The sequence below is a fragment of the Chelonia mydas genome, chromosome 3, assembly GCF_015237465.2.
Source record: "Chelonia mydas isolate rCheMyd1 chromosome 3, rCheMyd1.pri.v2, whole genome shotgun sequence".
Lineage (NCBI taxonomy): Eukaryota > Metazoa > Chordata > Testudines > Cheloniidae > Chelonia > Chelonia mydas.
The window spans coordinates 98,055,591-98,116,538 of record NC_057851.1 but is presented as its reverse complement, the minus strand read 5'-3'; the positions used below and the strand labels follow the sequence as shown (position 1 = coordinate 98,116,538).

Genomic DNA, 60,948 nt, shown 5'->3' with positions numbered 1-60,948 from the left:
CACTACATCATGGGAGAAGCTCATAAATATGTAGTGAATTTATCATGTAAACTCCCTACCTATGAGGTGGATGGTATTCTCCTCATTTCAGATGTGTGAATTCAGGAAGAAAGACTGAAGGACTGCTCCAAGGACATACAGGAAGTTTGTGGGAGAACTGGATGAAATTTTTCAGCCAAAATGTTTTTTCATTGAGAAATGCAGATTTGGTGACACTGAAATGCTTCACAAATCTCTATTAGTTTCACGGGATTATTTGCTTTTAAAAAATTCAAAAAAAATTGAAATATTTTGTATTGACACTTTTGAAATGAAATGTTTCAAATGTTAGGTTTGAAATGAGTTTTTGATTAAAAATTTCCTTTATTCTCACGTTTTAAAAGTCCTAACATTAAAAAAAGGTCAACATTAAAATGAAATGTTCTCATTTTGTCCAAATGAAACATTTAATTTGACCTGAACCTTTTTTTTGAAACATTTTGAAATTTTCAACGAACAAACTGGAAAATCCATTATTCTCACAGCTCTGCCAAAATCATCTGAGCTCCAGTCCAGTGATTTAACCACAGTTAAACTGACTAGTCAGTTTTTGACTTGACAGAGAGATTTAAGTCATGTGTGTCATGTTCCTAAAACTGCCTTTAGTTAGAATGCTGCATCAAAGTATTTTACATTTAAGTTATACACTCACGCCCTTATATATATCTGACAATATTACTGCTCTATTAATGTTTTATTTTTCATTCTTTCTTTAAGTAGGTATAAAGTGATGGACTTTTGAAAAGCAAGAATAGTACATTTAAACTGCTATCAGTGACACTTCTCCGGAGGCAGTGGGAAAAGGACCTACCGCACCTCCACTGTATCTCCCCATGATGTTACTGTTGATAGTTTACACATTTGCCATCACTTCAGGATAAGAATTTCCTGTAATGCGTCATCTCCTTAGAAATATGGGAGTAACTGTTTGTCTTTCATGTTATGCAACCTTATAATCGTGCTTTGCTTTAGTAAATATAGATCAATTTATTTTCATTGCTTTCAGTTGCTAAGAAATAAGTCGACTGTCCTGGTATTTTGTGTCTATCTGCCTACTTCCTCCTTAATCGTTTTTAAATAGCAGTTACACTTGGCTAATTAATTCTTCAAATTTTCCTGCAACACATAAATTTCAGCCTCACTTTCCTGTTGTCTCAAACTTTTTATGCAAAAAGAAAAGGAGTACTTGTGGCACCTTAGAGACTAACCAATTTATTTGAACATAAGCTGTAGCTCACGAAAGCTCATGCTCAAATAAATTGGTTAGTCTCTAAGGTGCCACAAGTACTCCTTTTCTTTTTGCAAATACAGACTAACATGGCTGTTACTCTGAAATCTTTCTGTGGTTAGTGTGAGGTCCCTCAGGGATCTGTTCTTAGCCCTAGTCAATATCTTCATCAATGATCCTGAAGAAAATACAATCTAAAAAACTCATTGCTAGTAAAATTTGCAAATGATACAGAAAATGGTAGAGCGTTCACATGATATGTATGTGTTTTAATGTAGGCAAATGCAAGGTTAGATATCTAAGCACAAAGAGTGTACATCACACTTGAAAGATGGGGGAACTGTACCCTGGAATGCATTGACACTGAAAAGGACTTAGGGTATATCTATACTGCAATTAAACAACTGCAGCTGGCCTCTGTCAGGTGACTCTGGGTCGCAGGGCTCGGGCTCGTGCAGCTGTAAAATTGCAGTGTAGCTTTGTGTAGATGTTTGGTAGTGTAGATGTTTGGGCTTGAACTGGAGCCCAAGCTCTGGGACCCAATGGTGGGGGAGACTCCCAGAGCACAGACTCCAGTTCAAGCCCAAACATCTACACTGCAGTTTTATAGCTTTGTAGACTAAGCCCCGTAAGCCTGAGTCAAGTCACACAGGTCAGTTGTGGATGTTTCATTGCAGTGTAGATATACCCTAAGGGGTCGTGGGAGATAACTAATTGAATGTGAGATCCCAGTGTAATGCTGTAGCTACGATGGTAAACAATCCTTGGATGTATAAGGAGGGGAATATCAAGTAGGAGTAAGAAGGTGGTAGTACCACTGTATATGGCATTAGTGACACCACGACGGGAATACTGTGTCCACACTTCAAAGAGGATATTGAAAATTTGAGATGGGTTCAGAAAAGAGCTTTGAGAATGACTAAAGGTGCGGAAAACACGCCTTAGAGTTAGAGACTAAGAAGCTCAATCTATTTAGTTTATCTAAGAGAAATTGACTTGATCACAGTCTACAAGTACCCTCATGGGGGAGAAATTTCTTATAGTGGATGGCTCTTTACCGGAAATGGATCCAATGGTTGCAAGCTGAGGCTAGACAGATTCAGACTTGAAACAAGGTGTACATTTTGTTCTGATTGAAAATCCACTGTTTAGTTTACCTACCATTGTGGTGGATTCTCCACCATTTGAAGTCTGTAAACCAAGACTCAATGACTTTCTAACAGATATAGCTTCCAAGGCCAGAAGGTACTGTTGTGTTCATCTAGTCTGACCACCTGTATAACACAGTCCATAGAACTTCCCTAAAATAATTCCTAGAACAGACCTTTTAGAAAAACATCCTAATATATAGCTATATGCTATAGCTCAAACAGAAGCAATAGGTGCAACTGATCAGAAAAGTTTAAAGGAAATATTTTTTCATTGGAATTTGCTGATTTGTCAAAATCTATATATTCGTAAGAACATAAAAATGGCCATACTGGGTCAGACCAAAGGTCCATCTAGCCCAATATTCTGTCTGCCGACAGTGGCCAATACCAGGCGCATCAGTAGGAATGAACAGAACAGGTAATCGTTGAGTGATTTATCCTCTCGTGTTTACTCCCATCTTCTGGCAGTCAGAGGCTTAGGGAGACCCAAAGCATGGAGTTGCATCCCTGACCATCTTCGCTTATAGCCATTGATGGACCTATCCTCCATGAATTTATCTAATTCTTTTTTGAACCCTGTTATAGTTTTGGCCTTCACAACATGCCCAGGCAATGAGTTCCACAGATGGACTGTGTGTTGTGCAAAGAAGTACTTTTTGTTTTAAACCTGCTGCCTATTAATTTCATTGGGTGACCCCTGGTTCTTGTGTTAGATGAAGGAGTAAATAACACTTCTTTATTCACTTTCTCCACAACATTCATGATTTTATAGACCTCTGTCATATACCCCTTAGGTCTTCTCTTTTCCGAGCTGAGAAGTCTCAGTCTTTTCAATCTCTCCTCATATGGAAGCTGTTCTATAGCCTTAATCAGTTTTGTTGCCCTTTTCTGTACCTTTTCCAATTTTAATCTATCTTTTTGAGACTGGGTGACTAGAACTGCTTGCTGTATTCCAGGTGTGGACGTACCATGGATTTACATAGTGGCATTGTGACATTTTCTGTCTTATTTTCTATCCCTTTCCTAATGATTCCTACCATTCTGTTAGCTTTTGACTGCTGCTGCACATTGAGTGGATGTTTCCAGAGAACTATCCACAATGATCTCTTTCTCAAATGGCAACAGCTAATTTGGATCCTATCATTTTGTATTTATAGTTGGGATTATGTTGTCCAATGTGCATGGCTTTGCATGTATCAGCATTGAATTTCATCTGCCATTTTGTTGCCCAGTCACCCAGTTTTGTGAGATACCTTTGTAACTCTTTCCCAGGACTGACTAAGGTAGGTTTCTGTCTGCCAGGCAAGTTTTGAAACCTGACTGATTTCCTGCCAGCTTTGCAGGTCTGGCTGCTCCTCAGCACAGTTTTCCAGGCTCCCAGCTCCTCCTCGGCCCACCTGACAGGGAGAGTGGAGAATCTGGAAGCTCTGGGAACCCCAGTTTCCAAGTTTGCGACTCCTTGGCAGCTCAGACTCCCTGGCTACAGGGCAGCTATTCATATAAAGGCTGCCTCAGGGTCAGCAATTCGAGGGTCTCCCGCTCCAAGGCAGCCCACCAGGTGGGCTATCTCAGTCAGGGTTCCCAGGGATGCCAGGGTCCCTGGCTCTGAGGGCAACCTATCTAGCAGACCTTCCTAGAGTCAGGGATTCCATTAGAGCTGGTAATTGTATTTCTCAGTAAACCAGAGAATTTTGAATTGGAAGTGAATTTTAGCAAAAAGCCAATTATCTCCCTCTGCATTGTTAGTCTGTCTGAGGAAAGATTTATTATCGGCTTATCTTTTCAGAATGGTTAATGTTTACAATATCCTGTTGGCTAAGATTTCTTCAACAGACTGTAAAGTAGTCAGACTCATCTTGTGCAACAGCGGAACTAGTGAAATTCATGTGGAATGGGTCACTAATGCACTGGAATTGCAGGCTGCTCTGACTTTTTGAGGGACTAACTACAGAGATGGTATCGTAAGCTTCTGTATCTTACATTTTGAACTAAGATTTGTTTCTAGTCTGATACCTGTGAAAGGAGTTTTGTTTCAAAGTTGTGTATTCTGTGCTAAAGACTTAAGATAGATCAGTTATTCTGCAATGAATATTAGGTTTTACATAAGAAGCACTGACAGAAATAAGACTTTTGTAGTAACTAGATTTGTGTTGGTTTGTGTGCAGTGCACGCTGACAATTTCCAGTCAGTTGGTGTATGGTATCTAGGGCAACATTGCCAATTGGTGCAAGCTAGAGAAGCCTTCAGGATGTTCTAACTTGTGCTGGGACCAGGACGGGGAGAGAGAATCAGGGAATTGTAACTGGATAACACAGATTATTATTTAGAACAGTCACTGTTGAACTTTAAGGAAGTCATTCATCTGTTCATTGACATCCTAGAAAGAAAATAGAGAAGAAATAATATTTAGTTCACTTTGTGGCCAAAAAACCCCAAACCCAAACAAAATAAATAACAAACAAACCAATTCCCATCCAAACCCTTTTCTCTGGGAAGAAAGGAAGACAGATTTTCTGAAAGAACTGGGATTTCCTTATCTTGAACAGATGTATTGGGGTTGAAGAATCACATGAAAATATATACAAATAATAAATTCAACTACATCCATGTTAAGTATCAGAGGGGTAGCCGTGTTAGTCTGTAAGATGCCACCGGACTCCTCGTTACAACCATGTTACTTTGTTTAGTTTCTCAAAGCAGCTCCAGATGGTGTTCTAATGAACTACAAAGGTGAGAAAAATTTACTATAGTCTTTTCTGAGCTGGAATAATTTGCTGTTTACTTGTCAAAATTCTTTCCTGACACCTTGCATGTTTGCCAAGGCAAACAAGATCCACCTGTCCATAGCATATCTGATCACTCAGAAAGAAGGCAATACTTTTGAAAAGGTCCTTGACAGAAGGTATTGATGCACAGCTAAACGTTCAAATGAAATTGTAAAATGATAGTGTTATAAAAGTTGGATGCCACACATTGTTGACTTAGCTAAGATTGGTTGTAAATTTAGTGACATTTTTGTCTCCTATTAAAATATTATGGCTTACAAGTGCCTTTTTATTGCCTGCATCATATAAGATCCAAGCACTGCTTGTAGTCTCCTGAGCAAAAATAGACTAGTAGAGCATCATAATAGCTAAGGTTTCTTTTTTGTTTTTGTTTTAAAGAGAACAAAACCCTTTTGTTATGTCCTCTTATGTATTTTTTATCCAATGTGACTTCATATGGAATATACATAGTAAAATAGAAACTGATAGTCATGTGAAACAGAAGGTGGACTACAAAAGTTTTGTGATAAAATTTATTAGCCTGTGGTGACTGCTATTAAATTGCAGGTCAAATTATGAGCCTGTTGAAGTCTGTGGAAGTTTTGCACATTAGTAGTACAAAGATTTGACCATATACGTTTAATTTATGCAAACCGAATGCTCATCATTATTTTTCAAAAAGGCCTTTTAATTTGTCTTGAAAAATATTGTCACAATGTTACTTATATTGAACTCTGACAATCATCATACAAAACGTTAAGCAAAACTTTGAGTTTTTTCACGTACAAATATATTTTACAAGTAACAAAAACAAAATAAATCAAAGCTCTGCAGATACTTTTCTTTCTTGGATTTTAATTAATATCTTTAGAACAGTTTAAAACGTAGGAAAATAACTCTCAAAGCATGTTTCTGAATAAATAGGTTGGAACTGTTCAAATTTTGAAATTTAAATGAAATTTTTGAAAGTAAAAGAAATATTATTTTCTTTTAGACCAACTCTAATTTCTATGTGTATATAAAGAAAACAAGGAGTTGGAAAGTACTGTAGAGAGGAGACAATTTCAATAGGTATACTGTACTTCATTTATCAGACCTTATCATAAGATTATAGTGTCCTCGCATGGGACGAAGGAAGGAATACATTCTATAGTGTGTTGTAGAAAAGTCAAAAGCAAAAATAGATTTTCTTAATAAATCTAGGAAACCCTGAAATACTGGTCCCTTCCATGGATGAATCTTGCTTTATCTTTTATAGTCACAAATTGTCTTATGAAGTTCTTGGCAGCTTGCACTTGCTCGTCCAAATTTTAGTCAGAATTTGAAACTCCATGGAACTAAATGAGCAGAGGCCTTTCGAACCTAAGTGTTTTCGTTTAGCATTTATTATTACAGTATCTAAATTCTGTTATCTAATAGCTGAAGATTTCCTTCTACTTTCTCCATTTCCTCTCCACTAGGCTATCAGGAATCCCAACAGTGAGAAGGTATCTGGCCCTTCATTAGGCAGTGCTGACCTTGTCAATCAACCCTGCCAAGGCTCTTAAAAAGTTGAAGGGTTCAATTATAGATACAAGGATCTGGGAGATATTGGGAGAAAGGAAGCGACCCGGGAGTAAGAAGTGTTCGGGAGGAAATCCCGTTACTGTTTCTTTAAGGGAACAGGGCCAGGAGGCTCCCTTCTCACCCAACCAATTGGGGATGAGGGGATAGAAGGGGACTAGATTGAATACTCCTCCCCACTCATAGTGGGGCAGACAACAGTACGAGGAGGCTGCCAAACCCTCAGAGCTTGGGGGCTAAGTGGGGCCAGCTGAGAGAGAAGCTGGGTAAGACCCTACAATGGGTTGAATTGCAACTCAGCTCCAGGAGGAAAGCTGGGAACTCCTGGTAAAGAGAAGGATAATAATGACTTGAATTACCCAGCTTCAGGAGGAGGGCTGGGGCTTCTGCCATAAGGAGAGAACACAGAGACAGGCCTGAGTGGACACTAGGAACAGCACTTAGAAGGCAGGTGCAACTGGAACTCTCTAAGCCAGAAACACGTTGTGTTTATTTGGGACTTTTTGTTATGGATCCTTTTGCATGAGGTTCTGTAATGAACCAGTCCCAAGAAGGGTACTATTGAATCAAGCATCAAGATTGCTTGAAGTGGAGTTATTGGTGTTCTGAGAAGGGAAACTGAGGCAAGGAGTACACGCAGTGCCACACTAACTCAGTAGGGGGTGCTACCGGCATGGCCTATGACACTGATGTAATGATCATTGAAATGGGTTTTGATAAAAACAAAGGGGGGCAGATTTGCATTTGATGTAAACTCATGTAGCTCCGCTGAAGTAAATGAAGCTACACTAATTTACACCAGATGACCCCGCAGCTGTATAGACAGAAATGTTCCATATTTAGTCACGTATTCATGGGGTCTCTGGATTTCTTCCCTATATTTTGTCCATCAAAGATCTCAGATCACATTGGCCTGGCATAAGAAAATGGGATTTAGCTGATTCTGGAGGCCAGTGACACCGCTCAGAGCATCAGCTGAAAAGAGTTACTAGGTATGTGCTTCCTGGTCCACAGGCAGAAGTTGAGCATGTTGCCCCTGCAGAACTCCCAGTCCCGGATAGGCTGCGGACTGCATAAATTTAGTTTCTTGAGAGATTTTTCTCCTATCACATGAAAATGTAACTGTGTGTGTGTGCATGTGTACATCGGCTTACACACACACATGTATGTGAACAAAATAGGATTTGGGTTTGTTTGTGACCAAAGAATCAAAGCGTCACAGAAATCTGATTGAAAATATACAAGATTTCATCATCCATTTCGTCCTCCTCTACTTTCCATCTTCCTCCTTCCTTTCGTTACCATAGTTTTTATGCTGAACTGCCTTGTAATACTGTCAAGGTTCCTTCCCCACTCTGAACTCTAGGGTACAGATGTGGGGACCTGCATGAAAAACCCCCTAAGCTTATTTTTACCAGCTAAGGTTAAAACTTCCCCAAGGTACAAACTATTTTACCTTTTGTCCCTGGACTTTATTGCTGCCACCACCAAGCGTCTAACAAATATAACAGGGAAAGAGCCCACTTGGAAACGTCTTTCCCCCCCAGATCCCCCCAAGCCCTACACCCCCTTTCTTGGGGAAGGCTTGATAAAAATCCTCACCAATTTGCATAGGTGAACACAGACCCAAACCCTTGGATCTTAAGAACAATGAAAAAGCAATCAGGTTCTTAAAAGAAGAATTTTAATTAAAGCAAAAGTAAAAGAATCACCTCTGTAAAATCAGGATGGTAAATACCTTACAGGGTAATCAGGTTCAAAACATAGAGAATCCCTCTAGGCTAAACCTTAAGTTACAAAAAGACACAAAAACAGGAATATACATTCCATTCAGCACAACTTATTTTATCAGCCATTTAAACAAAACAGAATCGAACGCATATCTAACTAGATTGCTTACTGACTTTTTACAGGAGTTCTGACCTGCATTCCTGCTCTGGTCTCGGCAAAAGCAATACACAGACAGACAGACCCTTTGTTTCCCCCCCGCCTCCAGCTTTGAAAGTATCTTGTCTCCTCATTGGTCATTTTGGTCAGGTGCCAGCGAGGTTATCCTAGCTTCTTAACCCTTTACAGGTGAAAGTGTTTTTCCTCTGGCCAGGAGGGATTTAAAGGTGTTTACCCTTCCCTTTATATTTATGACAAATACATAATGTAAACAACTAGGAAAACACATAGTAACGACCCAGTAATTCATCCATAGAAACCTATTGTTTGCGGGGCAGGGAGAGGGAATTGTTTGCCCAAGCAGAAATACAATTAATACAAGAAGGGAAGAGCGAGTTTTTTAACATTGTCAGTAGAGGAAATTGGCCAGCTTTCTGGTAGCTAGACTGGAAAATATCAAGTACTGGCGGATGTGAGTAAAAACACTTGTGGTAGAGCATTACCTAAGAAGAAGTCATTCAGAGATGTTTCAAAAGCCAGGGCATCATGTGCCTTTGTGTATAATGGTCAGAATTATAAAGAAAAAGCCTAAAATCAGTCTCTCTTTTTGTAATATAGCAGAACACTCAAACAGTCATTTTCTTAAGACTTTATGAAACTATGTTTAAATGAACAGAGTAGACACTGTATTATTCCATGCTGATACATTAGATTTTTACCAGACTGTTTGAAAAGAAAAACTTAATTTGCAAGGAATAATTTGAGCGCTGCATTCGCTTTATGGAAGAAGTAGGCATGGAACTTCTGGAACAAGAGTTCTCAGTCAGACACCTTGATGTGGGTCATTTTATACAAAAGGGCTTATATTTTTCAATCAGAACTTTTCTTATGGTCCACCTCCTCTTCTACTTCCAGTGATGTGGTCCACATCAATCACACAAAACATCCCTGTGACTACTAGAAACATTTCCTTCTATAGAAAAATATTAAGAAAGGCTCCTGTTGGTGTATTTTTAATTGTTTTCTGATTTAATTAAGCAGCTGGAAATAAAGTGGAGGAGACAGCACCATGTGACCAACTAGCTTTCGGCAGACCACCAGCCAGTGTTCCATAGATCACAATTTGAGGACCTGCATTCTAAAGTTTTGAAATTAATTTCTGGGTTACAACTGATCTTCCAGGTACCTTCCTTGCTTTTTAAAAACACCGTGGACTCAGTCCAGCCTTCCATATCTTGTTAGACTTGTCTCACTCCATTTTCCTCTCCACTCCCTATTTAGCACCAGGTGGCTGCTAAAAATATTCTCTGAGGGGGCTAAGCCCGCCCCCAACTCAGCCTGCAGCAGCACCTGTCCCATGGGGCTAGGCCCAGCTCCTCACTCCAGCCTGTTGGCTCTTGCTGCTTGCAGATTCAGAGGCTCTCGCTACAGTGTCACTTGACGCATGCATCAATGCACAAGTGGGGCCCTTCCTCTGCGACACCCTGCCCCTTCCTGTCAGGGGGAGCAGAGGGCTGATGGGCCAAAGGAACTGATAAGGGTGTTCAGGGGCTGATGGGAGCATGGCTTAGGGGAGCAGAAGGAAGTGGAGGGGATAGTGGGGCACCATTATTATCAGAATATTTATGAACATGATATTTTTTCTGAAGAGAAACCCCCCTCCCCCGCTTCATGGAGCACTCAAGAAGAGGAACCCCTTCTGAGTCCCCACCCCATGGAGTCCCCCCCCCACCATAGAGCAGTGAGGAAGGGGACCTCCCATCTCATGGAACTGCCCCCCCCCCAACCCCATGGAACAGTCAGGAAGAAGAGGACTGCCCTCATATTGGGGACAGATACAACCTATTTTAGAGTATGTCTACACTGCAATTAAACACCCAAGTCAGCTGACTTGGGCGCGGGGGCTCAGGCTAAAGGGCTGTATAATTGCAATCAAGATGTGGGGTCCCAGAGCCCAGGTTCCAGCTCAAGCCCAAACATCTGCACGACAATTATACAGCCCCTTAGTGCAAGCCCAAGTCAGCTGACATGGGCCAGCTGCGGGTTTTTAATTGTACTGTAGACGTACCCTGGGAGCTCAACAGGCTCTTATTGGCCCTTCCTTCAGGCTCTCCAGGAGGATGGACAGTGCTCACTTCATGAGCAGCTATTCAACATTTTATTTTGTTTTCATTACTTAATGTGCACATTACTTAATGTGTAGCCCAACCTTATTTACTGCACACTATTCAAACTCTGCTCCGAAGACAGAATTATTAATTTCTTCATGGACTTTCCTATGGTGCTCATCATTGTAAAATCTGAGTACCTTTCCCAGAAGAGCTCTGTGAAAGCTCAAAAGCTTGTCTCTCTCACCAACAGAAGTTGGTCCAATAAAAGATATTGCCTTGCCCAGCTTGTCTCAAACATTAACTAATTTTTCATCATAATACCCCGGTGAGATAAGGGGTGGTGATATTCCCACTGTGCCAATGGGGAGTTGAGGCCTAGAAAGGTTAAGGTCAAAAGAATTCAAGCTAACTTTGAATTTCCAACTAGGACCTGATTTTTCAGAGTACTTACTGTTATATAGCACTTCTTATACTTCACAGGCAGTTGTAAATGCTCAGCACTTCTGCACTTCCCCAGGGTCTCAAGTCAGGTATTCAGAAAATGAGGAAAATTAGTGACACCTCTGACAAGTTTGGTTTAAGTGACTTGCCAGCATCACACAGGGAACTCTGTGGCAGAAGCAGGGATTGAATCCAGTTTTCCAGGGCAGTGTTCAACTGTCTTAACCATGAGGCGCTCCATTCCCTTCTTGCAACCCCCTGTCTCGTTCACTACACACCGTCCAACTTCTGCAACAAATGAAGCAGGAGTTCTACAAACAATAGCCTCCTTCACTACATAACCCTGATTTGTCCCCAGAGCAGGTCCAGCCACTTCCAGCCCCAAGTGTCTCTTCCCTGGCTCCTCATCCAATCTCAGTTCCCCCCACCCTCTCCCTAGCTCCTTGTCCCCATCTTTTTGCCCAGCCAATCCGAGTTCTCTCTCCACAACCCAGCTCCTGGTCAGCTCTCTCTCTCTTTCCCTTGTTTTCTCAACATAGGTTCCTAGTCCCAGTCTCCTTGTCCAGCCAGTTCCAGTCTCCCCTAGGCCCAGTCTACCTCCCTCCTCCCAGTCAGTTTCTTTCTCTTGCAATCCCAGTGTCACTGGACTTCTTGTTCTAATCTACTCATTTCCCATCCTCTGGTCCAGCTTTTATCTCCTCTACATTTGAATCAGACGGTTTCCTCTTCCATGCTGCCTGAGTGCCACAGGATGATCATTTAGATGATTGGAGAGGCAGAGTTCCAGGGCCTGTCCCCAACCTAGCCTGGAGAAGCTATTACAGGGATAGGCCTTCTGAACCTCTGTAGCTCTGGGCTGGAGCATGTTCAGCCACTCTGTGGAGATGGTGCCTGTGCAGTCTGGTCACTGTAGGAGCTGTGAAGGGGTGGGGAATGCTCTGTGAGTATGAAAACTTCAGAGATTTTAGCTGTTAAGCTCTAGCAAGTCTCTACTCTGCATGTGAAACTGCAGTTTTTCAAAGACTTATAGCTTGGCCAAATTTGGGCACACTGTCATAGACCTGGAAAAAGGCACATCCCAGCCACAAAGACCACCCATCCCTGCCCAATTTCAACTCCCCGGTACAAAGCCTGGGGGCACTAGAGCATATCAAAGAAAAAGATTGACAGAATTTTTTAACCTGGACAAAATAACATACTTTCCCTAGCCTTGTTCCCAGAAATGGCTGAACCATTTGAGCTAAACATTTCCAAAAATGTTCAGCCTGAGGCATACCTAGCATGGGCAATTTCAGACCAAATGGCTAAAGTTTGGCAAAGGGCAACTGAAAACAGGGACTTATAATGGGAAATGTCGGGCAACCTTAATAATAAGTAGTGCTACCAGCCATACTGTAATTAGATCACAATAAACACTTGTCTTTATTTAGTATACTTATTTCCATAACCCTGGGGTTGAGTTAACAAAAAAGCATTTATCTTCCTATGTATTGGTAGCTTGTCTGAGGAGACGTATTATTTGCTTATCTTTTCTAATAGTTAAAGTTTACGTCATCCTGCTAGTGATGATTTTTTCAACAGCCTGTAAAGTAGAGTCAGACTCAAATGTGCAACAGCTGAACTAGTGGGATTCATGTGGAATGGGTCACTAATGCACCGGAACTGCAGGTTGCTCTGACTTTTGATGAGGAACTAACTACTGGGTAGGTACTTAAAGCTTCTGTATCTTACATTTTGAACAGAATTAGTTTCTAGTCTGGTAGCTGAGAGAAGAATTTTGTTTCAAAGCTGTGTATTCTGTGCTAAAGACTTAATCAGATCAGTTATTCTACAATGAATATTGGGTTTGACACAATGATGCATTGACAGAAATATGACCTCTGTAGTAGTGGAAAAGATCAGTAAGAAAAGCCAGTCACAACAGCTGAAAGGATAACACAGCTAATAGTTGCAATTCTACTCTGAGGTACAGAGTTCTGAATTCAGAATAAATCCATTGCCTTCTGCAGAATTACTCCAGAGGCAGAGTGGTATAACCGAGAGCAGAATTTAGCCGAAGGTTTTACAATACTTTGGTTTGGATGATATATTGCTATTCCTTATGATTTTTCCCTTCAGTTTTTCTTTGGATTTGGGAGACGTTCCACTGTAATGAGACAGGAATGAATATTTGGCAACTTGGGATACAGACCTGCAGTCCCTGAGCACTCAAAGCTCCCACTGACCTCGCTGAGAGGTTTGGGGGCTCAAGAAATGGAGGATGATTGAGCTCTGCTTTAAGATGTGGGTGGGAGTAAAAACAAGTCTTTCACACAACGCAAATGGAACAAATGCTATGATTCTGATCATTCTCTGGAGCATCACGGAGCTTACTCCTGCTCCTGGCATTGATTTTAGTGGGATCAGGAGTGGCTCCTTGCTCATGAGTAAAAAAAAGTGCTATTCTGTGGCAGAGGATGGATATTAATTAGTTAGAAACATCATCATGGCAGTGATATTGAGAATGAAATCTCTGTTTTGACATTACGCTGATGATATCATTATGCTAGTGGATTTGGACAGCTGAGTTTTGCTTTGCTACAAAACCACTTTTTTTTCTTTTTATATTTGAAATTAATTCATTTTATTGTGCATTTAAAGAGGCTTAAATTTTCATTTTTGGGGGAAGATACATCATCACTTCCCTCAGCACAACACAACTAGAGAAAACGATACAAAATACCAGTTTTGCATATAAATAGCTATTCCCAAGCCTTATGCTTGGGAGAAAAAATATCTGTTTACATTAGAGTAACCGAATATACTGTGGGAAAAAATATAGAGGTCAATCACTTACTGCTCTAAATCACCCCGGTGTAAATCTGGAGTAGCTCCAAATTAACTTCAATGAAGTTACTCTAGATTTACATTAATATACTTTAGAGCCGTATTTGGCACAACCTCTTCTCATTTTATTCCTGTGATTAAACCTTTACTTTGGGCTACAGTGTTTAAATGACAAATCTAGCTCCGTCTTCCATATAGCCCCCAACACGTTAAAATTAACATGATTAATTACATTAAATCACATGCATCAAGGTCAAAATCTGAGTACATTTGTTTTTTGTCCACTTCCATTTTCTTCTGAGGGTTGTAGATATGGGTGGGTAAACCTCATGAAATTTAAGGTTTTGTAAACCTATTTGGGGGCCTCTCAAGATTTAAAAAATTAATTTGCAAATATTTTTTTTTCTAATTTCACACCCAGTTTTTCTCCAAGGGGGAGTCAGTTTTAAGAATGTATTCTAGGTAAAGGGAAATCTGTGCTTTGTATGAGGGATAAAATATCCCTGACCCCAAGACAGGTAGCTTAACTTAAGTGATACCCTGTATATGGTAGGACTATTGGCCAATGGAGTTTGAAGCCAATGGAGTTACATCAGGGATCAGTTTGGCCCTGTCTTTTATTTTTCATTATGACTTTTTCTCACTCCCCTCCCTGATCCTTTCTCACAGTCTTTCCTAAGAAGGACAAAAGCCCAAATTTGGTTTCAAGCTGAATTTTTGAACATGATGTTGCAGTGAGTTTGAAATTAGGCAAAACAAGTTTTCCCATTCCTAATTGTGCTGTTTTCCATTAAAATCATCCCTTATGTTTAAAAAGTCTATTTCTCCACACATGCAAAACCTAATTGTTTCATGTGACCTGAGATTCTCTAGGCATTTGTGTCTTTTTCTGCTAATTAATTTCCTTTCCAAAAAACCTGACGACTGAACAGTCATGGCGCTATAAGTATAAGTCTCACAGAGAAGAAAGAAACAGCAATACCCCTTCAGGTACACTTTTATTCTGAGTTTAAAAAAAAAACCAATAATGTTATGTTGTGTGATTGTGATTTAGGATACCTACCTCAAAGAGCTGTTGAACAGTTACTCTATGTGAGTGCTTTGAGATCCTCTGATAAAAGAAGCTAAGTATTCTTCTCACAAGTACTATAAATATTAACAGTGAGCATATCAGTTTGAATCTAAACTTGTAAAAGCAGCATGAAAATTTCCTCTTTTTTTTTAGTTCCACTAGTAGAAATAAAAATCTCACTGTGTGTTTCCAGTGCCACTCTAACATTATTGAACCTATTCTTGGAGCTGATGCTCAGGGAACCCAGAAGGAGCAGTAGAGAACATTCTCTCATGTTGCCCGGTAGCTCCATGGGAAAGTCAGATACTGTATATTTTTTGGATCCTTTCTCAAACCAAAGCTGTTTACGTTCTTAAGCTGGCAAAGAAATGGTACCAGCCCTTTGGGAATGACCGGTAAGGTCAAACAAACTGTAAAGATTAATAAAAGTTGAACCATTTGCAAAAAGTCTTAAGAGGATGAAGTCCTCTTTGTTTCACACAGTAGGAAAAAAATCACTACTAAAGTGCATTCTTTGGCCCAGATGCTGCTCTGCCGCAAGGAAGAGCTTGACACAGCTCCAGGAAGGGAGTGTTCAAACCTGACTTTAAGCAACATTTATGCCCTACTGATCCTGGTGCTGGTCCAGTCCCTGTTTCAAGTTGGAGCAGCCTCAGGGCTGCTCTAATTTGCAACAGCAGCCAACTACCCCAAGGGGCAATTTCATCTGGGGTTTACTGGTGAATAACGATGTCCTGGCCACACTCGCTGTCCTGGTGGACAGGAAGGAGACAATGCAACAGCCACTATACAGGCTCTATGCCCCTCATTGATGCCTTGTGTAAGGGGAATCCTACACTGGCTGGTTACACTAGTTTAAGGACAATTTTGCATCATGGGGGTGACCCAAAGGTGGCCAAGCAACTTGAAAATTTAATGCTAAAGTGTCCATGTGCTGCTCTACATTAATTCACACCTTCCTTGATGCTGAAGTTGAGTTAATTTACAATCATTTCACAAAATACACTGTTAAACACCCTTCTCAGCCCTGCTTTAACTTGCACCTCCCTAGAAAGCCTTTGCATGTGAATTAGACTTATTACACATCAGCAGAGTGAGTCTAAATAAAGTTACTGTAAAGAAAACTAGGTTATACCACTCGGATACATCACTTCTCAATTTGGTCCTCAATCTTTCTATTTCCCACAGGATTTCTTTGCTAATTTATTGGATACTCAATAAGTAGCAATGCAAGATTGTGCCTTTGGCTATGCACTTTGACCATAAGAGTGGAGTGCATTTGGAGTGTAAACTGTTTAGAGTTGGGTATATGTGCTTATCTTGATTTGTCCATTATAAATTGCTGGGGTAGCCTCTGAGACCTTATTTACTTGATTCCCAAGAACTCAGCTCAACTCCAAACTGTTCACTGAGCTTTCTTCATTGGCATACAATCAAACTATCAGGCTCAAATGTAGGGGGTGGGTACAGAGCATACTACATAGTTACAGAGCAAACCTCTTCTTTTATATACATTTACACATTACGTTGTATGTACTATACATTGCATTACACATTTTGGGATTGGCTTGGTTACTCTGCAGGAACCAATTCTTGTATAGCATGCTTTAGCTATGAACCACCTATCACCTAAGCTAGTTCAGACATTCTGTCTCTTAGTTTACTGACCCATTTACCTCCCTAATCGTATCACCCAAGAAATGAGGCCTTACCTATGTCCATTTACTCATGTAAAAGCAGGCCTACATAAATAAGTGCTTGGAAGTTGGAGTGTCTTGGTTGTGGATGGAAGAGTAAATATGCCAATAAAGAAACCTTGGCCCTTCAGCTCATGCCAGGTGACCAGAGGGAGATGGGAGAGGCCACTGCAGCTAGGCAGTTCCTCTGTGTGTGTGTATGTGTGTGTGTTGCTTAATTTGTAATAAAAGAGGTGCCAAGGTTCAAGCAATTATGTTCTGGGGCTCAAGAAATTTTTTTACTTTCATAAGTGATGCGGCACGCCCAGAGATGCCGGGGCTATGAATTGCCAAGCCTAGAGGTGCCAGGGCTCAGCACTTGGCAAGTCCTGGCACAAATTAAGGTAGGTAGGTGTGTGTGTGTGTGTGTGTGTGTGAGAGAGAGAGAGAGAGAGAGAGGGAGAGAGCACAACTCTGACACGGAACTAAGTCAGCATGCTGAACTCACTGCCAGACTACCTTGTAACCAATATGTTTGAAAGGCTATAAGTAAACACAGACTTTGCCCTATTATCTGTAAAATCTAGCTTTATATAATATATATAAATCAAAATGGTAAGTTACCGAGGGTGGTATTCACAAAGTTACTTCAGCACCTAGCTCCTATAGATTTCAGTGGCGTTTGCCACCTAGGTACTTCTGTGAATCCCACCCCACGATTATTAAAAAGAGACTGAGCTATTGGGCATTAGTTTAGACCCCTGTGCATACAAAGTAATGCATCAGTTGACCTATAAACATGGGGGATATTTTGCTACAAACAATACTTTCTCTAATAGTGGAATAATGAAGGAGTAGCTAATTGTGTTTGTCCTGGAAAGGACAAACACTTCACTTTGCATTTGACAAAATCAGCTAGGGCCACCATATGTTACATCAGGGGCATTCAACGTAATGCTATATCATTGATGTTCAGCAACATCACAATTTTAAAGGAATACTGTGACATTTCTATTGGGAAACAGGAAATTGTTGCTTCTCAACAGTAGATGTTATGCCTCCAGTAATAGGTGGTTAGGTATTTACATTAAACACATTTCTAGTAGCTGCTTTTAGCAAGTAGATATTAGCTGATTAGGCTGCTGGATTCAACCTGTTTGTTCAGTAGAGTAAGCAGAGCTAGGCTGATAAATGTACATGATATCAGTCTTTGTACACAATGAGCCTTTTAAAGGAGATATTTTGTGTTACCTTTCTAGAAGTTTGGGTAAAGGTGACTACATACATGGTTTTGTTCCACTCTTAGACAATCTTGTGATGCTCATAATATGTCCATAACATTTAATTAAACAAGTAAACCTCCTTTAAAGGAACTCAATTTACCTATAAACATTACCCTTTAAACAAATAAGTGTCAGAATCATACAACTATTCTTAAGTGGGCTGACAAAATAAATGGTTTGCTTGAAACACTATTAATGTTAGCAATGGTTTCCTAGAAATGGCTGAGGGCTGTATTCATTAACAAATAGGGTCCCCAAGCAGTAGCCCGGTGGCCTCTGTGGGCTTCTTTGGCTGTGTAGCAGGGGTCTACTCCCTGAGAATTATGGTCCCCACAACTCTCATGACAGCAAGGAGTAGGCTAGGCTGTCTCTTGAGGCAGTCTTTAAAAGTAAAGAATGCTGCTAGAACAAGCAGACAACAAATGAGGATCAAGAGTACAAGTCCTGGAAGGTGGGGAGAAAGGTAGGAGGCCAGGCCTTTAACAATATATATTTCATATTTTCAGTCTCATAGAATTTAGACTGCATGAGCCCAAATGTCCTTCTGTGATCACAGAAGAAATGTGCTCCTGCTCTCCATGCTGAAATCTTCCATATGCAGCCCTTGTTTCAGTTGTTATGGTCCCTCCCTCATGTGCTTTGGTTGTTCGTTGTTGCTCTGGCAGAAAGTCACATGCCTGATATTTGTTACATTTTACTATTTTGAATGGATTGTGCTATTCTTAAAAAGAAGGATCCACTAAGATTTTTCAAGATGGCACCATTTTCATGGTAGGTCAGATGTTTAGATGAACCAGTTTCATTTTCAAAGGCAACATCAAGGTTATTAATATTTTATATAAGGAAGAAAACAAATGGAAAATACACCATAATTATATTTACCAAAGAGTCCCTGAATCTAAATACAAATGTACAGGCTACTGTTTCATTTTTTACAGTAATATTTTTCTGAACATTAAAAAATCTATACCTTACAAAAATTAAAACTAGTTTTCAAGGGTTGTTATGTATTAAATGCCCTTATAAAACAGATGCAAATGCAATCAAGTGTTACTTTTAAATATGAAGCAGCAATCCAGGAATGAAATTTGTGTCTTCAGGTAAGCATCAGAGCTGAGTGAGTACTGGGAAAATGTTTGAGAATATTTGTCTGGTTTATTTTTCATGGTTTGCTCCTCTTTTGTGTTTGCCTTGTGAAAATATTTTAGGAAATGAATTTCCTAATGTTCACAAAAACAGTGAGTGGTAAGTGAATGTTTTAGAATAGTAATAGAAAGTGACTTCTGAATTAGTAATCTTGCATAACGACATCAGAAAATGGTTTTATAAGAGTTACTCAGCCAATCAGGAAATAGAAGTAATACGTGTGACCCCTATCTCCAATCAAGATAGTTTGAAATTCAAGCATTGAATGTTTTCAAATAAATGTTTGCAAACAAGGTACAGGCTAAAACTTATTCACAGAAATGGTTCAGGAGATAATGTCAAATGATGAATAAATCCGAGAAAATCACAATACTTTCACTGACACTTTTTGATCAGAAAATGAGGTGATTTTTTGTCTCGCAAATTACTTGTTGTAAATTATTTGCCCAGTTCTAGTAATCAGTAAACGTCAAATCTGAAGATGAGCCTGAATCAATATCCCTGAACTTTGAGGATTTGAGTTTCACAGCTAGATGAAAATTTTACCTCTCTAGCTCGTGTCAAATGTGTCTTATCCTGAGTGGAATCATTTCTGGGTCCAACTCCAATGAAAATTTTAATCAGACTATAGTCTTACCCCCAGTTTATATGCAATGAGGTTCTGACCCTTGGAAAATGAGCCTATACTTAAAAAAAAATTGAAGTTATATTTCAGGGCATAAAATCATCACATGATGGTCATTTATCCACAGGAAATCCCCTTCCTCTCCATAATTACTATTCCAATTATATAGAAGACAAAATCTGTAAATAGTGCTCTCTAATAGCAAACTAAAGGTGGCAAGGATCACAAATGCATTGAACGGTAGAGTTGAAATACAGTAGAATTGTAATACATTGGAAGAATGGGGTGAAATCAATAACATGATATGTTCAGTAAAGAGTATTGTTTGTTCATGTATGAAGGAATAATTAAAAGGCAAAAAAAGTACATTAACACAGAGTAAGGTTGTCCAGTGACGACTTATGTTGTCCGGAATGTCAAGTTCAGCAAAACTCAAACGTCTGAAAAGGGTCTGAGTCCCCTGATGTGTGTTAGAAAAGGAAAGAGGCGCCTGTGTACCTTGCGGTTCCAGTCTGCATCATTTCAATACAGAATTGTGTAGATAGCAGGGCACTGAGAACTTCTTCCTGTGGGTATGGTCAGTAGTGAGGTGGGATATGAGAGCAGTCTGTGGATTGAATGCTGGGTAGGGGAAAGTAGAGGTTTAGGTGGTGTCCTGTGCGCAAGTGTGAAGGGGATGAAGTCATTAAATTTTACAACTTTGGTGTTCTGTCAGGGAGCAGATTCCATGTTTGAGTGTAGAGCAAGAGCAGGAAGTACCTGTTCATTACAGGGAAAAGCAGAGTGGAGGCACGTGTGTTATGGGTGTGTTGGGGCATTGCTCAAAGAGGACAGAGTTAAGGTTGCATGGGCATTTGCTTTAACTCTGTATTTCCTGCTTTCAGAAGTTTGAGCTTTGTGTTCTCGAAGGACGGGCACTATCACCAGGCAACCTGAACTCTGCATTAGCAAAGTATTTTACCATTTAATTTCCTAATTTTTTAAACAGAAGAGAAATGTTTGTTGGCAGGAGTTAATGGTCATTTAGTTGTAGTTCGGACTTATGTTTACAGTTGACAACATGCTACTACAGCTAGGTAATAATCTAAAGACCTACCTTTTATTTAGTGTTTTTCACCAGAGGCTCTCAAAGAACTTTACATCATTATCTCCACTCCTCCTTGAAATTGTGCCCATTTCCTCCACACACTCTGGCCAGCCCTCCACCCCACCTAGGGGTGATGTCTATCTTACCTGTTTATTGTCTGGATTTCAGATGTTCAAATGTGTGTTGCCCTCAGTCCCTCCCACCCCAGATCCCAGCTCACTTGGAGGGACAGGTAAGAGGGTCTCAGGCACCTCAAGAGGAGCAGGCTTGCCCAGAACACACAGCTCAGACCCCTTGCAGAGAGGTGGGGCTCCCCTAGTTTCCAGTAGAAACACAGAAGGGGAGAATTTGGGGCTGAAAGCCTGCCCCACACACCGAGCCCACCAACTTCCTCTGCTATCCCTGATATTGTCCATCCTCTCCCGCTTACATTAACCCCCTCCCCTCTTCCCTTTCCTCAAATTACATTTCTCCAAATATGTCTATATGAAGAAAAATGACCCTTGACGGAGGCAGATTTTCCCCAAATGTTTTCAAGTCATGCTCAGATTTCTGCCCAGGGTGAGTTTCAAACGTCAGCTCTGCAGGCTCAGAGAGGTGTCCAGTGACCCATTCATCTCAGGCAGATGTCCTCAGCTGGAAGAGATGAATACAGCCTGGAACAAGAGGGCTGAGACAAGGGATCTACTCCATTCATGTCAGTGGGTGTTCCCATCCTCCTCAGATGTGCTGGAGATTTTCTAATGTGTGTCAAGCATACTGGTTCTCAGGCTATGTCCTCACCTCAGTATTGCCAGTGTGTGTTCTCGGTGTATGTTCCAAACATGCCTGTGCTAAGCTCCTCATCCAGAGGGTGGCTTCCCTGGATTCTGGCTCATATGTGGAGGTAGGGAGAGGGTCACAGAAAAGCAAGATCCCCCAGACCCTGGCTCACATGGCAGGGAAGGGGGTCAGTTGTATTAATTTAGATGGAATATATGGGCCCAAAGAGTCAAAGTTTTTAACATGACCCTGTCACTGTCCAGCATTACACAGTGTTAAACAAGATTCAGGGTTGGATGTCCAGAGACCTCAACCTGCTTAGTTTCGTGGCAAACACACCATTAATTTTTTTAAATCTTTAATTAAAGATACATAAAAAGAAGGAAAAACAGTTAAAGCATTTGATATGTAAAGTACTAAATAAGACTTTCATTTTAATTATAAAAAGAAAAGGAGGACTTGTGGCACCTTAGAGACTAACCAATTTATTTGAGCATGAGCTTTCGTGAGCTACAGCTCACTTCATCGGATGCATACTGTGGAAATCGCAGAAGACATTATATACACAGACACCATGAAACAATACCTCCTCCCACCCCACTCTCCTGCTGGTAAGAGCTTATCTAAAATGATCATCAAGTTGGGCCATTTCCAGCACAAATCCAGGTTTTCTCACCCTCCGCCCTCCCACAAACAAACTCACTCTCTTGCTGGTAATAGCCCATCCAAAGTGACCACTGTCTTCACAATGCGTATAATAATCAAGGTGGGCCATTTCCTGCAGAAATCCAGGTTCTCTCACCCCCTCACCCCCCTCCAAAAACCACACACACAAACTCACTCTCCTGCTGGTAATAGCCTATCCAAAGTGACCACTCTCCTTACAACCTGCATGAAAATCAAAGTGGCCCATTTCCAGCACAAATCCAGGTTTTCTCACTCCCCCACCCCCATACTCACACAAACTCACTCTCCTGCTGGTAATAGCTCATCCGAAGTGACCACTCCCCCTACAATGTGCATGATAATCAAGGTGGGCCATTTCCAGCACAAATCCAGGTTTTCTCACCCTCCCCCCCCCCCCACACAAACTCACTCTCCTGCTGGCAATAGCTCATCCAAACTGACCACTCTCCCCACACTGTGCATGACAATCAAGGTGGGCCACTTCCAGCATAAATCCAAGTTTAACCAGAACGTCTGGGGGGGGGAAAGGAAAAAACAAGGGGAAATAGGCTACCTTGCATAATGACTTAGCCACTCCCAGTCTCTATTTAAGCCTAAATTAATAGTATCCAATTTGCAAATGAATTCCAATTCAGCAGTTTCTCGCTGGACTCTGGATTTGAAGTTTTTTTGTTGTAAGATAGCGACCTTCATGTCTCTGATTGCGTGACCAGAGAGATTGAAGTGTTCTCCGACTGGTTTATGAATGTTATAATTCTTGACATCTGATTTGTGTCCATTTATTCTTTTACGTAGAGACTGTCCAGTTTGACCAATGTACATGGCAGAGGGGCATTGCTGGCACATGATGGCATATATCACATTGGTGGATGTGCAGGTGAATGAGCCTCTGATAGTGTGGCTGATGTTATTAGGCCCTGTGATGGTGTCCCCTGAATAGATATGTGGGCACAGTTGGCAACGGGCTTTGTTGCAAGGATAGGTTCCTGGGTTAGTGGTTCTGTTGTGTGGTATGCAGACTGGACTTCTACATAGAGTGCTTCCGCCGACGTGCACGGGCTGTCTCACCCTCCCCCCCCAGACGTTCTGGTTAAACTTGGATTTATGCTGGAAGTGGCCCACCTTGATTGTCATGCACAGTGTGGGGAGAGTGGTCAGTTTGGATGAGCTATTGCCAGCAGGAGAGTGAGTTTGTGTGGGGGGGGGGGGGAGGGTGAGAAAACCTGGATTTGTGCTGGAAATGGCCCACCTTGATTATCATGCACATTGTAGGGGGAGTGGTCACTTCGGATGAGCTATTACCAGCAGGAGAGTGAGTTTGTGTGAGTATGGGGGTGGGGGAGTGAGAAAACCTGGATTTGTGCTGGAAATGGGCCACTTTGATTTTCATGCAGGTTGTAAGGAGAGTGGTCACTTTGGATAGGCTATTACCAGCAGGAGAGTGAGTTTGTGTGTGTGGTTTTTGGAGGGGGGTGAGGGGGTGAGAGAACCTGGATTTCTGCAGGAAATGGCCCACCTTGATTATCATACGCATTGTGAAGACAGTGGTCACTTTGGATGGGCTATTACCAGCAAGAGAGTGAGTTTGTTTGTGGGAGGGCGGAGGGTGAGAAAACCTGGATTTGTGCTGGAAATGGCCCAACTTGATGATCATTTTAGATAAGCTCTTACCAGCAGGAGAGTGGGGTGGGAGGAGGTATTGTTTCATGGTGTCTGTGTATATAATGTCTTCTGCGATTTCCACAGTATGCATCCGATGAAGTGAGCTGTAGCTCACGAAAGCTCATGCTCAAATAAATTGGTTAGTCTCTAAGGTGCCACAAGTCCTCCTTTTCTTTTTGCGAATACAGACTAACACGGCTGTTACTCTGAAACCTGTCATTTTAATTATAGTCCTAGATCCCTTTCTCATTAGCAGAAGATTGTTTTTAGAGGCAAAAAACCCCTATCTGACAGTCTCCTAAATGGTAATAACTGACTGTCCTTTCAGAAGAAAAGAGAGGAAGTTAGTTGAGATGCGCGGTCATTGCTGAAATATGATCACATTTGATCCCAGAAGATAAAACAGGACACACACAAAAGGGGAGAGAAAAGAACAGCAAAGAAAGGAAAAGCGGCTTCTATCTCTGGTGTTGAGTCACTTGCAACCTCACGTCTGGAAAAGTTCAGGCACAGCACATGATCTTATTAGTCACTCCAAGAGTTGGCAAACTTGCACCAGTGTCAGGCTGTTTAGGGTATTGCATTTAGTTGCCTTTACGGTCACAGGCTTACAGCCGTATTGTAAAATATGCAGTCTTGGCCAGCTAAGCTAGACTGTTATTAGAGAGAAAGAAAAAGGAAAAAGATGAGAAATAGAAGAAATAAGGTAGGGAAGGAAAAGGACACAGTGGTGCAGGAAGGCGGGGCGGGGGTGGAACACAACAAAGTGTGGTGGTTGGGATTTAACCAGTGGAAGTGGAGATGCTATCCGAGTACCTTGTTCTGGCATGGCCCAGTCTGGTCAGGACATCTCTCAGGATGAGGCCAAAGAAAAGCCAGTGGTGTTATGGCTGGGTCATTACACATATTGAATCTATTTCCGTAAGTTAAGTATCCTCACACCTTCTTGTCAACTGTCTAAATGGGCCATCTTGATTATCACTACAAAAGTTTTTTTTTTCTCCTGCTGATAATAGCTCATCTTAACTAATTAGCCTCTCACAGTCTGTATGGCAACTTCCACCTTCTCTGCATGTGTGTGTCTATCGATCTATCTATCTTCTTACTATATGTTCCATTCTCTGCATCCGATGAAGTGAGCTGTAGCTCACGAAAGCTCATGCTCAGATAAATTTGTTAGTCTCTAAGGTGCCACAAGTACTCCTGTTCTTTTTGCGGATACAGACTAACACGGCTGCTACTCTGAAAAGTGGTGTTAAGGTAGATCCCATAGTCTCAGAAGGCAGGTACGTCTCACTCCTTCCCCCTCTTTTAGTCAGCAATTGTTGCATTTCACCTTACCTCCATTCAAAGTCCATATGACACACCTAATTTTGGTTCAATGATTTTCTGTCCCACACTTCTCTCTCTTTTTTTTTTTAACCAGGCGTGATTTTGCACTGTCCTTGAATTATATTACTAGGCCTTTTTGTTTGTACTAATTTAGTCTGTTCATCTCCCTTTTGTGCCTTTTCCCATCAACATGTATTGATTTGGCTTATTGTGACACTTTATAAACTTGAACTCACTTTTTACAGGTGTCCTTACAATTAGAGTAAAGTTGTAGGCCCAATTATTACAACAGATCACACCCTCACAAATGCGCAGCCTCACTGCAGATCCTGGCACACATGGGGGGCAGGGAGCAGGGCTCAGAAACCCCGCCGCGATAGGCAAATCCACTCCAGAGCTTGGCTTACATAAGGGAGGACAGGAAAGGAGGTGTGTGTCACCCCTGTAGATGTGCTGTGGGCACCCGTACATGCAGGATGGGAATGTGGAGCAGACAGGTACACCTGACCCTATTCTCCCCAGTCTCCTTGTCACTTACCCTCATATTCCTCTTCCCAGTGTCCCACTGCTCCCGTCCCCTCCCCATAACCTGAGCCCCCACCCCTTCTCTATTTCTGCCTACTCTTCCATGTTATAACATTCAAAAACCAGTTGGAGAACACTTCAATCTCTTTGGTCACTCGATTACAGACCTAAAAGTTGCAATTCTTCAACAAAAAAAACTTCAAAAACAGACTCCAATGAGAGACTGCTGAATTGGAATTAATTTGCAAACTGGATACAATTAACTTAGGCTTGAATAGAGACTGGGCGTGGATGGGTCATTACACAAAGTAAAACTATTTCCCCTTGTTTATTCTCCCTCCCCGCTCTCCTGCTGGTAATAGCTCACCTTAAGTGATTGCTCTCCTTACAGTGTGTATGGTAACACCCACTGTTTCATGTTTTCTGTGTATATAAATCTCCCCACTGTATTTTCAACTGAATGCATCCGATGAAGTGAGCTGTAGCTCACGAAAGCTTATGCTCAAATAAATTTTTTAGACTCTAAGGTGAAACAAGTACTCCTTTTCTTCTTCCATGTTTAATCACTCTCCCCTCCCAGTGAACATTTGCTCATGTATTTATTTTATTTTCAAAAACTAGTTTTAGTGCTTTCTGAATATTCTCCTGTACTCAGATTACATTTCTAGAAAATAAAGATCCCCCTTTGATAAAGGCAGATTTGAGCAATATGCCTGCTTTTTTAAACTCAGATTTCTGCCCTGCAATGGAGTTGAACTCTCAGTGGCTGCGGTGGGGCTCAGAAACAAATACTATTATACATAGTCAGACCCACCAATGTCCTATAATGTAGAGGTAGTTTTCCAGGTAGTTAACCTCTCTCTCTGCACATGCTCAGTATAATCCATTAGGTGCACAAAATAGGCATGCAGACCTTCTCAAGCACCTAACTGGAGAAGCAAACTCTTTTTGAAATGTTTTAATTTGATTTTCCCGCAAGAGATGGTGGGTGCCAGGCACTCTTTCCGGGTAACCCTCCAGCACTGGAGACCCTGGTGCATAATGATTAAGGATAGGATTTGGTCATGGTGGTCACAGATTCTGTGACTTTCCAGGACCCCCAGGACTTCCTCTGGGGAAAAGCTGGATCAGCTGTCAGCCCCAAGGCCACTAGAGCAGCGGCCCCAGGGCTGAAGCAGTAGCTGGGGTTGGGTCAGTATCCCTGGGGCTGGAGCAGCAGCAGTCAGGTCCTGCCGCTGGAGCAGCTGTAAGTCCCTGGCAGAACTCTTTGTGTGTCTCTTTCCTCCCCCCCCCCCCCCACCCCCGCCTCGAGTATTTTTAGTAAAAGTCAGGGACAGGTTACGGGCTTCCGCGAATTTTTGTTTATTGCCCGCAACCCGTCCCTGAGTTTAACTAAAAATACCTATGACAGAATCTTAACCTTAATGATGATCTCAGCTCTGGTTTAACGTCTATCTCTGAACAGAAATAGGTTCCCAGAATCTTTCAACTTTAAAAAAATGTTTATTTTTTCTGGGTGCTGTTCTGCAGGAACCTTGTGATCAAATGGCCCCAAATTTGGATCACTAACAGAACCCCACATCCTGAGGGGTCATGCCAAAACTCAAGCAACTGTGTGGATTTTAGAGCACTGAGAATAATCAAGCTTTCAACAGAAAGTTGGTCTTAACTAGAACTATAGCAGCTTGTTTTACTTCAGTGAATAGTCCCATTGACTTCAATTGGAGCAGAATCTTGCCCGGAGTGTTTGTCTGACAAACAAACCAACCAACCAAAAATAAACCCATCTGCTTAATCTTAACGACTTGTACAATCCAGTCTTCTTTACCATAGTAACAAGGCACCCTCTAATTTCCCCTATCGGATAAATAACAGATGCAAATGGGCAGCAATGGTGTCAGATGCACAAAAGTGGAACATGAAAAATATAAATCCCAGAAGAACACAACTGTGTAACAAACAATTACAATGACTTTGACAGGGTATTTCCTGGGTATTACTGACTGGAACTACCAGGTGGGTTGAGGTTATATTTCAGGCCATAAAATCATTGCATGTGAGTCATTTACAGACAGGAATTCTCCATCCTCGCTTTGATTATTATTCTAATCATATAGAAGATAAAATGTAAATAGTGTTTGCTAATAACCAGCTACTGTGTTTGTCCTCTGAAAAAACAGAGGACATAAAAGAGATTTCTTCCCTCTTTCCTCATTTGTTTGATGGAAGCCAATTTTTACTGTCATCCAAGCCCAGATTTATGTCCAGGTTGTAAATAAAGTTTTTAATCTTCTCTAGAGCACAAACCCTAGCTTCAAACTGGTGTGCTGCTTCCGTACCATGGATGGACTTAGTAAATATTGCAGGTATGGTTTAACTCCTGACTATTAGTGGTGATGGGGGAAAAAAATAAGCACAAACTCTACATGAATAAGTACTGCTTGTAATTAATGTTTTATATCCTTCAAAATGACTTTTTTTAATCTACAGTTTTTAAAGTTAGAGACTTCTATTAAACCCTGAAGCAAGTGTCTTCTTTTTAAACATCTGAAATAAAATATTTACATGGTTTAACAGCATGATGAGCAAAAGCAAATATCAGATGTACTGTGGAAGGTTCATTGGTAATACAAACATCTTCTAAATGTAATGTTCTGGGGCTTGGGTGCTTTGATGATGTTAGAAGAAAGGAAGCTAAAGTACGCATTAGTTGAATACAGTATTTACACTAATTTTATATAACAAAAAGGAGCCACCGGCATTGAGATTAAGAAAAAATTGTGAGAAAAGGGAGCTGTTTAAACCATAGTTAATACTTAGGAAAAAATGCTGTTCCATTATATTTTGGCAGTGAGAGTTCACAGAGCTTAATTTTTAATGTTAGGTCTTTCCTAGTATCCAATCTGTGGGGGCGAAAGAACTCCTAGGGATTGGGTGCTGTAAATGTGAAAGACCCATGAGATTATCTGACTAGTTTTAGTTGGGGGAAGACTGTCAATGTTTTCCTGTGGGGTCAAGGCACCAGCTATTCTTAAAGAAGCCATTGTGAGGTTTCCTTTCAAGAAACAAACTCTTGGCACCTCCTTTCTTGGGAACCATTTACCGGTATCCATCCTTTTTTAGTTTCTGGGGAGAGACGAGGAAAAGCAATTTAGAAAAGTCCGGGGAGGTCAGCTCTGGCAGTGTTTTTATATCTGCTGATTTATTTTTATTTTTACTTTATCCTGGACAGTTGAATTATTAGGGCTTGCTCGGGAGTGGAATCTGCACTGGTTGCATTAGTCATAAGTCCCATAGCTACAGATGATATTACTACACTAGGGCCTCTCTACACCCACTTTAAAAGTCCTTTATACTTCCAAATATGACTGTTCTGATTCTAGTAGGTCCAGCAGCAACCTTTGTTACCATTGACCATGAGTTTTTTGTTGAGGCATCAGCAGACCCTAGCAGGGGTGGCAGAAATTGCTTTTAATGGCTCTTCTGCTGTCTTTCTGAGTAGTGGTTGGCAATTGTACCTCTGTCCTAGGCTTCTGTCATGCAGGGTACCCAGGGGACTCTTTTGAATGAGTATATCATTGGTAAGGCTAATGAGGGGTTATGGGCTACAATGTATTCAGTATTCTGGTAACATCCACCTTTATGTCTATATCATGTCTGACAAGGTAAGTAGTGATTGAACATCTAACATAGTGAACGCCAGTGAAAATGAGGTAGGATCTGAAGCTAAAATAGGGAAAGAACAAGTTAAAAATTAGGGGAAAGAACAAGTTAGATGTCTCCAAGTTGGCAGGGCCTGATGCAATGCCTCCTCTAGAATACTCAAGGAGCTGATTGAGGAGATATCTGAACAATCAGTGATTATCTTTGAAAACTCATGGAAGACAGGATTGATTCCAGAGGCCTGGAAGAGGGCAAATATAGTGCCAATCTATAAAAAGGGGAACAAGGACAACCCGGGGAATTACAGACCAGTCGTCTTAACTTCAGTACCCGGAAAGATAATGGAGCTATTAATCATCAATCAATTTTCAAACACCTAGAAGATGATAAGTATAAGTGTAATAAGTATAATAAGGTGATAATTAACAGTCAACATAGATTTGTTAAGAACAAATAGTGCCAAACCAACCTAATAGTTTTCTCTGTCAGGGGTAACATGCCTTGGGATAGGAAGGAGTAGTATATCTTGAATTTAGTAAGGCTTTTGATACTGTCTCGCATGACCTTCTCATAAACAAACTAGGGAAATACAGCCAAGATGAAGGCTGGTGCATACTATAAGGCAGGTGCATAACTGGTTGGAAAAGTGGTCCCAGAGAGCTGTTATCAGTGGTTAACAGTCTAGCTGGAAGGGCACATCAAGTGGGGTCCCACATGGGTTGGTCCTGAGTCCTGTTCTGTTCAATATCTTCATAACTGATTTAGATAATACCATAGAGAGCACACTTACAAAGTTCTCAGACAATAACAATCTGGGAGGACAGGATTAAAATTCAAAATCATCTTGACAAACTGGAGAAATGGTCTGAAGTAAACAGGATGAAATTCAATAAGGACAAATGCAAAGTACTCCACTGAGGAAGGAACAATCAGTTGCACACATACAAAATGGGAAATAACTACAAATGACGGAGTATTGCAGAAAGGGATCTGAGGGTCAGAGTGGATCACAAGCTAAATTTGAGTCAACAGTGTAACGCTGTTCTGAAAAAAAGCAAACATCATTCTGGGATGTATTAGTAGGAGTGTTGCAAGCAAGACACAAGAAGTAATTCTTCCACTCTACTCCACTCTGATTAAGCCTCAACTGGAATATTGTGTCCAGTTCTGGGCAGCACATTTCAGGAAAGATGTGGACAAATTGGAGAATGTACAGAGAAGAGCAACAAAAATGATTAAAGATCTAGCAAACATGACCTATGAGGGAAGATTGAAAAAATTGGCTTTGTTTAGTCTGGAGAAGAGAAGACTGAGGGGGGACATAAGTTTTCAAGTACATAAAAGGTTGTTACAAGGAGGAGGAAGGAGAAAAATTGTTTTCTTTAACCTTTGAGGCTAGGACAAGACGCAATGGGCTTAAATTGCCGCAAGGGCAGTTTAGGTTGGACATTAAGAAAAACTTTATAATTGTCAGGGTAAGCACTGGAACAAATTGCCTAGGGAAGTTGTGGAATCTCTGTCATTAGAGGTTTTTAAGAACAGTTTAGACAAACACTTGTCAGAAATGACCTAGTTATTATGTATTCCTGCCTTGAGGACAGGGGACTAGACTAGATGACCTTTTGAGGTCCATTCCAGTCCTACACTTCTATGATATGACTGGTGTAGTGGAATAAATGCCCTGTTGTCTAGATGAGCTTGTGGCTTGGATAAGAATTGGTGGGCTCTGTCTCAAGCCATTCACGATGGAGATAATGTTGGTAAGCTGAGGAAAGCCGCAGAAGAACTGATGGAACTTGGCATGCTTGATTGACAGTGTGGGACTGCCATTTGTAACACAGGGTTTGAGGCTTAGATGTGATACTAGATGCTGGGCTCATCTGGATGTTCAGGTAGTGGTTGTGATCATGAGCACTTTTTTCATCTGTGCCTAATCAGAAGAGTGTGATCTCATCCATCTAATGTGGCTCTTGCTACACATACCATGCTTTTGTCACCTTAAGATTAGACTTTACACTGAGACCTCTTTGGAAACTGAAATCAGTGCAGAATGTGACAGCCCATTTCTTAAGCGGAGTGTCATATCAGAAATACATTTTCCACAGTACTCTGGACCTGCACAGGCTAGCAGTCAGATTCTCCAGCTGGAATTCAAAGTGTTGGTTTAGCTTATAAAGCCATGACTAGTTACTTAAGAAACCTGTTACCTCTCTCCCCATGACATAATGCCAGAGTTAATATTGGAGGGTGTACACAAGCTTCATGCCCCTTGTCATGAACAGGAAGGGCTGCTGGCAGGGCAGTTTTGATTAAAGGTCTGATCAGAGTCTGGATCTGCTAATCTTTAGGGCACACTGCATCTTTCCTCCCAGGCATTTGGAATGGGGATTGTTGAAGACCAAAGAACATTTTTAGTTCATTGTGGGAGTTATTTTATAGTTGGGGAGGTCATTGGGGAGCTATTGTGAAATTAAATTATAGCAGGGTGCCCAGAACTTGGAATGGGTGTCTACATTGTTTTTGTACACACACACACACACACACACACACACACACACACTTTCATCTGATACCCTTATAAGGCCTCCGTCCCAGACTTGACCAAGACATGCCTGCTAAAATGAAAAAAGGCTATTACAATTCTAAGTGTGCTCACGGCTGAAGCCAAGTCTGATTATACTTTACCATTTGGCAAGATTTCATTAGAACTAGGGTGGGATCTTGCTTTGTTGTTAAGAAAAAAGAATGCCCTTTATTTTAATATCTGGTAATGAGCTACTTTCTTCCTAGGGTGTAGCTGTAATTGGGAGCTAAACTCTGATTCTGTGACATTCTCCAAAGCTACAATAAAATCAGACACAAAAGACTAACATTAAAGGAAGCTCTGTGTGTAAAGCAGTCTAAGACTCTTCGGGATATCATTTATTACCAGTACAAGATGGATCTGTAGAAACCAACCTTTCATGGACCACCTATTTTCTTAAGTAATGGAAGAGGCAGTGGGATGCTATATAAATACCACTTCTGAAGGAATTATGGGGGATGATTGTCTACACTTAACATTTTTTTAGATGACACTTTAAGGCCTGGTTGACACTAGGAAATTAGGTTGGTATAACTGTTGCTCAGGGCTATGAAAAATTCACACCCTTGAGTGATGCAGTTAAACTGACTTAACCCCTGGTGTAGACAGCACTAGGCTGATGGGAGAATTTTCCTGTTGACCTAGCTACTGCCTCTCAGGGAGGTGGCCTACCAACTCACATGGGAGAAGCCCTCCTGTCGGCACAGGTAGCATCTTCACTGAAGCGCTATTGTGGCGTTGCTGCACTGCTACAGTGTTTACAGTGTAGACAAGCCCTAAAGGTATGTCTGTGCTGCCACTGGGAAGTGTGACTGTAGTACATGAGGACATGTAGATCACGGGCAGCATGTGTATGTCAAAGTTAGCTCGAGTAACAATAGCAGTGAAATCACAGCAGCACCATAAGTGCCCAGGATCCTGGGTTGGCAAAGCTAACCCATGCATGGCTTCCTGCTATTGTCTGTGAACCTCTGTAGTACTCTGATAAGAAGAAGCAGTGTTAGTACTCTGGCGCTGGTGGAGTCTCCAAGGGCACTGGGGAAACCCTAGCGCAATGCAGCTCTTTCTACTCACTGAAAAAGATGTGACTTGTGTTTGCTGCAGAGCTCCACTATTGGTACTTACCAATGCAAAGGATGGGACTGGAGGGCCATAGCCATGACCGTACTCAATACAGGCATATATTCTTTGGGTTGGTAAGTGATTTCAATGAGAACAGCCTGCACCCACCCTTTACCATGCTTAATAAAGCCAGCCAAAGGGTGTCTGATCCCTGTATTAAGTGCACTAGAGTCAGGAAAAGGTTCTTTGGGTCTTTTCTTTCTTTAAGTTCACTTGTACTGGGCCAGCCGGAGTTTGGCTCTAAGATGTTATCCTAAATCTTTTCGTTATAGGTATATATATATATCTAATGGATCAGATGCTCAGTTGCTATGCCAGAGAGTTTTAGAACTGCTTAGCTGGAGAGCTTCCTTTAATGTTAGTCTTTGGTGTCACAGCTTGGTTTAAGTCAATGGAGCTAAGCTGATTTACACCAACTGAGGCTCTGACATTATATTTTTCTATGAAAACACAGTGTATTGCTGTGAAGACTGTTACTGAAGGCTAATATTTTTCATGCAGCAATTACAAAGTGAATTTTATTGAAAAACAAAAATGCTTATTAATAATACCCTTTATATTGAAGTGGTCTTAAATCAGTTTGATTTATAAAGACAAAGTGGTACAATATAATAAGCCTATTAAAAAAATAGCACAGTCATGATGATACGGCAGCAACCAAATGTGTTTGCATATCAATAAAACAATGAATCCTAGCATGTGGCAATTTTATAATCTAAGGCAGGGAAACTGACCAGAGAGCAGAACTGATTTAACCAGCCTCTGGGATTCTGAGTACTTCTGGATATTACTAATTTTATTGACAATAAACAGAACTGTTGACAGTTCAATTCATTTTCTTACACAAGCAGTATAAAAGAGTGTAGTATGTATCCAAAATTATGGAATATAGCAGAACTGCGGTAGTATGAGTTATGAGGTTACAGTAAGTATACAGATAATAAAAGCACAATAAAAGCAATAAATATTTTCAGTCCATTTCATTTGGTCAATGATTCCACATATAGTTCAGTTATTCATCGAATATGTGCAGTAAATCAATGTCTCTTAATTATTTTATTTTTGTCAACTGAATTTCTATCATCAATATTTTAATATGCAGCCATTGACATGGCATGTATTTATTGGCTGCAATCATATGGATTCTAAATGTCTTGTTTAAGTACAGGAAACCAGCACATTTCCCTGCTGCTCAGTATTCCATTGCAAGGACAGAGGTGGATGGGCAGAGAACTGCTACTAACTGTTAAAAAGTAAATGTGGTGAAAATCTAGTGAGGCTTGTCATTTAGAACAGATTTGACTAAGCATCTGTCAAGATAGTGACCCATTTACCAACATTTATTGGTTTTGGAGAGATAAAGAACATACTTTGAATGTCAGAGACCCATCAGAAAAGAGAACTGGAAAGAGGAAATGCAAGTTACTAAACAAATATTAAAATGATCAATTATAAAAGGGAACTTTACACATATAGACACAATATGTATGGGGATTTCTTTGAGAAAAATTAGAATTTGTGTTTGTTGGGATACAAGGAAAAATATGACTGTCAATTATAGCTATGTCTTAAAATTAAAAAAGTACTAGTGACTGCCCCATAGCAAGTTCTATCACTGTGTTTTTTGAGTATTATACAAAATTGTTTGTTAAATAATTTGATCAGTCTTTTACACAGGTGGCCAAACTTACTCCATATGGACCCTGGGCTACCAATTAAAGTGAAGGATATGGCAAGCTACATCTCATAGCACTTGCTCTGAGCGTTAACAACTTATGTGTGCGGCTCCTGTGTGAGTGCACGAGCAGTATGTTTGCTATAAAAAAACAATCTTTACAAAACAAGGTTAGCTTTCAGTTTTACACAATGTGATCTCTCTACTGAAATATCAGTGAAACATGCTGGGAATCTTTTTCCTAGTAACATGCTGTCTGTGTATGATTTAGTGTTTGGTTTCACTATATATTAACTGAGTGCAACCCAACAGAAACTCGTTCATAACAATTTCCACTACTTTTACAGACACTGTGCCTGCACCCAAATAAGAAGGAAAGAACTAAATTAAAAAGGAAATCGTTTAGTTTAGTTTATAAAATTGCTAAGAACTGACATTGTCAAAGCAAGGGGAGTTTTAATAGTTTTATATTAAAGAGATGTCTATTTTGTTATGAATAGACTCAAAAAGCATAGTTCTAACATCTAGGATTAACACTGACAGTAATGTAGACAGTGACATTCCTTTTCTTCTAAAGTCTTTAAATTAAGTCTTCGCACTTACTGGTCACCGCTGTACTGAAACTGTACCATGGTATTAATCTGTGATGTCAACCAGATTAAAAAACATCCTGTGCTCCTGCAACTCAAAAATAATTTTAAAAATGCACAAATGTGCATACTTTGGTCCTGGTTCTGCTCTCAGTTATCATGTCAAATCCAAGAATCTCAGCTGGTGTATGTCATAAATATAAAGGGAAGGGTAAACCCCTTTAAAATCCCTCCTGGCCAGAGGAAAACTCCTCTCACCTGTAAAGGGTTAAGAAGCTAAAGGTAACCTCGCTGGCACCTGATCAAAATGACCCATGAGGAGACAAGATACTTTCAAAAGCTGGGAGGAGGGAGAGAAACAAAGGGTCTCTGTCTATATGCTGCTTTTGTCGGGGATAGACCAGGAATGGAGTCTTAGAACTTTTAGTAAGTAATCTAGCTAGGTATGTGTTAGATTATGATTTCTTTAAATGGCTGCGAAAAGAATTGTGCTGAATAGAATAACTATTTCTGTCTGTGTATCTTTTTTGTAACTTAAGGTTTTGCCTAGAGGGATTCTCTGTGTTTTGAATCTAATTACCCTGTAAGATATCTACCATACTGATTTTACAGAGGGGATTTCTTTACTTCTATTTACTCCTATTTCTATTAAAAGTCTTCTTGTAAGAAAACAGAATGCTTTTTCATTGTTCTCTGATCCAAGGGTTTGGGTCTGTGGTCACCTATGCAAATTGGTGAAGCTTTTTACCAAACCTTGTCCAGGAAGTGGGGTGCAAGGTTTTGGGAAGTATTTGGGGGGAAAAACGTTTCCAAACAGCTCTTCCCCAGTAACCAGTATTTGTTTGGTGGTGGTAGCGGCCAATCCAAGGACAAAGGGTGGAATATTTTGTACCTTGGGGAAGTTTTGACCTAAGCTGGTAAAGATAAGCTTAGGAGGTTTTCATGCCGGTCCCCACATCTGTACCCTAGCGTTCAGAGTGGGGGAGGAACCTTGACAGTGTAACTGAGAGCAGAATAAGGCCCTACATTCCCCATACTATATTCTTTCCACAGATACCTTCTGTTTCCTCACGTAAGCCCTGAGCTTGCACACTACTTCATATAGGTACATCCCCACTCCTACATGGAGTCTCACTGAATACATTAATAACAGTCCCTAGCTCTCATGTATGGCTTTTCATCCATAGATCTCAAAGCACTTTACAAAGGAGGTCAGGATCATCTCCATTTTACAGTTAGGAAAACTGAGGAGCAGAGAAAAGTGATTTATCCAGGGTTCCTCAGCAGGTCAGTGGGAGTGCTGGGAAGTGTTCTATTCACTAGGCCACATTAGCATTTCCACACTACGTCCTCCCCCACAAACACAGACAGACGCTCTTATTTATTCACTGAGCGGGTGGCATATTCCGACACTTTAAGAAAGATAGCCCTTAAGAGTTAACAATCTATAAAGAAAACATACAGACAAAGGGCTTTTCATAATACTTTTGCAGCCTAATGCAATATTTCAGAAAAATAGAAGATGATACCAGGATCTCTGCCTAAGTTATAATGATGCTGAAGCAGGCAAAGAGCCCTAATGAGAAATGGATATTCTCTGTTGTTTAGCTGTGCATCCACAAACAAGGCAATGTTGTTGAGTGGCTTGTCCCAGAGAGGCCAAAGACTCAGAAGAATGGGAGCTAGCGCAGAGACCCACAGACTCCAAAGCTGTCCACACTGCTTCCAAGATCAAATAAGCCATGATTTATCATCCCTGCTCGTATCGCTGAGGTTGCCTGATTTTAGAAGGTTAATATTATTATTTTAGATAATATGGGTTATAGGCTCACCAATTAACTTGATCAGAAGATAATAAGGCTTTTGTCCTTATTAGGCTACACAGAGTTTGCAAGGACCCTTGGGGTATATGACAAGGACACTCACATTGAGATAAATGGAATAGTAATCAAATAGTAATTAAATGGAAAAAGAATCAGAGTTATAAGGCAATAATAGTGTTCTAGACATACATATGGTATTATATACTATAAAGCTTTTGATTAATATACTCACACCCTTCCTTGATAACCTGGTGGTAAGACACAAAGGAGCAGCCTCGCCTCTGGCATGCCAAGAGAGTTCAGGTCCAGGTTCCTAAATTCTTGAGTGGGAGGTGCAGAGCTTATGAGAAGCTAGAGAGCTAAAAGCTATAGAAAGACTAGAAAAGCTGATGTAAGAGTTTTACTTAACTAACTGACTTAAAACTTAAGAATTAAAACTACCAATTAATAGACTAGTAAACAAAAGAATAATAAACCCTGAACTATGAACAAAGAAACTACCTAGGCATGGTGGGTTACCCTTCTTATAGAGCTTGATGCTTGAGTCCTCCTTTTATGTCCAAACATAATTTTTCACCCACAATATATCAGGGTACACTTACTTTATAGACTGGCATGTTTGTGCATATAGATAGAATCATAGAATATCAGGGTTGGAAGGGACCTCAGGAGGTCATCTAATCCAACCCCCTGCTCAAAGCAGGACCAATCCCCAACTAAATCATCCCAGTTAGGGCTTTCTCGAGCCTGACCTTAAAAGCCTCTAAGGAAGTAGATTTCAATCACCTCCCTAGGTAACGCATTCCAGTGCTTCACCACCCTCCTAGTGAAAAAGATTTTCCTAATATCCAACCTAAACCTCCCCTATGCAACTTGAGACCATTACTCCTTGTTCTGTCATCTGCTACCACTGAGAACAGTTTAAATCCATCCTCTTTGGAACCCCCTTTCAGGTTGTTGAAAGCAGCCATCAAATCCCCCCTCATTCTTCTCTTCTGCAGACTAAACAATCCCAGTTCCCTCAACCTCTCCTCATAAGTCATGTGCTCCAGCCCCCCAAATCATTTTTGTTGCCCTCTGCAGGACACTTTCCAATTTTTCCACATCCTTCTTGTAGTGTGGGGCCCAAAACTGGACACAGTACTTCAGATGGGGCCTCACCAATGCCAAATAGAAGGGAACAATCATGTCCCTCAATCTGCTGGCAATGCTCCTACTTATACAGCCCAAAATGCCTTCTTGGCAACAAGGGCAACACTGTTGACTCATATCCAGCTTCTCATCCACCGTAACCCCTAGATCCTTTTCTGCAAAACTGCTGCCTAGACTCTCGGTCCCTAGTCTGTAGCAGTGCATGGGATTCTTCCGTCCTAAATGCAGGACTCTGCACTTGTCCTTGTTGAACCTCATCAGATTTCTTTTGGCCCAATACTCTAATTTGTCTAGGTCCCTCTGTATCCTATCCCTACCATCCAGCATATCTACCACTCCTTCCAGTTTAGTGTCATCTGCAAACTTGCTGAGAGTGCAATCCTGCCATCTTCCAGATCATTAATGAAGATATTGAAGAAAACCGGCCCCGTGACCGACCCTTGGGGCACTCTGCTTGATACCGGCTGCCAACTAGACATGGAGCCATTTATCACTACTCGTTGAGCCCGACGATCTAGCCAGCTTTCTAACCACCTTATAGTCCATTCATCCAGCCCATATTTCTTTAACTTGCTGGCACAAATACTGTGGGACATAGGTGACATATACATACATATTAATGACCACTAGTTCATATTTACATCTGTTATTTTTTTCCTAACCTGATGTTTGCATGTTCTTTGTGGTGTATTTGTTTCGTTTAAAGAGGATATAAACTTAGGTAACCCCTCTGTACCAATTTGCTTTAACGCATCTTCACATGTCTATGTTAAAGGTCACAACCATATATGGACCTTATGCTTTAGCTGATCACCACATATCTAGATGAAAGATCCTGAACATATATATGCTAACTTTGCCTAAGCTCAACATACAGAATGTGGCCTGTAGGTCCCTTGCGTTACAGCCAAAAATACTCTAATATAAATCTATAAACCTATTATTATAAAACAAATAATCAAACCCATAAGAAAAGATATATAGGCAAGCAAGCAGGCTAGCCCTATAGGCTACACTGATCATAGCCAGAAGGAAAGAGAAGAGTCCTGGGAACTAGCGTCAGCATAGCAACCAACCAAAGCATCCGGGGATTAGGCAGGCTGGGAGGGAGAACAGGATTGATGGACAGAGGGAGGATGTGACTGTAGGTGAGTGATATTTACTCAACGCAGATCTGAGAGTATTTGTTGCCAGATCAGAATCTTCCTTGACTTAGTGGAAAGCTCCTGTTCTCTCCAGATGTTACCATCTGTGTGTCTGGCCTGTCCACTTTGACGTCTATATCTTTGATTTATGTCTCCAAGAAGCTGCTGCCAAATGGGCTGCAGAATCTAAAACAAACAGTATTCAGGAGGAATGTGAGTATTCTGCGACACTGACTCTTCTTTAAAAGAACTGTTGAAAGAAAGATACAACTTAAAACAAAAACAGTTTTAAAAAAAGAAAATCTGGAGGATATCTCCAGTCTCCTTACGGCTGCAGGGAGAGATCTATATCTGCTAAAATGTACATTTCCTGAGGCAGCTCTATGGAGCTTCTGCTACTCATGATACGGGTAGCTGGTGGATAAGGGGGGGCCAACAGGTGTGCTGTTGCATTAGCCGGGCCATGATTCATCCCAAGGAGAGTCTCAGTTCAGAAAAAATCTAATGATTAAACTGGTTTTGAAACAGAATTACACTTTTATCCCCTCCAAGACCTTAATGAATTAAATAAAATTAATTTTCTAAAAGTTCTGGTAGATTAATATGTTTATTATTTTCTTTTTTTCTCTCTGCAGTTACCTCGGCTGGATGAATACTCAGGAAAGCAATAAATAACTCTAAATGCATTTCAGCATTAGGGCAAAAGTTGCCTGTGCAACATCCAGCCAGCTGAGACTACAATGTACTTAAGTGGGTTTGAGATCTCAGGAAAGATGCAGTTTTGCTGTGAATCTGTAAATGGCTCCTGCATAAAAAGCAACTGGTCAAGCAATATCCGTATGTCCATGTATAGCTTGATGGTGTGCATCATCCTGGCCACGTTGGCTGGAAATCTGACGGTTATCGTCTCAATAGCGCACTTCAAGCAGCTCCATACGCCTACAAATTTCTTGATCCTTTCCATGTCCACTGTTGACTTTTTGTTGGGATGCTTCATCATGCCTTACAGCATGGTGAGGTCTGTGGAGAACTGCTGGTACTTTGGAGAACTCTTCTGCAAAATCCACACTAGCACAGACATTATGCTCAGCACAGCCTCCATTTTCCATCTTTCCTTCATTTCTATTGATCGCTACTGTGCTGTGTGTGACCCACTGAGATACAAATCTAAGATAAATACTTGCATCATAGTGGTCATGATCGTCATAAGTTGGACCGTCCCTGCCATTTTTGCCTTTGGGATGATCTTTCTGGAGCTAAACTTAAAAGGAGCGGAAGAGATTTTCTATAATCATATCCACTGTGTTGGCGGCTGCTTTGTCTTCTTTAGCGAAACTTCAGGCGTGGTGGCCTCCATGATTTCCTTCTACATCCCTGCATTTGTTATGTTGTGCATCTATGGGAAAATATATGCTATAGCCAAGAGGCAGGCAAGATCCATTAAAGATGCAGCTAGCCAAACACAAATCAGATTTGAGATGAAGCACCACATTTCACCAAGTAGAGAAAGGAAAGCTGCAAAGACATTAGGCATAGTGATGGGTGTTTTTCTCATATGCTGGTCTCCGTTTTTCTTCTGTACTGCCACTGACCCCTTTATGAATTACTCAACACCACCTATTCTTATTGATGCATTGATGTGGTTTGGTTACCTGAATTCTACATTTAACCCCTTAGTGTATGCATTTTTTTACATGTGGTTTCGCAGAGCACTAAAGCTGATTCTGTTTGGTAAAGTTTTCCAAGAGGACTCTTCCAGGACTCAATTATTTTTAGAATAACATACTTAGAATTTTTGCACTCGCTACATTTAGCAATTGGCTGGAGATTGTGCTTACAAAAATAGCAGCTAAAAGAGAAGAAAATCAAGAGCTGTTTGTTTACCCACTTGTGAAGACTGGTTCAGGTAGCAAACTGTGGTACGTTAAACTTTGTCTCAGTACAGACTGGAACTTGCCCCAAATTAGGCTTAGCACTTTGGTTATTATGATTAATGATTTATTTAGCACTTCCGATGTTCTGAGCTCTTTACAATACACACAAGTAAAAAGGAAGCTTGCAGTTTAAAAGAACGTTCAATCACTTTGTGCAGAGAAATCATGTAATTCTGATACACTAAGCACTGGGTTTTTTTTGGAAGGCCTGTCTCACATTTTTATAAAGCAAGCACTCAACAGATTTCGTTGCTGAACTGACGTTTGTGAAATCTGCTGCCTTGTAAGCACAGTAACAAAGGGCTTTCCTTTTGGATTTCCACCGATGACCCACAGATGAAAGACCATAGCTTTTATCATAAAGCTATTCTCCTTTCAGTATATATATATTAATATTTCTTAAGTGATAATTTTAAGATCCTAATGTTAAATGGTATCAAAACACTACCAAAGGTAAGTGAACTTTAGCAAACAGAACTCAGAAGCAACATTGAACATCTAGGGGTTAGAATCTGAAAATCATTGCAAATTGTATTACCCAGTGTCCTCTACTGATTGCAAGCAGATGATACTATTCTGTTACATAAAATGAACAATGTAAAAGGTGTAGAGACTACATGTTTTAGCTAAGAGGTATTGTTATTTTAACAAATGGCAACAAAAAATTGTTGATTAAGACACTTTTTGTCGACTTTTAAAACATGACACTGCTATGCTAAAATGAATATCATGCTACCAAACTGAAACAGAAATAATATCTCAGGCCTGATCTTGCAAACACTGCAAGGAGTAATACTTACTACTGGACACAGTCATTACTGAGCAGTCAGTGCACCTAGACTCTATAGTAAGAGCTACACGCAGTAGTAAATGAGTCCTGTACTCATATGGATAGGAAAAGTGTGTGCCATTTGTTGCATCTTGTCTCTTACTCCGTGTTTTGTACAACACCTAGGATAAGGAAAATGCAAGTTGCCCATTATTGTTTCATTGAAAAATTAAAATGACGCTACCTTTCACCAGACCAAACTATCAATACTCCCTGTTGTCTCTTTTATTCTATTATTGTTACGCTGACATTTTGTAAATCTGTATCCCCCAAAACTAACTAAAATAAACAATTACTGGATTATACTGCAGCTGGCCAAATGTGTTAGTGAAGGTTTTTATCTCCAATGATAGTATGAATATTTCATTGCTTTACATGCATTTATAAATTATTAAGAAAGTAACTAATAACAGATAAATTAACTGATAATTAAAGAGTAAAAAATCAACCCCCTTTTCTTCCTTACTCTATAGAGGAAACAACCCCCCCTCTTTTTTTTTTTTTTTTTTTTTTTTGGTGCAGCTTACTTCCTTCTCCCTGATCGCTCAGATAAGATGGCTGGCACACTGGAGAGAGAGAGAGAGGCAGGGTGGGTCCTCCTTACTCCTGCCCACCCACTTCTTACCACCTGCACAGTAGGGATTGTAGGGAGCCCGCAGCGAATGTCCCCCCCATCCCTGAGTTGCTATCTGAGATATAGGTAGCCAGTGCAGGGAAGAAAGGGGCCTCATTATGTCATGATGCTTCCCTGCATAAGTGCACAGCAAGGGTCATGATCTGGCCCTTGGAGAAAAAACTGGAAACACTATGAAGCATTGTTCTTCAATGGAATCTTTTACAAAATATAGAGGGTTGAGGATGGTCTTCTGGTAACAGTTCCCTGAAAAACATCTACAGCCAATCACCAAGCAATGAACTCATCTGCTCTGAACTAGACCATAAGGCCACCACTATCTTAGCATCCTTCAAATCCTTCCTCAAGACCAACTTCTACCATGAAGCCCACAGGAAACTCAACCGACAAAGGCTAGGGATGTAGCCAGGAGAGACTTCTGATATTTATTTGGTTTATATGTTGATAAGTAGCTTATAATTGCTTTAGGAAATTATCTATTACACAGAAATGTGAATATTGAGATTGATGAGTGGTGTAAGCAAGAAAGACCATACGAGGAATGTGTGTTTAAGTTAGAGCCATGCTCTAAGTAACACCCATTAATGAACAAATGAAGGATTGCAGGCTCAGATGGTTTGGTCACTGTGGCGTGACACTCCATATTCTTCATAGAAATATTGTTATGATATGAGTATGGTCTAACTAAGATACATTATTATACAAGATGGGTCTTGTAAGATATCATTGGAAAGGTTATAATTTACTAAACGTGATTATTCAATCTGCATGCATGTATCATTTCTGTATCTGAAGATAGGAATATTGACTATGTAACAATTACAACTGTGTGTTTACTTGGGAGAAAGCTCACCAGACAATAAGCAATCATCCTGAAAATACATGAAGAGACAAAGGAACTAACCTGAGGGGAAAGGCAGGGGTAAGTCCAGATTGAGACAGGGGTCCAGTGTGTAAGAAGAGATTACTGGAACTTTAAGCTACAGAAACTCTGCAACTTGAAACCAGTCTCTTTAAGAACTTAAGCTTAGTATGCATGTTTTGTTTTATTTGCTTAGTAATCTGCTTTGTTCTGTTTGCTATCCATTATAATCACTTAAGATTTACCTTTTATAGTTAATAAACTTATTTCTTGTTTATAACATAACCCAGTTTGTGCCCTTTATAATGGGGGGGGGGAGAAGTTGAGCATATCTCTCTTCACATTGAGGGAGAGGGTGAATTTTTATGAGCTTGCGCTGTGCAGATCTTTCTATACAGCGCAAGACAATATTATCTTGGGTGTATTTTCCAGAGGGAAGCTGCACTTAAGTGCTGGGCAATTTCCTAGCTGAACCTTCCCATAGAGAATTGTTTGCAGACTCTGTTTGATTCTATAGCTGGTGCTCCCTACCTGTGTGTGTGCTGCCAGAGGCTGGAGAGCCTGATTCAGTAAAACAGGGAGAGGGAGCCCAGGCTAGTGGAGCAGGTGGGCTCAGTGAAATCCCAGTGCATCGGGTGGCATCCCAGAAGGGGGGTCCAACCTGTCACAGTCACCTAAAGCATAGTTCTGGCATCTGTCTGGGTAAGAGAGTCCAGGAGATCAGGAACTGAATGGAAAAGAGAGAGAGGCTGGCCCAAGAAGGAGTGGTGGGATGTCATAAAGGAAGACATGTTGTTAGCATGTGGTGTGATGGAGGATATGGGATGAAACCAATTTCAAGGGAGAGGATTCATAGGGTATGTCTACACTACGAAATTAGGTCGAATTTATAGAAGTCGGTTTTTTAGAAATCAGTTTTATATATTCGAGTGTGTGTGTCCCCACAGAAAATGCTCTAAGTGCATTAAGTGCATTAACTCGGTGGAGTGCTTCCACAGTACCGAGGCTAGAGTCGACTTCCGGAGTGTTGCACTGTGGGTAGCTATCCCACAGTTCCCGCAGTCTCTGCTGCCCACTGGAATTCTGGGTTGAGATCCCAATGCCTGATGGGGCTAAAACATTGTCACGGGTGGTTCTGGGTACATATCGTCAGGCCCCCGTTCCCTCCCTCCCTCCCTCCGTGAAAGCAAGGGCAGACAATCGTTTCGCGCCTTTTTTCCTGAGTTACCTGTGCAGACGCCATACCACGGCAAGCATGAAGCCCGCTCAGCTCACTGTCACCGTATGTCTCCTGGGTGCTGGCAGACGTGGTACTGCATTGCTACGCAGCAGCAGCAACCCATTGCCTTGTGGCAGCAGACGGGGCAATAGGACTGGTAGCCGTCATCGTCATGTCCGAGGTGCTCCTGGTCGCCTGTGTGAGGTCGATCAGGAGCGCCTGGGCAGACATGGGCGCAGGGACTAAATTTGGAGTGACTTGATCAAGTCATTCTCTTTAGTCCTGCAGTCAGTCCTATTGAACTATCTTATGGTGAGCAGGCAGGTGATACGGATTGCTAGCAGTCCTACTGCATCATCTTCTGCCGGGCAGGCAAGAGATGAGGATGGCTAGCAGACCTATTGTACCATCTTCTGCCGAGCAGCTATGAGATGTGGATGGCATACAGTCCTTCTGCACCATCTGCTGCCAGCCAAAGATGTAAAAGATAGATGGAGTGTATCAAAACTAGAAATAGACCAGATTTGTTTTGTACTCATTTGCAAACCCCCTCCCCACCCCCCATCTAGGGGACTCATTCCTCTAGGTCACACTGCAGTCACTCACAGAGAAGGTGCAGGGAGGTAAATCTAGCCATGTATCAATCAGAGGCCAGACTAACCTCCTTTTTCCAATAACAAAAATAACTTAGGTGCACCATTTCTTATTGGAACCCTCCGTGAAGTCCTGCCTGAAATATCGCTTGATGTAAAGCCACCCCCTTTGTTGATTTTAGCTCCCTGTAAGCCAACCCTGTAAGCTGTGTCGTCAGTTGCCCCTCCCTGCATCAGAGCAACGGCAAACAATCGTGGATCTGAGTTGAGAGTGCTGTCCAGAGCAGTCACAATGGAGCACTCTGGGATAGCTCCCGGAGGCCAATACCGTCGAATTGTGTCCACAGTACCCCAAATTCGACCCGGCAAGGCCAATTTAAGCGCTAATCCACTTGTCAGGGGTGGAGTAAGGAAATCGATTTTAAGAGCCCTTTAAGTCGAAATAAAGGGCTTCATTGTGTGGACAGGTGCAGGTTTACATTGATTTAACGCTGCTAAATTCGACCTAAAGTCCTAGTGTAGACCAGGGCATAGAGTGGATCCCAGTTGAGGGGGGAGGGATAGCTCAGTGGTTTGAGCATTGGCCTGGTAAACCCAGATTTGCGAGTTCAATCCTTGATAGGGCCTTTTAAGGATCTGGGGCAAAAATTGGGGATTGGCCCTGCTTTGAGCAGGGGGTTGGACTAGATGACCTCCTGAGGTCCCTTCCAACCCTGATGTTTTATGATGAAGGAAGAATTTGGTTTAAATATTAATAGCTGCCTACAAATCATCTTGCTGAGTTCATAGCTGGCATATATAAATCCATGCTCTTATTGTTTCCCTGATTCTCCTACCCTCATCCCTTTTTATTATTACATCCACTGTTTCATCATGTCTTTTATTCAATGTTTTGTCCAGCACCTAGCATAATGAGTCCCTGAGCCTGACTAATGTCGTGCATTGGGTGCTACTGTAGTACAGATAAAAGTAACCATAAGGATTGACAGCTGTATGCATCCATACTTTTATAACCATTTGATGTGTATTGTAAGTTCTTCATGGCAGGGACTCTGTATTTGTCTGATTTTAGGAGGCATCATGCACATCTAATGGAACTATCTAAGGAATATATAATATTATTATTTAGGTTACACTGGGGAAAAGGTAACTATGCCCCTCCCTGAAATGTTGAATGTTGTTGGGGTTATGATTACTGGGTGGCATAATATACTATATCAGGAGGTAAGATGGTTTAGTAATGGCATATACAAATCCAGAACTGCACAAGTTCATAGGATTAATTCCCAGGTGGCCCACTTGCCAGTCTAAATTGCTGGGAGCCACTATCCTGATTGTTTCCAGACAGGCTGGCGGGTAGCTGAGTAATGTTCTCAGCTGGTGCCAGTGCTGTGTACCTACTCCTTCCTTCCCTGCACACCTGACCGCTGTACATACTTTTCAGGATTGGGTTGTGTAGGTTTGGTTGGGTTTGGGGACATCTGCTCACCTGCTGGGTTCTGAACTCTCAAGAAGCCTTATTAAACTTTACAAAACCTCCCACTGCAATGAACAAAGCTGAATGTAGCTCTCTGGCTTCATTTGATTTTAAGGGTTCTAATAAGCCTCAACTCAAAGGCTTTCAAACCACCTGACCTGAAGCCAACACAAATGTTAATTGAAGCCCATACAATACTGGATTGCAATAAAAGCAAATGAGGTTAAAAGGGTTCATTAATTTCATTCACTATCAAATGTTTCTTTTCTGAAGAGCCTGATTTTTGCACCCTCTGAAGTCAACAAGTTTTGCCACTGACTTCAATGGGACCCATTACTACAGTCCTAATAGCGCTTCTCAACCAGGCTTCCACTTGCCCATGTCACTGCTGCTTTGGGCCTCTTTCCAGCAGAGAATTTTTACACATCCTTCTCCAGGAAGTACTTGCAGTAGGCAACGCTAGCATTAAGTTAGGGAGTGAGGGTGTCTGTAAGTTTCACATAAACTGTGGGAAGGTTGGAGCAATGGTGGGAGGCCAAAGGATATGCTTTTAAGGCCAATTGTCTGGGGCCAGCACTAAGCATGTGCTCTAGGGATTAGCTGCTGACACACAGGACGCTCACATTGAAGTTTGAGGATTGGGCAATTTATTTATTCAAGGAGGTGAAAATATAACCCATTATTGGAGTTTTAGCTGAATATCCCCAATTGTGTTTTTACAGGGTGGGAGTGGAACGGTGGAGAGAGAGAAGTGGTGCATGATTCTGGCTTCCTCAAAGCACTGAGGCCAGTCCTGGAGCATCTCCATGGGGTAGCACATGCAACCAAAACAAAAGAATTACCCTACTAGTTTGTTGTACCAAATCATCACAAGCTATGAATCTAACATCTCAGATAGTGTTAATGTGATAGTAACAGCATTAACGTCCAGCCGCGCTTGTGACGGAGCAATACCCCTCATACCAACTAGTCCAGCCACAGAGCAGTAGCTGCAACAGTAGCAGCTGGCCCTGGTAACAGCTACAGCAGTTTGTGAATGTTATTTCTCTGCAGAAGTCACTAGTAGAGGCCTCCACACAAAAACTACTAGCAAATTGGAATATGGGCCTCACCAAACTAAGAAGGCAGATTTTCTTGCTCTTAATAATTTATGGCTATAACACAAACTGTTTTTGCGCATGGCACAATTGAGAAAAAGTTTCAGAAATAACTTCTTTCTCTTGTGTCTGATTAGCTAAACTTTATAGTTTCCCAAAGTGCCTTGTTCCCTTCTGTTTACAGACTCTGTGGTCCCTGGAGGTACAGCTACTTTAATGAAGTCTTGAACTATTTACTTTCATTAGCCCTAATCACTGCCAGTTATTACTCATGATGACGAAAGTGTACAAAAGAGGCGTGTTAATGAGGCCCTGTGGTCTCTATTTGAACCCAACCATTTGGCAAATTGGAAGTGGGAAAAATGCTTTGTGCTTTTGTCAGATTGGATTATAAATTATGGTCAACAGAGCAGAATGTAAGCAAGTGCACCTTCAAAGTGTCATCCTGTAAATAAAGTGCTAAGGGCATTGTTAAATTTGTTATCCACACATCTAGTTACTGACCCTATTAAACACTTCCCAGATGACTGCTTTTTTCAAAACAAATGTGTCTCTAATGGCTGAGATCATGTTTTAACTTTTATGAAAACTTCTTTTAGCAATTATTCCGGGCTTGACATTAAGAAAGCATTTTCTCTTGTTAAATATGTGTATGTTCATTTTGTGTGTTAACGTACAATTGCCTCCATTTCATAGGTGTTGGAATAAGGGTGCAGGGGGGTGCTGCTGCACCCCCTGGCTTGAAGTGGATTCCATTATATACAGGGTTTACAGTTTGGTTCAATGGCTCTCAGCACCCCCACTATAAAAATTGTTCCAGCACCCCTGCTCCATTTTGCTGCTAAAAATGTCAAAGGCAAAGGTCCCATTAACCCCAAGTCTATTGCTAAGCAGCAGTTCTGCAGAAAAGGATGTGGAGATTACAGTGGACGAGAAGCTGGATATGAGTCAACCGTGTGTCCTTGTTGCCAAGAAGGCCAATGGCATTTTGGGATGTATAAGTAGGGGCATTGCCAGCAGATAGAGGGACATGATTGTTCCCCTCTATTCGGCATTGGTGAGGCCTCATCTGGAGTACTGTGTCCAGTTTTGGGCCCCACACTACAAGAAGGATGTGAAAAAATTGGAAAGAGTCCAGCGGAGGGCAACAAAAATGATTAGGGGGCTGGAACACATGACTTATGAGGAGAGGCTGAAGGAACTGGGGTTATTTAGTCTGCAGAAGAGAAGAGTGAGGGGAGATTTGATAGCAGCCTTCAGCTACCTGAAGGGGGGTTTCAAAGAGGATGGAGCTAGGTTGTTCCCAGTGGTGGCAGATGACAGAACAAGCAGTGGTCTCAAGTTGCAGTGGGGGAGGTCTAGGTTGGATATTAGGAAACATTATTTCACTAAGAGGGTGGTGGAATGGGTTACCTAGGGAGGTGGTGGAATCTCCATCCTTAGAGGTTTTTAAGGCCTGAATTGACAAAGCCCTGGCTGGGATGATTTAGTAGGTGTTGGTCCTGCTTGGAGCAGGGGATTGGACTAGATGGACTAGATGACCTCCTGAGGTCTCTTCCAACTCTAATATTCTATGATTTTATAATTTCAATGTTGTGCCCTATTCATTTCCAGAACCTAGAGACAGAATTAAAGGCCAACACAGGAGTATTTAAAACAGTTACGTTAAAAAACAAGCACACAACAGTACCAGTGCAACATTATGACTGACATATTAAGCTGTTTAGCAGTACATCAAGATCAAGCAGAGAAGGCTAGAAGAAGAACAGGAGTCCTGTTCCTGCCCAAGAGGCACGGCTGGAACGCACAGCAATGTTAGGTGTATCGGTGGGAATTGGCGCAAAGACAGAATCTGGTCTGATCTGAACCAATTCTCCCTGAGTCTGGACCAGCCCTCCCTAATCAGAACAGCAGATCTGAACAGAGATGCTTCTCCCCGTCATGGAGCGAATCGAAATCCTGGACCTCGACACACTGAACGCAAGCGCTAGAAATCCAGATCCGAGCCCAGCCTTCTCCAAGCTGGTGAACTTGTGGATTGACTTAGCTGGAGACTGCTGTGTATTAGACTATGAACTTGGATCCAAATACAGCTCCCAGGTGTGGACCTAGGGAGGAGGGGTTTGGGCCAATCTCTGGTTAATAGTGAAACTGGGGGAAATCTTACTATAAGAACACGGTAATTTCATAAGCCTCAAGCGATTGCTTTTCCATGGAACCAAGCACCTTCTCTGTTAGGCCAGGACCTGCTCCTGGATTACCTCACATAGCTTCAGACACATCCCCAGCCTCTATAGCAAGAGGAAATGGAATCATAGAGTCATAGGACTGGAAGGGACCTCAAGAGGTCATCTAATCCAGTCCCCTGCACTCAGTATTATCTAGACCATCCCTGACAGGTGTTTGTCTAACCTGCACTCAAAAATCTCCAATGGTGGAGATTCCACAACCTCTCTAGGCAATTTATTCCAGTGCTTAACCACCCTGACGGTTAGGAAGTTTTTCCTAATGGCCAACCTAAACTACCCTTGCTGCAATTTAAGCCCGTTGCTTCTTGTCCTATCCTCAGAGGTTAAGGAGAACAATTTTTCTGCCTCCTCCTTGTAACAATAAACTCCTTTTATGTACTTGAAAACTGTTATCATGTCCCCTCTCAGTTGTCTCTTCTCCAGACTAAACAAACCCAATTTTTTCAATCTTCCCTCATAGGTCATGTTTCAGAGTAGCAGCCGTGTTAGTCTGTATCCGCAAAAAGAAAAGGAGTACTTGTGGCACCTTAGAGACTAACCAATTTATTTGAGCATAAGCTTTCATGATCTACAGCCCACTTCATCAGATGCATGCAGTGGAAAATACAATGGGGAGATTTTATATACACAGAGAACATGAAACAATGGGTGCTATCATACACACTGTAACAAGAGTGATCACTTAAGGTGAGCTATTACCAGCAGGAGAGGAAAAAAACCCCACCTTTTGTAATGATAATCAAGGTGGGCCATTTCCAACAGTTGACAAGAATGTGTGAGGAACGGGAGGGGGGTGGGGGGCCGGGGCGGAATAAACACGGGGAAATAGTTTTACTATAGTTTTATAGTAATAGTATTTACTATAAAAGGTCAGGGAGGTGTCATTTGAGTTGTAAAAAGCTACAGAATCATAATTTCAGTGGTATCATCCTTTGCAGCCTGGCAGGGGGAACTCGCTGCCCACCCTGGCTCTCAGCTCCAGGTCCTCTGGTTTGTGGAAATTGTGCTGATACAGTGTCCTTTCTCCAGGGAGCATAATGATATCCACCATGATAAACCTAGAACAATTAAGTAGATATATATTTGAGAAAATATATATTTCAAAATCAGCATGTTTTAAATGATAATTTAATACAGGCATGTCAAACATGCAGCCCTCACAGTGTTAAAGTGTGGCCCTCTACTGACAGCACTGCGTCATCAGTTAATGCACAGAACATGATACCTGATGAATTTTTTTAATGTTACAGATTACTATAAATTGGAGGAGTGCTTCAAATTGTTTTGTCATCATCAGCAAAAAAGAAGCAGTTCAGTGATATTGATTATCAGGTTTGTTTATTTTGCCAAAATAGTTATAATGAGCACTGGTGAAGAGGTCAGCATTCAGCCAAAAATTGCTGGAATCCATCAGCAAACGGTATCCACAGTTACATAATGTACATTTCATAACATAAATACAATCCCAAAGTAATTTATTACAAAATCCTTATTTTTACTCTGGTGTTGATCATTTTTAGCTATCAATGGGGGAGTTATAGTGTACCAAGCTAGTGAATAACTGAAGCTTTGGAGAATACCACTGTGGAGGAGCTGATTAAACACAATGCTCTGTGGCATCTTCTACGCTATAAGAAGTGCACCAATAACCTGAATTTGGCAAGGCTGGAGAAGAAGCACATTAAGCATCAGGAAAAATTTGAAGCTGCCAGAGAACCTGACAACCCCAGAATTCCATAAAATTTCAAATGAAACATTAAGCATGACTGGTATGACTTCCACAGAAATAACCAAGCATTATCTAGACAAATTAGGTGCTGTTAAATGCCAAGATGGGGCAATTTTAAAGCTACAGCTTACTCACGCTGGCAGCCCATTTGCGTAGGATTAATATCATGACAAAAGAAGCCTTCAGTGATGAGATAGCTAAAGATGTAAGTCAAATGGATACTCTGGGTCTTGACTTATATGAAACCTTCAAAACCCAAGAATTATCCAAGGATCCATCAGTCTTTGGGCTCCAATCACGAAGAACAGAATAAGGCTGTGCTCAAATACAAAAAAGAAAATAAGGGTGAAGGTTGCAGGTACTGTTACAGATCTAATCACAGAAAGATTATTGTTTGCTCATCTCCTGGTCCTGACCAGCTCTCAGCATGAAGTTGATCTATATGACACCTTGGGAAAGTGTGAGTTCTCTGTGGTACCATGACTGATGTTCAAATTTGATGGAACAATGTATATGTGCCAGGCAAAAAGCAAACTAATGCACAGTCTTCCTAAGCCAGCACCTACTGACAACGTAGCCAGTACCTTATGCCTGCAAAGGCCCTTCATTGTATCAATCACAGATGCTATGGTTGAGGGACAAACTCTTAACAAACCAGAAACTCTTAACGCTTGCCGAGATTTGGCTGAACACTTCATTATGAGGCTACAGGAAAAATAATGGACCTATGACAAATGTTTGACATGTATGCAGAGGAATCAAGTAAAAATATAATGGGATGCAGGGTGGGAAAAATGAGAGGATTTACATCTCATTCAAATTGTCAAGAAGGTAATTTTGTTAGATTTGTTATGTTCCTGTAGAACTGGTAATTACTCAAATATCCAAAAGAAACAAAGTATTATCCACTACAATAGGAAGAGATTGTGCCATCTACACCTGACATCTCAGCTTTTCATCCATCTCCTTTCTAGAAGGAAAGAAGGGAGCCCCTTCCATGCTGACTTTCATCCATTCCAAATCACCAAAACTGCTCTCACAGGTGAGTGTGTCAGTGCAGATGAAGCAGGCACAGATATTGATCCTGCTATGGAGGACAGAACAATCCCTTCAGGGGACCTGGCTTCATGTACCTCTTGTAGCAGCAACCCCCCCTAATGATCCTTTTGGCTTACATTCTCTTGAGACCTGACTGTAATGTCATAAAATGCTCGGTAATATGCATTTCCTGCTTATTCTGGGCAGACACCAACGGGAGCTACCCTTCAAATTCCACATTAATATTTTACATAAGCTGGACAATAATAGAAGAATAAACCTTCAAGAATGTATTGATGATGTTATCTAGCCTGATGCAGGTAGGGGCAGGGTAAAGAAGCATGAATGTATAGTATTTATTTTAAATCTTGCGTTGCTTGTATGTTTATCTTTTCTTACTTTTAAGACAATATCTGTGGGGAAGAAGCAATGGGGCTGAGCTGTTCCCCACATCACATGTTTCTTTACATATAGGCTGACTTGGCATAGATATGGTATCTCTCTCTGCTTCTATTTTTTATATAATATAGGATGATCTCTAGCAGAGTATGCAGAAGGGGAGAAAGTGGTGAGGCTGTGTTTTCACAAAAAAACCTAAGGGCTTGATCCATCTCTTGTTGAAATCAATGGGAGTTTTTCATTCACTTCCATGGAAATGGGATCAGACCCTAACAGAGGGAAGAAAATAGAATTTGCCGTCTCTTGCTGCATAAGCAAGAATCTGCAGTGCAGAAATAACATGCCGTGTTTTTAGAAAGAAGGATTTATATAATATTAAAATAATAACCCTTTGCAGATGGTGGACAGATACTGTATTTACATCCTCCTCAGCATTCATTTGGTTGACAGCCTTCAGATTTCTTCAGGGATAAAAGTGAAAGCTTACAAATAGTTCAAATAAGAGAGAATACAAACTTTATTGTTAGCTTGTTATATACATTTTGTTCAAAGTAATGTTCTGAAATGGCTAATACACAGGGTTTGATTCACCTCTCACTTATACTGGTGTAAACGAAGAGTAACTCCATTTCAATCAGTAGAGTTACAACAGTGTAAAACTGGTGTATGTGAGAAGAAAATAAAGATATGGATATTTGTTGTCATATGCTTTCTCGCTTTTACAACCAATTGTAGTTACAAATGTTCATGATGGGTACTTTATCCTCCATAGCATGTAAGCTTAGCATCAGCAGGAATAGCTGAAAGGCAGAGAGTGGAGTTTTGAATTTGTGACAGTGATTTGTAAGATCAGTGTTTGTAGAGTGTAACTCATTACCTGACTTCTCAAAGGTCTCCAGGGAAGTGTGAGCTGGGCACAAAACTCCCCTTACCGAACAGGCTTGCTCTGAACTAGTCAATTTGTTAAAAATAGCAGCTCTCAAACTGTGATTTGTGGGAAAGCAGTGGTCAGTTCCATGCAGTAGGAGGCTAGGAGAAGAAATAGTCCATGTGGGAGAATCCATCTTACAAAGTGGCCCATAGAATGAAAAAATTGGAGGCCCAGCTAAGTAGAAGTTAAAATTACAGACCAACACAAAAAACAACCCCCCACAAACATTATAACTGTAATTCTTTGCTTCCCCACCTCCCTTTTGAATGTTTGTCATTAATTAAAAGAGCTGATTTTGACATCTGTAGAAAATAAATAGCTTTTTAAAATGTGGAACTTAAGTAATAGATTGCACAAAAGAAAAGTGATACTAATAGTCAAATTAATGAGGTGAAAAAAGTATGTACTTTTAACATTTTTATTTAAAAACATTTTTGTAAATGATATTCATCATCATTTCCAGTGTCAACCCATGTAAATTACTTCAGCATCTATCAGAGAAATGATGGATAAAAACCTGGCCCCACTGAAATCAATAAGAGTTTTGTCTTTGACTTCAGTGGGACCAGGATTTCACCTGATAACTTTAAACAGTGTTTAATGGTTACTTCCAATTAACTTTATATTGTATTCTATGTTAGGAGCTGTAGTCCATTGGAAATGCCTGAACATTAAAACTGCACGTAAAAATATTGTCTATCTTAATAGGAAAATATCTGATAAAGGATTATGGCTTTTCCTAATATCTCCAAGGACCTGATTGATTGCTCTGAATTTGGAAATGGATCTTGTCCTGAAATGTTCAGATCATCAGGTGTTCGAGGTGCAATGTATTTGTCCATGACTGGAGCCATCTTCATCACCATCTTCGGGAATCTAGCCATAATCATTTCAATCTCCTATTTCAAACAGCTTCACTCTCCAACCAACTTCTTGATTCTGTCCATGGCTATTACAGACTTTCTTCTGGGATTCACCATTATGCCCTACAGCATGGTCAGATCTGTGGAGAACTGCTGGTACTTTGGGATCACTTTCTGCAAAGTCCACTATAGTTTTGATCTGATGCTCTGTGTAACTTCTATCTTCCATCTTTGTTCCATTGCTGTTGATCGCTTTTATGCTATCTGTTACCCACTGCATTATTCTAGCAAAATAACCATCTCTGCGATAAAGCGAATGCTAGCAGTTTGTTGGTCAATACCAGCTGCTTTTGCTTTCGGAGTGGTTTTCTCAGAAGCATATGCTTCTGGAATAGAGGGCTATCAGATTTTAGTTGCATGCTCTAGTTCTTGTCCAGTTATGTTTAATAAATTATGGGGAACAGTTTTGTTCACAGTTGGCTTCTTTACTCCTGGCTGTGTTATGATAGGAATTTATGTCAAAATTTTTTTAGTATCCAAAAAGCATGCACGTGTTATGAGCAGCATGCCTGAAAATGCAAATCGTGAAAAGCCAAATCAACTTTCCAAGAATAAAGACAGGAAGGCGGCTAAGACACTAAGTATAGTCATGGGGGTGTTCCTGATATGCTGGTTTCCATGTTTCTTCACAATTTTAATTGACCCATTTTTAAATTTCTCTACTCCTGCAATGTTGTTCGATGCCTTAACGTGGTGTGGCTATTTTAACTCTACCTGTAATCCATTAATATATGGTTTTTTCTACCCATGGTTTCGAAAAGCACTGAGATACTTATTAGGTAAAATATTCCAGACACACTTCTGTACAGCTAGTCTGTTTCCTGAAAATCAATAATGTGTCTGGTTATAACAAATAAATCCAGTGGTGATTTTAAGTTAAAAAAGGGGGCATAGTTTGGTTGAATAGTATAGTGTAAAATTAAAGATGTCTTATTCATCTGTCATAATTATTATTGCAGAATGCTATCATCTAATAGTTTTCACTGATTATCTCCCAACAGTATGCAGTGGCAATACAGAGTGAATGATTATGTTTAAGTAAGCGCTCAGTAGAAAATGTCAGTACATGTCTCTCATAATTCAGTAATATATATACTGTGACAAAGTTCCTCCTCTGCCTTGGTGGGTCCTATGCTTATTGGTGGATTTGCTCGCCTCGGAGATTCACGGCAGCCCTCAGTTTGGCCACTTTTGCTAGTGGCTCAAACCTGCCATTAACTCAGCTAACCTCATCACTGAGTTTTCACAAGTGCACGTGGATGCACGTGCCCCCCGCCTTGGACTGCGTCCCCCCTACCCCTGCGGCAGACCCCCACTTTTGCCCTTACTACCTGCCCCACCTGACCCTTGCAGCTTTTTCCTGCCCCCCCCCTTTGCCCCAGCCCTCGGCCACTTCAGTTTGTTTGCTTGCCCTGACTTTTCTCACTGCAGTTTTTGTTTGCCCCATCCCAGCCTCTGAAGCTGGCCCCTTGGTTTCCCCGTCCTACCTCCAGCCTGGTTATTTCCCCCCACCCCCACCCCCAACTCGGTCCCCCTGCCCTGACTGGCCCTTTGCTCTGTGTGCCCATGCCCCTCCCCTGTTTCAGTTTGAACCCCTGCCTCACTGCACCCCTGCAATGCTATTATAACCCCTCCTCCCCTAGTGCAGCTAGAGGAGCCGGAATCCCATCCTGTGTTGGTGACTGAACCCCGCACCTCCAGCCTTTGCCTTCATAGGCTGCCCTTATCCACCTCCCAACCCCCACTTCCGGTGCCCTCCTCCCCTGCCTGCAGCCTAGTGGGGAGGAGTGGTCGACCTGTTTCCCCCTTTCCCCACCCCCTCTCCAGTGTTTCTCCTCCATCCCTGCTCATTATGGTGGGGTACAAGGTGGGTGGGACCCCTCAGGCAGACCCCACTGCTCCTCCTCCATCTGCCCCTCATCACTGTCTCTGGCTCCCACCTCAACCGCCACTGCTGAACCATCTGCTACCGCCCCTGCTGGGGCACCAGCAGTGGCAGGCAATGGGGTGAACTTCACTGCTGCCATGTCCCTCGCACCCTCCGATTCTGGGGAAGACCCCCCAGCCGGCAGGAAAGGCCAGTGCAAAAAGAAGGGTAAGGGCCCCTCCAAAAAGACGAGGCCTTCCATGGTAGGGGCTGCCCCCACTGCCGCAGCCCCGCCACCAGCTGTGGCTTCCCTCCCCGCTGCTCCTTCCACCAGCTCTGGGGGGGGGGAGGGTCTTCTCCCGGCCCCCAAGGCATACGCCCAGGTGACGGTGGCTCTCCCGCCTGCCACTACGTCATCTCTCCCGGCCACTGCCTCTGCTACCATCTCTGGTGGCTGGGGCCCATTCCCCATCTTGACCAGGAAGCACTTGCGGGCATTGGCGAGGGTGGTGGGGCCCACGGCTATCGTGGCAGTGTCCAAAATGTATGGGAAGGTCATCTTCTTCCTGGCATTGTAGGCCACTGCCCAGAAGGCGGTGGAGAAGGGCCTGGCTGCCGGCGGCCCTGGCTGCCCAGCGCCTGGAGCCACCCCTCCTCCTTCCCAGCCCACCACTGCTCCTGCTTGGGCCCAAGGATGAGGCAATAAAGCAGTTGGAACGGGAGGTCTTAGAGCTGGAGAGGTGTCTGGCCACCAGCCCCGAGGATCCATCCCTCTGCGGAGTGGCCGGGAGAAGTGGGAGGAGTTCCGGGCCCTCGAAGACCATCAGGCCCCAGGGTGCCTTTGTTCAATCCCGCATCCACCTCCTTCGGAAGATGGATCATGGCTCCCACTTCTTCTATGTCCTGGAGAAAAGGAGGGGGCCAAGAAGCACATCAGCTGCTTTCTGGCAGAGGACAGCACCCCCTCACGGATCAGGAGGAGATGTGCAGGAAGGCCAGGACCTTGTATGCAGGCCTTTTCTCCCCGGATCCGACTGATCCTAATGCTTGCAGAGTGCTCTGGGACAGACTCCCGATGGTCAGCGCGAGTGACTGAGACCGTCTAGAGCTGCCTCTCACTCTGGCTGAGATCTGGGAAGCCCTCCGCCGCATGCCCACCAATAAATCTCCTGGTATGGACAGGCTGACCATGGAGTTCTACCACGTGTTCTGGGACGTCTGCGGCCTGGACCTTGTCACCATCTGGGCCGAGTCGTTGGAGAGCAGGGTCTCCCCCTGTCATGCACGTGAGCCATGCTCGCCTTGCTTTTAAAGAAGGGGGACCCCGGTGACCTTCGGAATTGGCGTCCTGTCTCGCTCCTCAGCATGGACTACAAAGTCATAGTGAAAGCCATCTCGCTGTGGCTGGGGTCCGTGCTGGTGGACGTGGTCCATCCCGACCAGACCTACATCCATCCTGGGGCGTACCATCTTTGATAATCTGTATTTGGTCCGGGATCTCTTGGAGCTCAGATGTAGGTGATAGTCTGTTGTTCGCCCTTCTGTCCCTGGATCAGGAGAAGGCTTTCGACAGGGTGGATCATTGGTATCTCCTGAGCACTCTGCGAGCGTTTGGCTTCGGACCCCAATTTGTGGGCTTTCATCAGGTGATGTACGCCTCCGTGGAGTGTCTGGTGAGGCTTAACTGAACCCTGACCGAGCCGGTCAGCTTTGGGTGGGGAGTATGGCAGGGGTGCCCCCTCTCGGGCCAGCTGTACACTCTGGTGATTGAGCCCTTCCTCTGTCTCCTCTGCCAGAGGCTGATGGGGTTGGTGCTGCGAGATCTAGAGCTGCGGTTGGTCCTGTTCGTGTATGCCGACGATGTGCTCCTTTTGGTCCAGGACCCGGGTGACTTGGTGCGGGTGGAGGCTTGCCAGGCCATATACTTGGCAGCCTCCTCTGCCCGAGTCAACTGGGTCAAGAGCTCTGGCCTGATGGTCGGGGTCGGGTGGCAGGCGAGATCCCTCCCACCCATGCTTCAGGCCATCTGGTGGAACCTGGGTCTGCTGCTCTATCTCGGCATTTACCTTTCTGCCACTCATCTGTCTCTGCTGGAGAACTGGCAAGGTTTAGAGGGCAGGGTGACAGAGCTGCTCCAGAAATGGACAAGACTACTCCAGTGCCTCTCCCTCTGAGGGAGGGTACCAGTGCTCAATCAGCTAGTCCTGTCCATGCTTTGGCACTGGCTCAACACCCTGGTCTTGGCCCTGGGCTTCTTGGCCAACCTCCGGACATTGGTTCTGGAATTCTTCTGGCCAGGACTGCACTGGGTCTCTTCAGGGGTCCTCCACCTGCCCTTGGAGGAGGGAGGGCAGGGCCTGAAGTGCCTGCGCACTCAGGTCCATGTCTTCTGCCTCCAGGCCCTGCAGAGGCTCCTTTATGGTGCAGGTAGTCTGGCGTGGAGCTTACTGGCGCATGCCTTCCTGCGCTGCTTCCGAGGACTCCGATATGACCGGCAGCTCCTTTACTCCATCTGAGAGATCTTTACCAAGACCTCTCTGGGCTGCTAGTCTTCTACCAGGACCTCCTCCAGACCTGGAAACTGCTCTCGGTGACCAGGTCCATGGCAGCCACTGAGGGGGCGGATCTCCTCACAGAGCCTCTGCTACACAGCCCCCAGCTCCGTGTGCAGGTGGCGAAGTCCCCCTTGGTGCCACAGAGGTTGATCCTGGCAGACGTCACCAGAGTTGGAGACCTCTGGACTATGACCAGGGAGACTGGCTAGATCCCCTGATGTTCGCTCGCACATGGGGCTCTCCAGGCCTCGTACTCCCTGGCGTGTACTTCAGGAGGTGAGGGCCACTTTACTGCCCACTGCTCGGATTTTCCTCAACCGGGTCCTGCGAGAGGGCACACCCCGCCCACCCTCCATCCCAGGCCCTCCAGACGTTTTCATTGGGCCCCTGCTCTGTGGAACTACCCAGCCATCCCACCCCTTTTCCGCCAGCCGGCTGCATGATCTGCAGCCGGTCTGCTTACAGACCATGCCAAGGAAGCATCCATACACGCTCATGCTCCACACCCTTCACGTCCTCACCCTCATGTCCCACCCCAACACAAAGTGGTGGGACCTCCTGCCACCTCTGGAGGGTGAGGAGCCCCAGTGGGCCAGTCTATATTCCACCCTGGTCCCGAGGCCTGCTGGGGACACCAGCTGGCGGCTCCTTCACAGAGCCGTGAGCACATGCGCGTACTTGGTGCAGTTCACCACTGTCCCAGACACCTGCCCCTTCTGTGGCATGAGGGAGACCCTGGCGCACGTTTACCTGGAGTGTGCCAGGTTGCAGCCCCTATTCCAGCTCCTCTTAAACATCCTTTTATGTTTTTAGTTGCACTTTTCATCTCACCTTCTCATCTATGCACTCCCTATCCATGGCCCCACAAAGTCACTGGACCTCCTTATCAATCTCCTCCTAGCCTAGCCAAAATGGCCATCTACAAGACCAGGGAGAGGAAGTTGGCTGATGGGGTCTCCTGTGACTGTGGGTCCTATTTCTGATCGGCCG

The 60,948-nt window shown here is 42.3% G+C and overlaps 2 protein-coding genes across 2 annotated transcripts; both read left to right on the top strand.

Moving 5' to 3' along the window:
- Positions 1-12,724: 12,724 nt before the first annotated feature.
- On the top strand, positions 12,725-44,165 carry LOC102941956 (trace amine-associated receptor 1). The gene is made up of 2 exons (XM_043542926.1): positions 12,725-12,888; positions 40,258-44,165. Exon 2 carries the CDS (start codon positions 40,363-40,365, stop codon positions 41,401-41,403), a length of 1,041 nt encoding a protein of 346 aa, XP_043398861.1. The 5' UTR covers positions 12,725-12,888; positions 40,258-40,362; the 3' UTR covers positions 41,404-44,165.
- An 11,093-nt stretch (positions 44,166-55,258) lies between these two features.
- On the top strand, positions 55,259-56,371 carry LOC102945419 (trace amine-associated receptor 2-like). Its single transcript, XM_007062262.4, has one exon. The coding sequence runs from the start codon at positions 55,343-55,345 to the stop codon at positions 56,369-56,371; it is 1,029 nt and encodes a 342-aa protein (XP_007062324.4). The 5' UTR covers positions 55,259-55,342.
- The last annotated feature ends 4,577 nt before the right edge of the window (positions 56,372-60,948 follow it).

What these genes read in the sequence shown, in the direction of transcription:
- LOC102941956 (XM_043542926.1), top strand. Translation starts at nt 40,363, where the DNA reads ATGTACTTAAGTGGGTTTGAGATCTCAGGAAAGATGCAGTTTTGCTGT.
- LOC102945419 (XM_007062262.4), top strand. Translation starts at nt 55,343, where the DNA reads ATGGCTTTTCCTAATATCTCCAAGGACCTGATTGATTGCTCTGAATTT.